General features: G+C 47.7%; 2 protein-coding genes and 2 pseudogenes across 2 annotated transcripts; 2 read left to right on the plus strand and 2 right to left on the minus strand.

Moving 5' to 3' along the window:
* Positions 1 to 3,299: 3,299 nt before the first annotated feature.
* LOC109745187 (uncharacterized) lies at positions 3,300 to 5,023 on the plus strand (annotated as a pseudogene).
* Positions 5,024 to 28,982: 23,959 nt separating this feature from the next.
* LOC109745189 (uncharacterized) lies at positions 28,983 to 30,008 on the plus strand. Its single transcript, XM_020304321.4, has one exon. It carries the CDS (start codon positions 28,983 to 28,985, stop codon positions 29,703 to 29,705), a length of 723 nt encoding a protein of 240 aa, XP_020159910.1. The 3' UTR covers positions 29,706 to 30,008.
* Positions 30,009 to 38,302: 8,294 nt separating this feature from the next.
* On the minus strand, positions 38,303 to 39,564 carry LOC109745190 (uncharacterized; annotated as a pseudogene).
* A 2,578-nt stretch (positions 39,565 to 42,142) lies between these two features.
* Positions 42,143 to 42,745, minus strand: LOC109745202 (uncharacterized). Its single transcript, XM_020304336.2, has one exon. It carries the CDS (start codon positions 42,743 to 42,745, stop codon positions 42,161 to 42,163), a length of 585 nt encoding a protein of 194 aa, XP_020159925.1. The 3' UTR covers positions 42,143 to 42,160.
* Between the last annotated feature and the right edge of the window lie 29,344 nt (positions 42,746 to 72,089).

The following is a 72,089-nucleotide window of genomic DNA, read 5'->3' on the forward strand; positions in this document are numbered from 1 at the left end:
AAATGCAGCATTGTCTCCCACCCCTCTTATGTGCACATCAGCAGTACAATCATCATCAAATGTGTGATCTAACATCCTCAAATTAGTAAACTTCTCGCGCAAACAAATGATCCCCACCGGCAACCAGTTGTCGCTGTTGTGGAGCCAGATGTGAAGTCGAAGCTCTGTCACATGGATGAGATATACACCGGAAGAATCATCAGTCCGTGACAGCACAGTGCGTCTATCACCAAAATCCACCCCTTTTGGGAGCTGAATTGTGGAGAGAGATGACGACATCAAATCCAAGACAATAATATATGTCAAGGACCCGATATATATTTTATTTTGGATAGCCACTGGATATATTTTTGACCGTGGATGATTGAGTTGGCATGCGACCGAGGTGTGCATGGACCAGACGCCATCTTGCAATACATGAACACGTACAGTAGATTCCATACTCTCCCAGTTGAGCTGCACCAACAAATAGAGGTAGGACAAGCCTTTTCCTTTTTCATCGGAGAGAATTCTACTGTAAGCACAGTATGAGCCATCGTTATAGCGGGGAAGTTCTGGGATGATGGCCATGCCCCTCCCAGCGCGGAGAAAGCTTTGCACTTGAAGTGCCTGGTAGGTTCCGCTGTTGTACCAGATTAAGACTCTACCGTTCCGGGAGACGGGGGATTTTTGGGACCATCTTGTGTTATGCGTCGTCCCACTCAGCGACTGGCCTGAGCTCCGGCCCGTCGAGCCACCTCTACACTGTGACCTCGATGATGCACCCCAATACTTATCAGCAATATGCACGTACTAGGTAGCTCGATCAGTTCCGTCAGGATGAGGAGACGATAAACGTACAGAACTAGTGCCTAAGCAGACATGCAGCTGAATGCTTCTGAAGAGGCCAGCTAACACGTACCAAACAAATCGCTCCAGAACAGTCACCCATCAACTAGGCATTCTAAAAAAATCGCGGGAAGGCGGCCATGGCGGCAGCCAGCGCTGCGTCGAGCAATTCTTAGGGCTGGTCGATGAAGACGGTGAGCCGCCACTCATCAGTCAACCGCTAACAGCGATGTGTGAGCAGCGTTCTGTCCACCAGCTCATCCCTTCTCCCGCACCAAGCTACAGAGGTCTGTCCGTCCAAAAAGACTAGCCACTGTATGCATTGATCGTGAGTAGAGTTCGAACTCCACGAACGTGCTTAGCCGCAAGGCATGTTTGATATATATTTTTTAATTTGTGGCATGGTTGATTCCCTACTACTGCTAAGCTAATGATAGACGATTTGGTTGGTTTCAGGGACATAACAGGCAGTCAGGCAAACATAACTGTGAAGGCCAGCTTGCTGCCATCGAAGACCTCCCCGCTGCAACTGGCATGGTCCGGGACGTCTTTGTCCATCCCCAAAACACATGCATCAAATCCACCTGCAAAAGGCCGAACTGCGTTAAGTGAACTTACAGACAAGTCGTGATTCTGCCTAGGAAACAAACACTTTGCTCGGCTCACTCTTCTACCCATGACCTTCCTCTTCATGTGGTGTCTCTGTTCCAACCAAAACAGAACAAGAATCAGGACTGAGACAATTAGGCCTGACAAGATCTAGCATGGGAACTCGAGAGCTTGATCTCATTCTCTTTGAGATGGCCCTCTCTCCTTCCCCCTCCTCCCTCCCTTGGTGTCTCGGTCCATTAATAAATATAAATAAAAAGTATTATGGTATCGATCCCACATTTTTTTATTGACGTCATATTTCTAGTATTTATTGATACATTTCTTTTGGACCTCCTAATTATCTACCACTAGCTAGATTCTTTTGGATGGATGGATCTTATTTTCCTCAACCACTGTAAAAAATTTATTGCGATAATATTTCCAAGAGATAAAGTCAATGGAAAATTCCATATGAAATATTCCATAGATACTTTTTAAAGGAAGAACAAATTGTCGTCACAATACAACAAATAATCCATGATAGCAATACCGCCAAGGATTTCCATCCTCCAATTTTTCTATGAAAATCTTTTTAGTCAAACAAGCCCTAGAAGTGGGGAGGGAGGCACCACATGGGAACATGATGGCCACCCTTAATGTACAGGATGAGCTCCGCGTTATCACCACCTTCATCAACACTTTGGTCTTCCTATGGAACAGTAGGTCACCATATTCTGATTTTGTGTTGTATTCTTCCTCGGACTCTTGGTCCTCTTGGCTAGCTCCCGAGTGATGGTTCGAGTAGTATATATGGTTTCTTTCTACAGCTCCCCGCCCATCAGCTGGCATTTGCACCACCTTGGAGGAGCATAGTTGCCCCAAGAACAACGCGCAGTTGCCCAAGCTACCCACCTCCTCCCACTCATATTTGCGTGCGTCATCATCAACATTTGTGACTTGGAACACCTTAAAGAAAGGCTTGCAGTTTTGCAACCATCGACTCATAACTGCCACCGCCAGCTTACCATTCAAGTCGCATATGTATGAGGCTTAGTCAAAGAACCAGCTCATACAAATAGGATCACTGCCCCTTTGGACGTCCATCGAGTAGGCGGCAGTAACTGTCGGTGCACCATCTTCATTAACGCCAATGTCAAACGTGTACAATGTCTTGCTATGTCCTAGGCCGTAAAGCTCCCCACGGTAAAACACGATGTCCCAAACCGGCTTCATGTCACATCCTTGTATGTCACATCCTTGTATGTCACATCCTTGTATGGTCCATCCGCCGTCCGGACAACCAATCTTACACAGTGCGACCTTGCGCCCAGCAGTCATGGCGACGAGAATGCAGTCACCCGAAGTGGGAACCTTGGAAAAGACTATTTTCCAGATGAAGTCTTGTTCATAGTCGTCAGTCAATCGAAAATGCCGCTGCTTCTCAGAGAGTGGCACCTCGACGCCAGAGAAGAGATTCACAATCAGGAACATGGCCGATCCATCTACGGTGCCCATCCATCCTCCGTCATAGTCGGAACTTGATCTTTCAATAGCCGTGATCCATCCACCGTCGTACGATCCGATGAACTGCATGTTGCGCAGCTTGCTTGGGATTGGAACCTGAAGGTACCACACCTTCCTCGGGGCAGTAAATTACGCGCTTCTCAGTGACAGTGCCCCGGTCCACAGGTGAGAGGACCAGCAGAAGGAGCGCCGCCGTTGGGTGCTGCAACGCGGCAGTGCGCCACGACCTGCAGAATGCGGTGAAGCGTACACGGCCGAGCGGGGAGGCGACTCTCACAGTGACCATGCCGAGGAGATCGTCGGGGAGGTTGGACCAGTCCACCGCCGAAGGCGAGCACCGTTCTTGTTTGGTGCCCATGGAGCCGTCGCGGTTGGCCATCTGCAGGCAGATCTATGTAGTAATTAATCTAGTTGTAGTCTAGACGTGACGTAGAGTCCTAGATAGAGTTGTAAATTGGACTGGTCGAGTCCGGGTCGCGTCACGTTGGATGCCGAGTCGGGCAGCGCGTTGCACGTGGCAACGTCTGTACCCTTTATACGTACGAGATAATCAAAAAAAGGTTTTCGTTCTACGAATCGATCACGTACTGCTATAGCCTGCTTGGCTGCGTGTTCGGCTAGGTTGCACGAACGTGGTGCTCCTGGAAACCAACAATCTATTGCTACGTACATACAGATAGAGGATCGACCATGTGTCAATCACGGACTCGATCGGAACGTCTCCGGACGCATCTCTAGCTACCAAACAATTACGGAAACCCTTAATCCTGGGCTAATTATACCGCATCGATCGGGACGCGATCGGACCTTGCCCTGGACGGAGCTGCGGCCATCTATCGAGGCGTCGATCATGGTAGGCGTCGCAGCGACGCCAGGTCGCAGACGCAAGCTACAAGAGGGCGGCGGCAGAAGGCAGCGTCGCTGCCGTTGGACGTTCTGGTGGACATTGCGGCGCGCACCGACCCGGCCACCTTCCTGCGCTGTGCCGCCACTTGCGTGGACATGCGCTGCCGCGTCAAGGAATACATCAGCCTCTGTGGCCCCCTCCGCCTCCAGCACGGCGACCGCTTCGTGCTCCCCCTCCTGCGCGGCCACCTGATCTACGGGTCCCACGACTGGTCCAAGCCCAAGGAGAAGCTGTTTCTGCTGGACACCAGCGCACCGGATGCCACCAAGCTGCGCACATCAACCCGCGGAGGCTTTCCCCTCTCGTCGCGTGATGGTCTCGTGCTCGCCCGTGTGGGCGTGGCCAAATTAACAGCTCCATGTGTGCGACCCGCCCACCGGTAGGAGCCTGACCCTGCCATCTGAACCGAAGTTTCGTGGGTGGTCTGAGAAAAGTTATGTCTTGCTGGTTGGTGACTGTGATAAGGCGGCCACCTCCGTTGGCCGGCATTTTCAAGTGGTCAAGGCATGTCTAGATATATCACAATATGGCGGCAACCTGCAGTTCCAGACCTTCTCGACAGAGCATGGCGCGTGGGGCCTCTACACCGAGACCTGGCTTCCTAACCTACAAAGCAGGTTTCAACGAAGCCTCGGCAAGGCCCGGGTCACCGGCGGCGCTGTGCACTGGCTGTGCCAGACTGACACTGGATCCTATGTCCTCAGGCTCCGCGTCAAAGCGGCAAAGGTGATTGTGACGAAGCTGCCGAAAGGGTTCCCACACAACGAAGAGCATCAAAAACTTCTGGCAACATCGTCAGTGGGTGGGGATGTGCTCGTGCTTGTCGCCCACGATGATAAGATATCAGCTTGGGCACAATCGCAACATACAGCCAAGTGGAAGCAACGACCACATGTGGTGATCAACATGACGGAGACAATTTTGCGGTTCCTTGACAAGGCAGGCGGGAGCTGCATTCCGCCGACGAAGCCAGTCAAATTCAGCCTAGTGTGGTTCGCTGAGAGGAGTGGCACCGTGCTCATCAATGCATGTAGTGGTTCCTTTTGGCTCGACCTGCAGTCCATGGAGATCGTGAGGTGGTTCTCAGATAATAGGGTCCCATACACGACCCAGAATATCCCTTATGAGATGAGTTTGACGGCTTGGGTTCCAACATTCAGTAGCACTTTGTGATTAATTCTTTGCAGTTCTGGTTCCATTCTCAACTTCATAATCAACAATAGAAGCACACGTGTACGACAAAATAATTAAAATTTTACAAGTTTTATTTTCCCCTTTGTATGAAAATTGTAGCCCCATTAATCGTAGCTCTACGGTTTTGCTAGTTTTATCCTGCTTTTGATAGCAAAGTTGTGGTTAGAGTTTTCATGCCTTGTTGTACGGTTTCATGCTTAGTTTCCCCTCTATATTGGGCTAATGCAAAGTTGTATCCAAGGTCAAGCCCCTTAGTACCCCATATCCCTATGCGTGGGAGCCTCGATGGAACAGTCTGGACACAGGGTGCTGTGGAGCTCGGCCTACAAAAAACCACACTGATGAATATTTCCCTGGTTGTTATAATTTACAAATTATAAGGTTGTGTTGTTTCTGCTGATGATAATCTTATCTGACCGGTTTCTTCTCTGTTTCTACAATCAAAGTTATGTTCACTGATTGGTTGGAGAAATAGAAAAACACCAGCACAATTGATATCTGCTATTGCTTACCTGCTGCACCCACATTTAAACTCACTCATCAAACTATTCAGAAAACCACCCACATTTAAACTCACTCATCAAACTATTCAGAAAAGCGCAGGTACATTTTAGCTATATATTAGCACAATCAAGTTTCTGAAATGCGGCCATATCAGGCCACTAGGAATTACTGCTTCAGTAGCTCTCAGTTCATTTATAAATGTTTCTGTAGTACCCATGTAAGATGCTTGAGAATTAACTTTTCAGTAATTGCGCTGCCATGTAGGAATTTCTCTGATGAGCACATGTCGTTGAACGTCAATAGGATGCAACACCGGCGCAAAGGCCGGGTAATAGGAGCACCTGATCCAGTCACATCTAACAACCTAATCCATTACCTAGGAAAAAAATTCACTGACTCTAAACAGAGCTAACAGATACTCCCTCCGTCTCACAATATAAGATCGTTTTTCAAGCTATGTTTACTTGAAGAACGATGTTATATTGTGGGACGGAGGGAGTACTTGCACTTGCACTTGCTTCTCTAACATAGGTTTTCTGCTACAGTACATCCAGCTTCTAGCAAGGAAATGCAACTCGGCTCACTCTTCTTCGATCCAAGACCTTCCTGTTCATGTGGCGTTTCTGTCCTAAGCGAAACAGACAAAGAATCAGGATGTTGTAATTATGCATCAAGAAATCAAAACCACTGAAAAGAGAACTAGTTGTACAACGAAAGTCAAATATAGCCCGCCGCACTCAAAAGCCAAATTGCAGGATGAAGATGCTGACAATGCAATGAAACTGCAGATGACAAACCTGTCTTGGGTTACATATACAGTTTTTCCTTCTCATTTTCATGCTGGATGGAGCCAGTTATATTATTACTCCATAGGAAGTTGATTTTTAGCTCTTTTCAGTCGAAGCTACTGATTGGAATTTGGTGAATAAGCAGAGGGCACTAGCAACAGCATCCTTTGCCCTAAAGATTCTGCACAGGTACATTCTCTCTGCGGCTACAGAAACTCCAATTGGAAATCCATGGTGATCTAATAGTGGAAATTATATTGAGGGATAGGAGCATCACTAGTAGAAAACAGGGCTTTGGTTCGGCCAGAAAAGAGCATTAATACCGGTTTCATTACAAACCGGGACTAATGTGAGCATTAGTCCCGGTTCGAGCGGCTAGGGCACCGTACAGGCATTACTCCTGGTTCAAATGGGACCTTTAGCCCCGGTTGGTGCCACGAACCGGGACTAAAGGGTGCGATGCCGATTAGTACCGGTTCGTGGCACGAACCGGTACTAAAGGTCTGAGGCATTAGCAATTTTCAAATCCTATCCCCCCTGTAGTTATGTTACTACATCTACTAGTTAGGAAAATTTAAAAACTTAAATTTGGACATGTTTTGTAAAAAGTGTAGGAAAAATGTAAAACGGCTATACTTTTGCATATGATGTTAGAAAAAAACATATAATATATCAAAATGTTCAGCACGAAAATCCGCATCCAATTTTGACCGCCTATGGCATGTTTGCCAATTTTTAGAATCCTCAAATTCCAAAAGGAAAAAAAGTTATGCTCAAATTTCAGTTTTTTTAATTTTCGTTAAATCTGGTCAAACTATGGTCAAACTACTTATTCAAGAAGTATTAGTGGTACTAAATAATTATTCAAGAATATTAGTGTTACTAAATAATTATTTCATCTAGATCTCATCTAGAGGGGCCGGCCCCCTTCCCCCTTCTCACTATAAATAGAGGGGTGGAGGGAGGGCTGCAGCACCACATCCAAGGCGCAGCCCCTCCCCTCCCCATCACCTCCTCCTCCGCGTGAGCTTGGCGAAGCCCTGCCGGAGAACTGCCACTCCATCACCACCACGTCGTCGTGCTGCTGTTGGAGCCCTCTTCCTCAACCTCTCCCTCCTTCTTGCTGGATCAAGGTGCGGGAGACGTCACCGGGCTGCACGTGTGTTGAACGCGGAGGTGCCGTTGTTCGGCGCTAGGATCGGAATCTACCGCGATCTGAATCGCTACGAGTACGACTCCCTCATCCGCGATCTTGCAACGCTTCCGTCTCGCGATCTTCAACGGTATGAAGATGCACTCTCCTATCTCTCATTGCTAGTTACTCCATAGATTGATCTTGGTGATGCGTAGAAAATTTTAATTTCTGCTACGATTCCCAACAGGGCAGGGCGGCGCGGTGCTCACAGAGGAGGCGTCAGGGCGGGCATGGGCGGGCCGGGCGGCGTCGGGGCGGCGTCGAGCGGCGTTGGCGTCGGGCCGGGGCGGTGTCGTCGTCGGGGCAGGCAGGGGAGGGCCGGGCAGCGTCGGGGCGGGCGGTGTCGGGGCGGGCCGCGTCGTGGGAGCAGCAGCGGCGACAACGGCGTGGTGGAGCAGCCTGACGGCGTCGGCGACGACGCGGTGGAGCAGGGTGGTGCGGCGACGGGGACGAGGAGTAGCGCTGGGGTGTCGGGCACGAACTGACGATGGAAATCTGAAAATTTCCTATGTGTTGCATATATAGCAAAAGCTTTGGTCCCGGTTCGTGGCACCAACCGAGACCAATGCCCCCCTTTCCCACCTTCAAAATTCAAAAAAATACAAAAATAATAAACAAGTTAGCAATGGCGCACCTTATGAATAATGCGCCACTACTATTTTCCCGCCTTCACAATTCAAAAACATTCGAAAAAATAAAAAAATTAGCAATGGCGCATCAGTGAATAGTGCGCCACTACTATTTTCCAGCCTTCACAATTCAAAAAAATAGCAATGGTGCACCAGTGCATGGTGCGCCACTGCTAAGTTGGGACAGAAATTTAAAAGGGCCGGCCAGCCACTTACCCCTTCATTCTTCTCCTCCTCTCCTCCACTCCATCTCCTCCTCTCCTCCTCTCCTCCACTCCATCTCCTCCTCTCCTCCACTCCATCTCCTCCTCTCCTCACTGGTAGAAAAAAGCCCTTTAGTCCCGGTTCGCAAAGGCCTTTAGTCCCGGCTGTGCAACCGGGACTAAATATGCGCGACTAAAGACCCCCCTCCCCTTTAGTCGCGGCTCTTACGAACCGCGACTAAAGGCTTTAGTCCCGGTTCTCCTGGCTAACCGGGACTAAAGGCCCGTCCACGTGGGCGCCGGGGGTCCGTCGGGGCGGAGGACCTTTAGTCCCGGTTCTCGTGGCTAACCGGGACTAAAGGCCTCGTCCGCAGGTTTAGGGTTTTAGCCCCCTAAACCTGGTTTCTTTTTAATTTGTAGTGTTTTATTTCTTTTATATTTTATTTTGTGTTTTGTTTTAATTTTGATGATGTTTCAGTACACATATTCTACGCTACTATATACATGCATATGAAATTTCAAACAAGAAGAATTCAAGAGGAATATATAATATATATTCAATCTCGGGTGACCATATACAACTTCGAACAAGTATCCATACACAATTAGGATGGAGGACCATATACAACTTCGAACAAGTTTCAATCTCGCGTATGCATATAAATGTCTTCGTCCTCGGTATAGTGTTCTCCTTTAGGATTGATGACTTCCCTCAAGAAAAATCCTGCTAATTCATCTTGAATTGGTCCGAAGCGAGCTTCTGGACTAAGCCTCCTCCGCAAGTTATCCGTCGCCTTCCGCACGCTATCCGATGCCTTCCGCTCAGAGGTTAGTCTCCGGATGTTCTCACAAACATAGTATCCACATAGATTGGTCCCCGGTGGCTGCTTATCCACATTAACTAACCTTCTAAAACCTAGCTCATGTTTGAATTCACCGACAATTTCTTCTGAGAACCGTCTCCAAACCCTACAGGGCAAAGAAAATTAAATAAACAAGGGAGTTATTAGTTACTTGATATTAGGAAATGAACGAAAGAGACCAATCGATATAGAGCTCAAATGATTGAAAATAATTACTTTTGCAGCATTTTTCTCATGTCAGCCCAACGCTTTGGATCCGAATCCATAGAGTCCATGATTAGAACTCTGGAGGTGTGAAATTTAATATTTAGCAGAATCCAGTGGAACCTGCGGACACGTTACATGCACAGTCATGCATAACTCATCGATTAGACATACCATGCATGGAGTAAACAAAAGAAAATGGGCACAAGAGAGAAACACTCACCCAAAATGGTAAGGAAATAGAATATGACTTTTGAGTTGATGCTTTCTAAGAAACTTGTACAAGTCTTTCTCCACGTCTTCGGGGTGATATTGTAACACATGTCCATTAACGATATGTGGGTCAATGAACCCAACATCATGGATGTTTCTTATTTTGCATTCCCAAATCTTCAATCTGCATAATAGCGTACGCAACAATATAGTTAGGACAATATATATATATATATAGTGCAGGCAATGAAGAACGAGATGAGGTAGAAACAAATTAAACAATGAACTACACACATGCATATTTTATCAATGACACATGAAAGGTTCAAGTTGCTAACCGCGATCGCGGAGGAAAAATAAAGGAGAAAGCTCAAGTGTGGCTCGGACACTTCATATCATGTTTGTTTCAGGCTCTCGGGCATTTCATCGAACACCTTGTGTGCATAGGAGGAACCAAAAGCAAACCCACCACCCCCTTCTGAATATTGTGAAGTGAGCTGAGTGAAGTGAAGTGAGTTGAGTCCTATATATAGGGATGGGCCTTTAGTCCCGGTTGGCCTGGCCAACCGCGACTAAAGGCCTTCGGGGACCTTTAGTCCCGGTTGGCAGGCCAACCGGGACTAAAGCCCCTCCCGTCCGCCAGCTGGATGGGCCTTTAGTCCCGGTTGGCCTGGCCAACCGCGACTAAAGGCCTTCGGGGACCTTTAGTCGCGGTTGGCCAGGCCAACCGGGACTAAAGCCCCTCCCGTCCGCCAGCTGTCGACCGAGCGCGCTGGGCCCAGATAGTTGGTCGCGGGTCTCCTCCCGAACCGCGACTAAAGACCCCTTTTGTCGCGGTTCGATTATTTTGGGGACTAATGGGGGCGTATGGAAGCCTCTTTTTCTACTAGTGCCTCCTCTCCTCCACTCCATCTCCTCTTCTCCCCCTCTCCTCCACTCCATCTCCTCCTCTCCTCCACTCCATCTCCTCCTCTCCTCCACTCCATCTCCTCCTCTCCGGCGACCTCCTCCTCGTCACGGTGCTCCTCCTCCGGCGACCTCCTCCTCCCTCCTCTCCTCCTCACGGTGCTCCTCCTTCCTCTCCTGCTCACGGTCCTCCTCCTCCTCTGCGGCGACCTCCTCCTCCCTCCTCTCCTGATCCTCATGGTCTCTCCTCCCTCCTCTCCTCCTCACGGTCTCTCCTCCCTCCTCCTCTACTTCCGGCCACATGTGGAGCTCCCCCGGCACAACGAACGTACCAGATCCAGGTCGAGAACGAAATTTGAAAAAAAAATCAAGCAAAAAAAAACAAGCAAAAAAACAAGCCAAAAAAATGAGCCAGATCTAGATCTAGATCCAAATTCAAAATTCAAAAATAGCATGGCGCACGGTGGGGGTTAGACGGTGTGCCACTACTATTTTCCCGCCTTCAAAATTCAAAAAATATCAAAAAAAATCAAAAAAATTTACTAGTGGTGCACCTGTAGCAATAGTAATGGCGCACTACAAGGTGCACCACTGTCACCTGCAATACTAATGGCGCACTAGAGGTGCGCCATTAGTATTTGTTACTAGTGGCGTGGTAATAGTGGTGCACCTATAGTGCGCCATTAATGGCAAAAATAGGTGCGCCACTAACAGCCTTTTTTTCTAGTAGTGCCGGTTGGTGGCACCAACCGGGACTAAAGAGGGGCATTGGTCCCGGTAGGTGCCACGAACCGGGACCAAAGGGGGGCATTGGTCCCGGTTCGTGGCACCAACCGGGACCAATGGCCTTGCACAGCGGCGCGGTGGTGGGAGTTTAGTCCCACCTCGCTAGCTGAGAGAGCCGCACCAGTTTATAAGGTGCGGTGCGCGTGAGCTGTCGAGCTCCTCTCTAAAGCAGTCTTACGGGCCTAACCTCTCTGTGCATGGCTGTGGGCCTACTGGGCCTTCTGCGGGCCTGAATCCTGGGCCACCTATATGGCTGGGTTTCTAGTCGTATTCAGGCCGTGGTGGCCCATAGGCGGCATTTTTTATATTTTTCCAGTTTTTTTGTTTTGTTTTTTGCATTATTTATTTTCTTTTTTTGCTTTATTTTTAATTCTTTTTGCTTTTAGGTCAGAAAAATTATAAACTTTCTATTAGTGCCATTAGTTTTCATATTTGAATAGTTTAAATTTGAATTCTTTGAAATTTGTGTGCATTTTTTAATTTTTTCCAGTATTTTTGTTTTGTTTTTTGCAGTATTTATTTTCTTTTGTTTTTTGCTTTATTTTTTAATTCTTTTTCTTTTAGGTCAGAAAAATTATAAACTTCCTGTTAGTGCCATTAGTTTACAAATTTGAATATTTTAAATTTGAATAGTTTAAATTTGAATTCTTTGAAATTTGTGTGAATCACTAGTTTGTGATTAACTTTACTAAAGTAATAGATTTTGGAGTGATTCTTTTTCCTACTATTTAATATTACTGTGTTTTATCATTATATTCAAAAACAGTTTCTGTTATTTTAGTTCCTAACAAAAAAATCTTTATGATAACTCTTTTTGCTATTAATGTTTCTAACAAAAAAGTTCGTTATGGAAATTCTTTTTGCTTTTAATGTTTTGAATAGAAAATACTTTCATAATTTTAGTTGCATAAATTTTATATAATTTTAGTTTCAATAATACTAGATGTTTGTAAAAGCTTTTTAGTTCATTCCTTTTGCGATTAGAGTTTCATTAAAGTTTTCTAGTTCATTCTTTTTTATATTAGTTCATTCTTTGAGCTAAATGACCCTGAAATTGAAAAGCACTTCAGATGAACTCCGAAGAGGTTGAAAATTGGCATGGTATCATCATTTCACCCACATAGCATGTGCTAAAAAGTTGAAAGGGTTGCGGCAAAAACTGGATGCACTTCGTGTACAAAATGGACAATCTCTTTCGAGGTATGAGGGTTTCGGACGAAAACTCATCTGTTACAAATGGATTTCATTTTTTGAACTTATTTGAACTCCGGACTTTTTGTGTGTTAAAAATGAACCATTCAAAGCCACATCATCAATTTTCAACCTTTCTGACTTCATATGTTATTTTTCATGCATTTACTTATTTTTTTGAGCTAAATGATCGTGAAATTGAAAAACACTTCAAATGAACTCTGAAGAGGCTGAAAATTGGCATCATATCATCATTTCACCCACATAGCATGTGCTAAAAAGTTGAGAGGGTTACGGCAAAAACTGGATGCACTTCGTGTCCAAAACGGACAATCTCTTTCGAAGTATCAGGGTTTCATATGGAAACTCGTCTGTTACAAGGGGATTACATTTTTTGAACTTATTTGAACTCCAGACTTTTTGTGTGTTCAAAATGCACCATTCAAAGCCAGATCATCAATTTTCAACCCTTTATGACTTCATTTGTTATTTTTCATGCATTTACTGATTTTTTTGACCTATATGACCCTGAAATTGAAAAGCACTTCAAATGAACTCTAAAGAGGTTGAAATTGGCATGGTATCATCATTTCACCCACATAGCATGTGCTAAAAAGTTGAGAGGGTTACGGCAAAAACTGGATGCACTTTGTGTACAAAACGGACAATCTCTTTCGAAGTTTCAGGGTTTCATTCAGAAACTCGTCTGTTACAAAAGGCATTTCATTTCTTCAGATGTAACTGCAACGATATTCTAGATCAAAGGCATCATCGTAATAGTTGTGGAGAGAAAGTCTTCACTTTTTCTTGGTTGTGTCCTTTGCTTATTGCGCTGTAACCATGGATATTCTTCATTGCTTAACAGGGTGCTTGGGTCAGCCTTGACTTTGAAGGGAGGAATTTCATGAAACTTTTCGTAATCTTTAGACATGTCCGTCTTGCCCTCCAATCCCACGATGTCTCTTTTTCCTGAAAGAACTATGTGGCGCTTTGGCTCATCGTATGATGTATTCGCTTCCTTATCTTTTCTTTTTCTCGGTTTGGTAGACATGTCCTTCACATAGAAAATCTGCGCCACATCATTGGCTAGGACGAATGGTTCGTCCGTGTACCCAAGATTGTTCAGATCCACTGTTGTCATTCTATACTGTGGGTCTACCTGTACCCCTCCTCCTAACAGATTGACCCATTTGCACTTAAACAAAGGGACCTTAAAATCATGTCCGTAGTCAAGTTCCAATATGTCCACTATGTAACCATAATATGTGTCATTTCCCCTCTTGGTTGCTGCATCAAAGCGGACACCGTTGTTTTGGTTGGTGCTCTTTTGATCTTGGGCGATCGTATAAAATGTATTCCCATTTATCTCGTATCCTTTGTAAGTCAATACAGTCGAAGATGGTCCCCTAGACAACGAGTACAGCTCATCAGAAACAGTGTTGTCATCTCTGACACGTGTTTCCAACCAACTGCCAAAAGTCCTGATGTGTTCACATGTAATCCAGTCGTCACACTACTCCGGGTGTTTGGAGCGCAGACTGTTCTTGTGTTCATCGACATACGGGGTCACCAAGGTAGAGTTATGTAGAACTGTGTAGTGTGCTTGAGACCAAGAATGCCCGTCCCTACATATTATTGAGTCCCCTCCAAGCGTGCCTTTTCCAGTTAGTCTCCCCTCATACCGCGATTGAGGGAGACCAATCTTCTTAAGGCCAGGAATGAAGTCAGCACAAAACTCAATGACATCCTCTCTTTGATGGCCCATAGAGATGCTTCCTTCTGGCCTAGCACGGTTACGGACATATTTCTTTAGGACTCCCATGAACCTCTCAAAGGGGAACATATTGTGTAGAAATACGGGGCCCAAAATGACAATCTCGTCGACTAGATGAACTAGGACGTGTGTCATGATATTGAAGAAGGATGGTGGGAACACCAGCTCGAAACTGGCAAGACATTGCGCCACATCACTCCGTAGCCTTGGTAGGATTTTTGGATCGATCACCTTCTGAGAGATTGCATTGAGGAATGCACATAGCTTCACAATGGCTAATCAAACATTTTCCGGTAGAAGCCGCCTCAATGCAACCGGAAGCAGTTGCGTCATAATCACGTGGCAGTCATGAGACTTTAGGTTCTGAAACTTTTTCTCGGCCATATTTATGATTCTCTTTATATTCGACGAGAAGCCAGACGGGGCCTTCATACTGAGCAGACATTCAAAGAAGATTTCCTTCTCTTCTTTGGTAAGAGCGTAGCTGGCAGAACCTTCATACAGCTTTGGAGGCATGCCGTCTTTTTCGTGCAAACGTTGCAGGTCCTCCCATGCCTCCGGTGTATCTTTTGTCTTCCCATACACGCCCAAGAAGCCTAGCAGCTTCACGCAAAGGTTCTTCGTCACGTGCATCACGTCGATTGAAGAGCGGACCTCTAGGTCTTTCCAGTTGGGTAGGTCCCAAAATATAGATTTCTTCTTCCACATGGGTGCGCGTCCCTCAGGGTCATTCGGAACAGATAGTCCTCCAGGACCCTTTCCAAATATTACGTGTAAATCATTGACCATAGCAAGTACGTGATCACCGGTACACATGGCGGGCTTCTTCCGGTGATCTGCCTCGCCTTTGAAATGCTTGCCTTTCTTTCGACATTGATGGTTGGTCGGAAGAAATCGACGATGCCACAGGTACGCATTCTTCCTGCATTTGTCTAGGTTTATACTTTCGGTGTCAGCTAAACAGTGTGTGCATTCATGGTATCCCTTGTTTGTCTGTCCTGAAAGGTTACTGAGAGCAGGCCAATCATTGATGGTTACAAACAGCAAAACATGCAGGTCAAATTCCTCCTGTCTGTGCTCATCCCATACATGTACACCGTTTCCATTCCACAACTGTAAAAGTTCTTCAACTAATGGCCTTAGGTACACATCAATGTCGTTGCCGGGCTGCTTAGGGCCTTGGATGAGAACTAGCATCATAATGAACTTCCGCTTCATGCACATCCAAGGAGGACGGTTATACATACATCAAGTCATGGGCTAGGCGCTGTGATTGCTGCTCTGCTCCCAGAAAGGATTAATGTCGTCCACGCTTAAACCAAACCATATGTTCCTTGGGTCACCTGCAAACTCAGCCCAGTACTTTCTCTCGATTTTTCTCCACCGCGACCCATCAGCGGGTGCTCTCACCTTCCCGTCTTTCTTAAGGTCCTCTCTGTGCCATCGCATCAACTTGGCATGCTCTTTGTTTCTGAATAGACGTTTCAACCATGCTATTATAGGAGCATACCACATCACCTTCGCAGGAACCCTCTTCCTGGGGGGCTCGCCGTCAACATCACCAGGATCATCTCGTCTGATCTTATACCGCAATGCACCGCATACCGGGCATGCGTTCATATCCTCGTAGGCTCAACGGTAGAGGATGCAGTCATTAGGGCATGCATGTATCTTCTGCACCTCCAATCCTAGAGGGCATACGACCTTCTTTGCTGCGGACGTACTGTTGGGCAGTTCGTTATCCTTTGGAAGCTTCTTCTTCAATATTTTCAGTAACTTCTCAAATCCTTTGTCAGGCACAGCATTCTCTTCCTTCCACTGCAGCAATTCCACTACGGTACCGAGCTTTGTGTTGCCATCTTCGCAATTGGGGTACAACCCTTTTTTGTGATCCTCTAACATGCGATCGAACTTCAGCTTCTCCTTTTCACTTTCGCACTGTGTCCTTGCATCAACAATGACCCGGCGGAGATCATCATCGGGCACATCATCTGGTTCCTCTTGATCTTCAGCTTCCCCTGTTGCAGCATCACCGTATTCAGGGGGCACATAGTTATCATCGTCCTCTTCTTCTTTGCTATCTTCCATCATAACCCCTATTTCTCCGTGCTTGGTCCAAACATTATAGTGTGGCATGAAACCCTTATAAAGCAGGTGGGTGTGAAGCATTTTCCGGTCAGAGCAAGACTTCGTATTCCCACATATAGGGCATGGACAACACACAAAACCATTCTACTTGTTTGCCTCAGCCACTTCGAGAAAATTATGCACGCCCTTAATGTACTCGGAGGTGTGTCTGTCACCGTACATCCATTGCCGGTTCATCTGCGTGCATTATTTATAATTAAGTGTGTCAAAAACCATTACAGAACATCATGAATAGATAAGTGACCAAATTAATAGAAGTTCATCATCGCATTAAAACCAAAGTACATACATAGTTCTAATTGAACAACATATAGCTCTCCAAAGCATCTAATTAAACCATACATTGAAACTACGTAAACCATTTCAATGCAACAACAAATGCGATCATAATCGCAACCAAGGTAACAATTGAACCAACGGCATAATGATACCAAACCTCGGTATGAATAGCATATTTTCTAATCTTTCTAATCTTCAAGCGCATTGCATCCATCTCGATCTTGTGATCATCGACGACATCCGCAACATGCAACTCCAATATCATCTTCTCCTCCTCTATTTTTTTTATTTTTTCCTTCAAGTAATTGTTTTCTTCTTCAACTAAATTTAACCTCTCGACAATAGGGTCGGTTGGAATTTCTGGTTCACATACCTCCAAGATAAAAAAAATCTATGTCACGTTGGTCGGCATAATTGTCATAAACAATAAATGAACCAAATAGTTATAAAATATAATATATATATATATATATATATATAGATATATATATACCACATCCGAATCATAGACTGGACGAGAGCCGACGGGGACGGATACCAAAACCATCGCACTATATAATAACAAGCAATAATAAAAGTAAGAAAGTTAGACAAGTATTTATCTAATCATACAAGTAAGAATTTTTTTAGAAAGAAGATAAGAACAAGAGACTCACTACGGTGGTGCCAGCGACGAGATTGGCGCGGGCGATCGACGGCGGTGAAGACGGGGATGGGACGTGACGGACCGCTAAACCTAGACAAATCTTGAGAAAGATGGAGCTTGGAGGTCGAGTTTGGAGAGGAGAAAGCTTAAGTAGTGTGGCTCGGGCATTTCATCGAACACCTCATGTGCATAGGAGGTGAGCTAGAGCACCACAAAGCCCTCCCCTCGCCGGCCAGAAAAAAAACAGAGCAGTGGAGTGCTCTGCTCGTGGGTGAGGGGTATATATAGGCACCTCATTGGTCCCGGTTCATGGCTAGAACCGGGACCAAAGGGCCCCCTTTGGTCCCGGTTCTAGCCACGAACCGGGACCAATGGATGTGGGCCAAGAGCGAGGCCCATTGGTCCCGGTTCGTGTCTGGAACCGGCACAACAGGGTCCAGACGAACCGGGACCAACGCCCCACGAGGCCCGACCGGACCCCTGGGCGCACGAACCGGGACGTATGCCCCCATGGGTCCTGGTTCGTGACTGAACCGGGACCAATGGGCTAGCCAGGCCTGGACCAAAGCCCTGTTTTCTACTAATGCTCTCACTCCTCGTTGGTGGATTAATTCGGTACATTCAAACCAACCTTTTCACCCCCGCATGCATGTATGGGGTATTAATATCCTCAGTTGCTAGTACGAGTCAAACCTCATCATTTTTATCTCGATTGGTGTTAGTGGCCTTGTATAGCTGCAAATTGTAATTTTGATAGTGGCCTTGTATATAAAAATGGAGGGAGTACATATTGAACAATGGAAGTAATTGATAAGCTCATTGGATTGTATCTCCGGTTCATTGAGCTAGATATAGAAGAAAAAATGTTCACAAGAAAAGTGACACCATAGCTTCGCAACTTCCAAGAAACAAAAATAATATGATGGTTCTGTACTCATACAAATTTAATAAGTGAGATCACATAACCAAATACGTGACTGCAAAAAAACATTTCGAATATTGGGTAGACATATACCACTCAAAGCTTGATGATTAATTATTTGGGGATAGAGTCTATTTATTCTTCTCAATGCATTTGCCTCTTCTCCTGCCCTAATAATTCTGCATAGGAAAAGATTTTCATGGCTTGTAACCTCTCAGACAAGTCAACCTCAAATAGCAAGGAGGGATTCAGGTGTTGTCTAAGTATTTCCTTGTATCCAAGTCAAGGACGATAAGCACACGGCGCTGGCGATTTGTCCGCAATATCACCGCATCGTTCCTCTCACCTGAGCACTTGAACTGAATCACCATGTTGCCAAGAGGGACTTTGGATTCAAACAGCCACAGCTTCTCCTACATGTCGATCACGGCCTCCCGCTCCAAACCATCCTGAGTAGCACTAGATTATCCTCAACATGATTTTGAGTACTCCCTCCGTCCAGAAATACTTGTCGGAGGAATGGATGTATCTAGACGTATTTTAGTTGTAGATACATCCATTTTTATGCATTTCTCCGACAAGTATTTCCGGACGGAGGGAGTACAAATCTCTTGATTACAGCTGAACAGAGGGATTACGCGAACTTTGGGGAAGGGGAAATGGAACAGGAGAGAGTGGTAGGTAGCAGCCACGCCGTGCCGTCTGATCCTCTGGATGTGTCTAACCTCGTGCGCATTGGTAGAAGTAGGGGTGCATAGTTGGGCTTCTCATCACTTGATTCACGCCGGCCCAACGACTCGTGGGTTGGGCTTTTTCAGACGCTGGGGACGTTGTTGGGCTTGCGAGCTGGGCGAGCCGCCGCTGGCAGCTGGAGCCTTCAGGTTAGGGATGCTGACACACTCCACTTTCTCCTTGCAAGCAACAAGCTACACTGCCATTTTCCTTGCTAGCTGTTGTAACAAAGCATTCATTGCTACTTTGCTCCTCTCATCATCATCACCACAAGCAAAGAGCTAGCACACTAGATATTCCTAATAGCAACAAAAAATTGACTTTTTTTTAATCCTTTGCATTAACGAAGTTCAAATTGTTTTTTAATCCTTTGCATTAACGAAGTTCAAATTGGCTTTCACTAGACACTACTAAAATGTACAGAGCTATTTTATACTCTGCATTAGCAAAGTATGCATGGAAAGGAATATAAAATACTACTCCATATAGCCTTAGCAAAACAAGGAAAAACATAATCGAAAGAAGTTTCAGTTTCAACAGGTCGTTAGTAAACAGACTGTCACACATGCATGCACTAACGTGCAACTTGCTTCAGATTTAAGTACTCAGGGGAAACAATTCACAGATATACAGCATAATAATTAACAAATCAGGATTGCATTATTAAGAAATAACCTACCAATAATGGTCACTTCCTGGTTCCATAAGCGAATTTCTTGTTGATTCAAGACTGGAATTACTTTGACTAGAAGTACTTGATAAGATCAATGGATTATTTTCTCCAGTTCATTCAGCAAGATATAGAAGAAGAAAAAAATGCTATTAAATAACTTACTTCGAAAATTTTATGAAACGCAAACAATATGATGGCTCAGTAGCCAGTACAAATTTAATTGGCGAGACCACACAATACCAAATACATGACTTGGAAAAAATTAACATTTTAAATAATATTAGGTAGCTAGCCATGTGCCACCCAAAATGTTTGATCCATCCTTTTCAATGCATTTGCATCGTCTCCTGCCCTGATAGTTCTGCCTAGGAAAAGATTTTCATGCCCTGTAATCTCTCAGACAAGTCAACCTCAAATAGCAAGGAGGGGTTCTGGTGTTGCCTAGGTATTTCCTTGGTCTCCAAGTCAAGGACAATGAGCAGGCAGCGTTGGCCATGTATCCGCAACATGACCGTGTTGTTCCTCTCCCCTGAACGCTTGAACTGAATCACCATACCGCCAACAGGGACGTTGGGTTCAAACAACCGCAGCTTCTCCTCCATATCGATCACGGCCTGCCGCTCCCAACCATGGCCACCAGGTAATTGTATCCACATGGTAATCATGAACACGTCAGCCACGAGGAACCGTAGCCTCCGGTCTGGTGACGTCCTCAGGTGACGCTGGACTGGTTTGTTGTTGGTGGGCATGGCTGGGAGCTCCACCGTGCCTAGCTTCCTCGTCGAGACGTCATACGTGAGGATCTGGCTGCCATGTTGGAGCCAGTGGATGACGCCGCCAGGGAGTACAACGGCGTCATCATGCTCATCGTGGTGATTCCCTAACGGGGCGCCAAAGTGTTCAGTGACAGGTCCCCAGCTGACATTGCCGTTGTCGGACAGTGCGGCCATCTGGATTCTCATGGAGTTTGCGGCCTTGAACTGGCACCAGGCCCGGTGGGCGAAGAATAGCAGGAAGGAGGAGCCGTTTACGCCATCTGCAGCAGTGAGTAGAACGCACGGGTGACAAGGGCATCCAATACAAGACCTGTCAAAGGAGATGCCCGGCGGTTTGGAGAGGAAGGTGCGGTCGCCGGTCATGGGGTCGTACACGCACAGATCAGAGTATCTGTGCTCGTGGACATAGTGGCGGCGGACGAGGACGATGAGGCCCCCGCGCGACGTCACAGGGTCGTACCGGCCGAGGAGATCGTCGGCGGCGCTTCGTGCCACGAAGGGCGCGAGGTGCTTGTCGGTGAAGCACATGGCGGCCGGCGTAGCCGGGTGGACCAGAGAGACGAAGGGCTTGCGCCGGTGGTTCTTGCGCCTGTGGCGACGGGTGTAGGCGAGGAGGATCCGCGTCGGCACGACGCCCGTGGCAGCTTGTCGGATGAAGGAAGGGTCCGCGATTTCGCGGCGAAGGGACTTACTGGTGGCGGCGCAGCGTACGATCGTTCTGGCGTCGGAACGCGCGGCGATCGCCAGCAGGAGGTCCGCCGGTAGCATCCGCGACGCCCGCGGCGCGCGAGGGTTGTTTTTCTGTTGGCGTTTTCGTGGTGCCATTGGGGCGGTGGATGTGCAGTTATGACGCTAGTTATTCAGTTGAGGGAATGAAAAGATTGTGGATTAATTAGTGCGTTTGTTTAGACGGAAACACGTATCTTTAAATCGAATAGACTCTTCCTAAAAAAAATAAAAAAAATCGAATAGACTCTTTCACGATCGCAACTAACGCAATGCAAGGAAAAGATTGCAAATTATGGTTTCAACGGAAACTTAGATCAGGAGATGAGGCCCTTAAATATCTCTTGAGAGCAGTTAGTATATGCAACGTACTTCATCATCTTCCAATCCGGTCAACAGACATCGCATAATTATGCTCCAGAGAAGATCGCGGGATTCGTACAATTCAGTTGACACTAAGTGCATGGTTGGGTCCACTGTAAGTGAGATAGTTCTTGGGTGAAGAAATTTTCAAATTGATCCCTATAAACCGCAGACGAGGGAGTAATAATTAAGAAAAATATAGGTGTATGGCGAGACGCCAACTTCGTGGTATGATCACTCGGTGTAGCAGATAGTTGTTAGAGATACGACAGAAAAACGAAAAGAAGAAGAATGAAATCAAGCACAGATGAGACGCAAGATTTATCGTGTGAAACCCCTCTAAAACAAAGGGGGGAAAACCACGGGTGACAACCAAAAAATCGTCATTATGTCGGGCGAGTTTACAAATGCCGGGTTTTCACTGGCCCAAGCCTCTCGATGACGGGTTTCCACTCCGCTCCACTTGTTTAAAATTAGCATTTATATTTATATATGAATTTGGATCATAACATAACAAAAGAATATGTTCATTCAGCACTTGTCGGTCCAGATGACGTTTCAGTGATTTGCGTTCGTATACAGGCGTCGCGACATTGCACCGTTGTGCAGTAACGATGTCCTGATAATTATGTTAGGTCAAGGGTAGATTATAACCTCCAAAAATACCTTTCATGTCCATATCCAAGCATATTGTGCAAGCAACACTTCTATTCTTATGGTTTGGAGAGTAGTGTTGTACTCTCCAAAAATAACTTTTGTTGAAAAAAATCGTTGAAATTGTACCAAGTGTATTTCATCTAACTCTAAATTCCTCCATCTTTATGGGGCTAGACAATTACTCCCTCCGTCCCATAATATAAGACGCTTTTTGACACTAGTGTAGTGTCAAAAAACGTCTAACATTATCGGACGGAGGGAGTACAATTTAATGCTCATCATGTTTAGTCAAGATCTCTTCATTGGCTAATAACATCTTTTGTGAGAAACCTCATCCTGAGGGCAGGTTCCTGCATTTAATTATGAAGTAGGGGAAGACAAATGGTCCAGTTTATAAGAAAACCGGACTCAAAGACCTAACATTCTCGGTTAATCATGAAAACCAAGTGAAAACTCAAAAATAAAAAACTGAAGGAAAAACAAATATTGGAGCTTGGGATAGGGACAAGACAAATGCAACATAAAGGGGCATCATTTAGGTCAGACAGAAGAGCATCAAGGCCTAGGGAATTAGTCTTTTTTTTTGGGAATTAGTCATGGCTCAAGTACAACTAAACTTATCACCACTCACCGAAGAGAACTCATCCATATCGAATCACGCCTCTGGCTCAACATGGAAGCATCATGGGCTAACATTATCACGTGTGAGACATCCTGCGAGGTCGAACTTTGACTTCCTAGTGATGCCCGCCAAAGACCACAACGTCGTGACAACTTGCAGTGAAAGGGTTTTTTTTGTACATGTTCAGGTATGCTTTCATCTTTTTCTCAGAGGCGTCCACTTTGCCCACCTCTATCAACTCACCAAAAATCTCCAACTACCTATGCTCCTCGCGCTTGGCCGTTGGGATGTTGCACGCCTTGTTATTATTTTCCAGTGGTCCGCTTTGTCGCCCACCATCCTTCTCCCCGTACAGCGACGTGGTGGTCCAAAGAAGAGGGTGTGGAACCCCACAAGTAACCTTGCTAAGAAATTCCTCTGTAGATAATAGTGGTGCATCTGCACGTCAAAAAAAATCGTGGTGCATCTGCATCAACCCATGTCACCTCAGCAACACCAGTGCTCACCTCATCCAGGGATTCAACCACAATAATAGGCTTGTCGAAGGCTCCATCATACGATGCATGATTCAAACCAAGCAGGTCCCCAAAACATAGAATCGTACATGCAAGGTAATGCTTATCGATAGTCAGAACCAGCCAACTGGGTGGGGAAATAAGATCATAGACTTTGAGCACATTGGGTTGACAAACTCCTCGCTCCCAACCAAGGGAACAACAGGCTCCAACCACACATCTTCACACCAAACAGAGCAACTCGCAAGACAGATGATAGCAGGCGACACCTAAGGAAGATGTGACATTGCTTCGTCCAGCATAGGATCAACATGTCACAAAACAATGCCTTTCGAATCTATCAAGGGCATTTCGACAAGAAGGTCCTACAATAGGAGCGTGAGGGAGGATGCAACAATCCTCATGTTATGCTGAGCAATCTTCTAGAGACGACACCAAGAGAGCCTGAACGTACAAACCTGACCTCAATGCAAGGTCGGCATGCCACAACTAACCTCAGTGAAAATTCGAGGTCCATATGACGGTGCCGACAAGGGTGGGCAGCGGCGGGGGGGGGGGGGGGGGGGGGGTCAATGCGCGAGAGAGCACTGGCTGGCAAGTGGAAGTTCTTGTATCAGTGACAAATCATTAGCGGCTCCTAGCAGACAACAACAAAGTGCTTGGGTTGACTCAGTGGAAACATTGGCCCATCCATCCACTTGAGTTAAGCGGCTCGCTCAGCTTGGCTGGACACCGCACAAGGCAGAGGTGCATCATGACAGTACCAGGTAGCATCCACACTTCTCCTTCTCCATCGCACTCCAACCTCCATGGCCCGCAGCAACCGAAAAATACCATCCCCCAGGCACCAAAGAGCAATCTCGGACCACAGCCGAATTGAGGTCATGCCGTGGGGCGGAGGAGGATGAAGCATCATTATCAGCACTCAACAAACATATTTTTCCGGTACTAGAACCACCAACAATGCAAGTCATGGACAGCAACAACATTGAATCCAGCAAGGGCCTGTGAAGGGCCAGGGCAGCTAGCCTGATGCTACTGTGGCACACCAGGAGAGCCAGCATCGGCCCTGCAACGACCCATCCTGGGCACACCTCGGGTGAAAGTGACCGGGCAGGAGGAACCTCAGCGGGCATCGACGTCGGCGGCGACTTGGAAACCGGGCCATCCTCTTCATTATCTGAGCTCTATGCAGGGGAGGGGGAGGGCGGATCCGATGGAAGGGGCTGCTCTGGGCGGGTGGGATCGGGTTGGGGTGGGGCTTCCTGACAAGGGAGGGCAATGACGATGTAGACAAGTCGTCACCAGTAGAGGGGCAAGACGTGGGAGCCTCCTACTTTTTTATTCATCTTTTAATAATATTCTCTTCATGAACAAGCATCAAGAAAAATTTCCTCTACTTAACTGCAAGTATATATGTGAAGCAACTCGTTGGAAATTGAAAAGAATCAAGCCATGCGTACATTGAACATGGGATCTTGCTAATATTCACCATTATTTTGTATTCAATGAAATATCGTTTTGGTATTTGTTGATTATATATGCAGATCAATATCCAGTCTGTGAAATGAGCAATCATTAGTGGAGAAATGGATAGCCACATTTCCAATGAATGCCAACACTATTTTTCTCAAATAGTGGTGACGTTGGCATATTTAGTACGGCAGCTTTATAACGTTAGTGTTGGTGTGGATATTATTTCAAATGGCACAAATGTCTGGGCTCAGCTGTACTGACTAGTTAAAAGATAGTGGCGCCTTGGTTTTCTATGTATGCCATAGGTAAATACTCTAGTATTGGCCTGCCTTGTATTGGAACGCCAGCACAATGTTTTGCCTATATATAGGAGTGTTGCAGTCCTTGCTTCCTGAACACATTCACTTCCCTTCTCCACAAAAATCTTCTCTGAAATTAGCTAGCTCCTCTTAGTTTTTGTTGTTCCCTCTTAGCTCACTATGTGGTTGGTAAATGGACCAACCGGAGCTTCTCAAATATTTTATTATTTCTAGTTTTTATTTATTATATTGAATCTTTATAATTTTGAGTCTTTTATAATTTTGAGTTTTTTTTAATTTGGGTCTTTTTATTGTTCTAAAGTATTTTATTATTTTGAGTCTTTTTTATTATTTTAATGTCTTTTATTATTTTGAATATTTTATAATTTGAGTCTCTTATTTATTTATTATTTTGAGTCTTTTTATTCTTTTGAATCTTATTGGGCCTATTGGGCCTAGCCCGACATTTCCGACAGAGGCGGGTCAAACCCTAGGGATGGCCCTACTTGACACTTCTGTCTCTCCCAATCCCATTTTCTACTCGCTGCAGCCGCCGCCGACCCCCTTCTACCAATGACGATTTTGGCCATTTCAAGTGTTGTGGTATTCTTCTAGACCTCCCCTTTCTTTGCCCTACATATACACCTCCCCTCTCCCTGCCATTGTCGTCCATTTAGCATGAGTCATTTATTTCATCCAAAATGTTATGGTTTCGGCGACGGATATGCTGGCGGTTGACGAATCACCGCGGCTCCAATCTTCGGTTAGCATATCCCTCTCCATTTGTTTGCTTCACTCTTAGAACTATAGGAGATTAGCTAGGGTTCATGGTAGTTTCAATTAATGGACTTTGACAGTGCCGAAAAATTGTTAGAAAAGCTTTGACACAACCAAAATTTAGGAGATAAGTCTATCCAAAATTTTACCAATTGTGTAGATGATTGTCCATGTGTGCAATACTAGTGTACCAAACAAGCATAAAATTATACCAAATGTGGGCAATGCCAAAACACATTGCCAAAATTTTATCATGGCTTTAACCAAGCACAAAAATACCCTAAGCCCTGAACTGGAGTCTTTAATTTGTTTAGGTCATATGCAAACATGTTGATAGAAATGGCATTTTTAGAACTGTTGAAGAACTGTTTTCTCTAGCTCTAGGCCATGGCAAGGTTAAGAATTGTTTGCTACAGGTCATGGCCAAAACACTGGCTAGATTTGGTTGCACTTAGTTCTACACAGTGCTAGTCTAGTGCCAAAAGTGCCAAGATATGCAATATTTGAACAAGTTTCATTGGTGCAAAATTTAGTGCTTGGTTAAAGATTGAGCAGTGTGTGCCATTAAGGAACACTAGTAGAGAAACGGCACTATTGTGTTTTAGTATTGAATTATTTGTGTAGAAACCGTTTTTGTACTTAGGGTATAAATAGGTACTAAACTTCATATGTTTTGTAGTTGGCGCTGAGACTTGTCATTATTTTGTAGTTGACGCTGACTTGTCATAGCCAATGCTTCTAGGAAGAGGTATATGATGTGGAGATGCTCAACCGTGAGCTCTTAGGGTCTCATCAATATACCATTAAGTCCACGCAGGACGTCAATGCCTCGCTGAAGGCGGAGACGGGTCAACTGCTGAACAGAAGGCTCATCTCTTGAGCAAGACTCTTACGCTGAGGGGCTAGATGGATCAACTGATCGAGGAGAGGGATAAACTAAATAATGAGAGAATAATCCTCAGGGCCAAGAGGAATGCCCTCAAGATGGAGAAAACTCATTTCGAAAAAGATGTGGAGAACAACAAACACAAGATTCGTCAGTTGAAGTTAATCCTTGATCAGAAAATATGATCGACCACCTAGCAGGCTCGCTATGGAACGATGGTTTAGTTTGTGAAGTTGAATTATTTGGTTATTTAACTAATAATTATGTAGTTTTGCGGATTTGAACTAGTTAAGTTGATGAGTATGTATGTAGTTTTGTAGAGTTGAACTAGTTCATGCAGTATTGCATCTTAAGTTGATGGTTTAAATGCATATAATTTTCTTTATTACCGAAAAATCAATTTGCTGGCGTTGGCCAACAAGGCACGATAGTGTTAACATACAATTACTATTGGCGTTGGCCATGTGGCATGCCATCAACACATAGAATATTGCTAACGTATGCTCCAATGCCACCACTATTTTTTAATAATGGAGCCATATTGGTGGTATTGGGTGTCCACGATAGTTAGGCCATTTTTGCCATGCCATAATTAGGCTTTTCCACACTAGTGAAGGAAGTAAGTACCTCCGAAGGTTCCCTCCTCTAACCTTGAGGTCACACACGTATGGTGGCCAGAACAAAAAGGAGATCCAATGCTCTAGCGTCCTCATAATTGTACAATCAATTAAATTTGGTAATGCTTGTTTCAGAGAGATCCGAGGAAAGGGAAAGACATCGCGGTCGTTCTAGTTGTTGCTAGATTGGTGACACATGCAACAAGCGAGAAGTGAGTATAAGAGTTGATGCCACAACTAACCCGTCATTTCCTAGTTTCTCCCATGCTGAGAAGTTCCAAATGCACCCCCCCCCCCCCGCGCCATATAAATAGTACTCATTACACGGTGTCTTGATAACCTAACTAACTCCCGTTCGTAGATGCGTATGAATGTGAGCTTTTCTAGGCCAAACACACTTCTTTATTAATCGACAATATTCATAGGGGTGCAATACAAATCTGGAGGATTCGAAAACCAAACATGGCAACCTAAAAACAACCCAAAAGCATGTTTGGCAAGGCTATGTGCCTCAATATTAGATTCAGGACCTTCGAAGATGAAGGTACATCATTGTAGTTGCACGGAGGTAGCTGAGATCTTCTTTATAAACTGGCATATGTCCTTCTTGTACCTTGATTTATGTCCTTCACAACACCTTGGCAATCAGAGGCTATGATTTCATGTGAAAGTGAAAGATCCATAGCTATGTTAGAGGCTCACGGCAGGCCAATGCTTCGAGCATTGCCGGATCCGTTACACCCAAACATCTCATAACTGAAGATCTAAGGTAAGCACCTGATGAATCCCTGCACACGGTGCTGAACGCACCTTCGTTGGTGGCCCTTGACAATGCCCCGTCGACTCTGATCTTGGTCATCCCCTAAGGAGGTGGTATCCATCTAAGCCTTGCTATGTTAGGAGGTGTCGGACGTATTGCAGGAGATGACTTCGGTTTGCATTCTTCAAGCTCATGTATGTATCTCATGACAAAACTATGTGTAGCATGCGGGCATTGAAAAATATATTCATGGAGAGCTTGCCGCCGAGCGAACCAAATTGCCCATAAGGTGACTAGCACCTGGATGAATTCAGAAGAGGGGAGGGCCTCCAGCAACTCAAAGACCCATCACTCTGCATTCGGTTCCGTGACCCTATTCACAGAATCCACAAGCTCAGTATCTTGAAGAGCCCATACATACGAAGTCGCATTACAATGCTATAGAGAATGCTGCCAAAAGTCCTCATTGTCACACAGTACACGATGTCACCAAAGACATATTCCGATGATGGAGAAGAGCAGTTGTTGAGATAGATACTTGGGCCAACCTCTATGAGAAACATTTAACTTTGGAGGTAACATCTATCTTCCATAGTTTAGACGACGACTTCTGCTCACCTTCACTGTTTGAAGAAAATAATTGGGAAAGGAGAATGGTATATATTAATGGGCCGGTTTGGTTTTTTACGCTCGTGCGTGGGCTGGTTTTCCAACTTCAGTAGTGTTCGCGTGCGTGGTTTATCCCCTCTCGGCCCGAGCCATCCATCCTCCGCTTTCCCCAGATCCGGCGACAATCTCGGCGCACGCCATGACCTCCTCCTACCAGCCGCATGCCATGACCAACCTAGATGCGCCGGCGCCGGTACCCAAGGTGAAGGCAGCAGCTGTGGTGACGCGAAACCCTCGCTCCCCCAGCGGCCCGCCGTCGCCAGAGATGGAGGCCACGGCGGAGGCGCTCACGCGGGAGGAGGTGCTGCGCCGGAGGCGGCGCCGCGCCTCTCGGCTACTTGCCGCGTACCGCCGGCTGTACTGGGCCATGGCAGAGGAGGTGCGCGCGCGGCACCGGCAGTACGTTTGGGAGCTCGGCTGCAGCCCGCTCGAGGCCGAGCAGCCGGCCGCTGGCCCGGAGGCGAAGCCTGGGCCGGCGGCGGTGCCGAGGAGGAAGAAGTGCGGGATCACGGGGTGCAAGGTGCGGGCGATGGCCATGGCCAAGTACTGCCACTATCACATCCTCTCCGATCCCAATCAGGTACTCTACAAGGGCTGCGGCCACATCATGATCAAGAGTGGTGCACAGACTGGGAAAAGTACTCACAACACGCCCATCCTGAAAGCATCAGTTCCCTCCCTCTGCAATGTTCACTTGCAAAGATCTCAGAAGATGATATCACAAGCTTACAAGATAGTTGGCTTTAATCCACCTCCCACCGGTCAAATCTCCCCGGATTTTAGTGTCTTGGTTGCCGAATGTGTCCGTCAGATCCAGGCTAGAAGGAGAGAGTCCCGAAGTGCCGCGGCAGGGAAGAAATAGCACAACGATGGGAAAATTAGCGGAGTTATTCCTTTAGATAACTTTTGTTACATAAACTGTATGAAAATGTCAGGCACCCCAAGGTTTATCTCGTAGTGAATTAGTTAGAATGGTTTGCAATTAGATCGATGATTTTTCCTTACTAGCGATTAATCATTTTTCAAATGTTCATATATATATATTCTCTGAGCAAAAAGGAACCAGAAGCATCCTCCAAAAACTTCAGGCCATACACTGTATGCGGTACACTGTTCATTTAATCAGAGCTTTTTGGTTCTCTCAATGGAATTGTGTGCAGCTAAATCAACTACTAGCAGTTTCAAATGGTATTGCATAAGGACAATTAAGAATGAGATTTCTTTTTTTGAGGGAGAGAAACGAAGAATGAGATGACCTGCAGATTCCGCTGTAATCGCCAAACACATCCTTTTGCTTGGCAAGTGATCAGCTGTGGCATGTACCATTATTGTGTCTCTTGTTTTCATTTTGGATGGAATTAATTGACCAGGTGAGAATTATAGCCGCATCTCTGTTTTCTCATGCTATATCATGAGTGCACATTATGAACCAGCCAGGCTTAACTATATGCTTCCCTTCTGTATGAGACTGCCAGTACAACTTTGCAATTTCATCTCGATATAATTATTACATCTGCTGATTTCTGCTGTGTTTACAGTGAACCAAAGTTGAAATCTTGTACTGGATCGATCAGGTCATTATGTAACTGGGAATCAGGTGCTCCCATGTATGGTATTCTTGCTTTTTGCGGCATCTTATTTTTTTGTGTATGTGTTTGGGAAATTAAAACATGGATGTTTGGAGACTTGGAGTTACCAGTGGCTTTTGTTTGTTTGCATATGTAGATCGATTGAGGACTAGAGGCAATCACAAGTATTAGTATGTAGTATTACGCAACCATACACTTTACAAACAAATAACCAGCAATAAGTGCTTTTCTACTGTGTTCATGTACTCTAGAAAAGAACTAACTATATATCTATCTAGCAATATAGCTGGAAGTTGCTACCTTCTTCATTTGATCAAAGCCTTGTGGTCCTCAATGAAATTAGATTAATTGTGCAGCTAAAGTAACTTCCACACTCTTGATAGCAAGCCGCGGTAGTGGAATATATGCTTCCGACGAAATGAGTATCATACAGTATAGTCTTCCCAGACACCTGAGATTCTATTCCCAATTTCTAAATGATTCTAATGTATCTCAACAGAAAGATCCAGTGGTAGCAGCAAGGAACCATGTCTCGTCTGATCCGGCATCAACAACACGGTCAAATCGATTGTTGCGAGCACCCATGGAGATACCGTTGTCCCTGCTCTTTGACAATGACAAAATTTGACACATGATTGGATCTTCGTCGAATGTTGCATCAACTTTGAGTCTAACCATACCTGAATGTCATGTTTGGCAAGTGATGCAGTCCATATTTGTCATCCATCGGAAATATTTCGCTTTGCCTTCAACTTTTAACTTCGACACTCTAGCTGCTGCTAGCATGCTGCAGAAATGGAATATATCCTTCCGACGAAATTGAGTATCACAGTCTTATAGCCATCCGAGCTTCTATTCCATGTGATTCTAATGTATCTTAACTTAAAGATCTAGTTGCAGCAGCTAGGAGTGTCCATGTGTTCGTGGTTCCATTTGGGTCTTCAATGTTTTCGGAGGAAATCCTGGCTGCTAAATACCTACCTGCTTTCTCCTTTGATATCGAGAAGGATATCTCAGTCTTAGTTCATAATTTTCTGCTGTCCAGCAACCTTCAGCTAATTTTCAGTCTACCACTGACGATACAAGCGAGAATGGAAATATGACAACTTCAGGTTGTCTCTGAAAGCGTTAATTGACAGGGGAGCGGCTCAGATGAGTGGATTTGCGTGTGGGGGTCCTCCAAAATATTCTTGTTCTCGGTTCTAGAGATGTTCTTCAGAGAACTGACCTTCGGTTGGATTTCACAGACAAGTGCACCATGAAGGATGAATTATTCTTCTGGATGCTCTTGGCTAGCAAGATGCCAAAGCCAACTGCGAGCTAGCCTTGTTCATGGACGTTTTCTCTTTAGGTGCCTGAAACAAATCAATGTGCATGATCTTTCCATGTGCATTATGACATAAAACTTTTTTTTTCTAGAAAACTATTAGCATTTCTTAACTAATGAGTCAATGGTTATCCATTAGAAGATTCGCATAATTTGAATCACTATGTTTTTTGTATATTGAGTGGCAATGCATGGCCATTCAACTAGTGAAACTGTAAAAGCAGGCCGGTAAACTTGGTAAGGCGTAGAACTGATCTATTCATTCCTTCACCTAAAGTGGCAGTAGTGAGGGTGAAGCTTCGTTCGCTCCAGGCTACGTCGGCGATCCTATGGACTCGCCTCCCCTCTATCAGTCGCTCTGTGTCACAGCCTGACATGCTGATGGAGCTGTTACTTGGGTTGGGCCTGGAGCTCGCGTGCGGCCCATAAGGAGAAAAAAACTGGGCAATATACAGGGAGACAAGAGACTGTAGACCGGACATAGTTTCAGTCATTCGTGTATCTAGTTGTAACCTGAACACTTTCCCAACCTTACATGCTAATACTCCTCTTCCAAAGTCATCTAAATCCATGTATCGGTCCCTAGTTCTTGTGAGATAATTGAGGAGTGGCTGTATATGTGATTGATTGGCCCTTGCCATCAATCGGGATCATTACACTCTGGCGGCGGAGTCGGGAGTCCCGGTGCCTTGGAAGGATATGGTTTCTTTCATCCTTGCAGGGGCGGCTTTGTGGCGGATGGCAGTCGTTCATCTTCGAACTGGTTTTCTATTTCCTATCCCCCTTGAGTTTGTCTGTCGGGACAGAATCGACGAAGCTCCAGAGTAGATTATTTTCATCTCCTCGGAGTGGTGAGGTTAGGGTTTCTTGTCGCGTGTGCAAGACGACGAGATTTGGTATCAAGTGCTTCTGATCAATTCAGTCGTTCAGTTTCGATAATTGCAACTTAGGGGCGCATGCGCAAAGAATTCCCGGGTAACATCGATAAGGTCAGAGTGACTCCAGTAAATGAGCAGCGACATGGGCCTGTCATCGGCTTGTTCTGCCGGCAACAGTGGTCGTCTGGTGGTCCAGGGACCTTAATATAATTTTTCTAAATACGTGATGAACATCTTCCAAATATGGGGTTACCTAAAAATCCACAATGATGATTTATAGAATACATGATGAACAACTTTTATTCGCTATGCACATTTTTCTAAATACATGTTAATTTTTTATTTTCCACAATATAGTTGTTTTCCCTTTTTAATGAATGGAATGTTTTAAAAATACCCACAAAAATTTTTATAAGAAAAGATTCTGTAATATTCAAATTTGTTTTTGATATTCTTGGATTTTATAAAACTATATGTAAATTTAAAATGTTCACACAAGTTAAAAGTGTTCATAAATTTTTAAAATGTGATTTTTCTTAAAATTAGTATGACCAAATTTCTAAAAACTAATGAATTTACTATTTCATGTACTATTAAGGTGTTCAGAAATTTTAAAAAGTAGTTGCGATTTCGTAAATGTTCGTGATTTCTTTTTATGTATTAGAAAGAAGAGATAGCAGAAAGAAGACTAGAAAGAGAAAAAAAAGTATCAAAAAACATAGGAAAAGAGAGAACAAACTACAATTAGATGGTAAAAAAAATCTGATGACAGACTGAAGAAAAAATAAAACAGAAAAATAAAAATGTCCAAAAAATCAGAGAAAAACTACTAAGAAACCCAGAAGAAAAATCATTACATGGGCCGGCCCATGTGCTTGCCTATTGATTTGTCTTTTTGAGTCATCATAAAAAAAAATTGGTCCTACTGCCTAGTGATGGGTCCCGCATTCTTCTTCTTCTTTCCCTGTGACGATGAAGGCACTGCCTCGTCATCGTTCTTGCGCTTCTCAGCGTCCCTCTTCCAGTAGAACTCCAACTGGGCTTGCACATACTACGGAAGTGCACTACCAAACACCGCCATGGCCACCTATCACTCTATCGGATGTTATTTGGCTCGTCGACGACAATGCTAGAAGTTGGCATGATCGGGTCTCGACTCGATCGTCACCGGCGGGCCGACAAGCTCCACATCCACCCGAGACTTAATCTCCAGGAAATTGAGCTTCGAGCGGGGGAGACCGAGCCTCCACAAGGCAACGTCGTACGCGCAGGTGGTGAGGTCGGCCGTCGAGTACGTGTCGAGCCAGTACCTCCGGCCGGCGTGTTGAAACTCAACGCCAAAGTTGCCAGCCGGTGGTGCACCCCTTTGAATCCAGCGGCACCCTTGCCCTTCGGTGGCATGGCAAGGAAGCAGCGGCCCCGGGGAAGCAAGTTGTATCAGACAAGCGGTATAATCTTGGATGCATCGATTTAATTAATTAGTGATTATTTTTGCATAAGATGATCATTAACTTTAGTTATGTATGCGAAATATGCATAAATATTTTTTTGAGTTGTACCCATGTCCCATGCATATATGAATTCCTTTTGCTACGTATGTATTCATGTATATACCACATCCATTTAGCTGAGTTGCTTGCCTTGCTTACTTTCTACAAATAAAGTTGTTTCTTATTGGAATTATGAAAAAGGACTTCAATTTTCTTTGAAGACCAAGGAATCATATTTTATTTAATTTCTAGAAAAGATCAGGATGCTAATTTATCCTTAATCTTATCCAGAAATTGTTATTGCCACCGGAAGGTGTACTGCTTGACCATGCAGGCTACAAGGTGTCATGATGATTTGATGAGGTGAGGTAATCGATGAGTCATGTTTTCAAATGCTAATGGATGGAATTTCTAATGTATGGCTGGAAAAACAAGTCGGTGATGATATCGCGATGTCTTATTTGAGAACTGTAGACATGATTTGCCACACTGGACCTTGTGAAGATTCTTTTTGTTCTTTGGTTAAGATTAATTGTACACATTCATGTTGGAAATATTTATTCTTTTTCTGATTTTGAGGCTACACTAATGCAGAAATGGCTGAATTCTACAAACTGTGGTACTTCTTGACTTCTTGTGAGCAAGCATTCCGTTCGAAAGCTGCCAAACATGCTGATAACTTGCTAAATTATGCATATAATATTATAATTTCAGTTTCATACGAGAATTTCTCTTTAAGACAACGGCAGTGAACATTTGTTTCCGACAATGACAGTAGATCTCGTATATTTTGCTCTCTAAAAATGAATTATTGTGGTGTTGTTCACCTATCAATGTGCCATCTTTTCTATCAAAGAATATGCCCCATTTGTTAAGTAAACCAGCTCATTAAAGTGATGGACAACTAAATATTCTGTGGAACTGAAATAATATATAGGCAACAATCCTTCCGTTTTAAAAACAGCCAACCAAATATCTGGGTAACTTCCCGACGCGGCAGAGCGCGCTTGCTCACTAGGATATACTCCCTTCGTTCCCTAATATGAGACCTTTTAGCTTTTTCTTCATTCATATGTATCTAGACATATTTTAGCATGTATGCTCACTAATTTTAGTATGTATGTATTCATCATTTTGAAATAGCTAAAAGATCTTATATTAGGGAACAGAGGGAGTACAATGGTACATGTATGTACGTATGTGCCGATGCGGTCGTCAGACCTTAACATACAGAAGTTCCTTTTTGAACATGCAAGTGTCCACGCATCTAGCTTTTCTTTCTTCCGGGAGAAGAATGAAAAGGGCGCCTTAGCCCGCCACAAGGTCCTTCCCCTGCCGGAGTCGGCGGCTCCCCTCCGTCGGCGACCTCGGTCGTCGGTGGTGAGGGGGTCGATGGATCTACGTCTGCGGATCATGTAACTTTGAGTTCCAGACCCTAGAAGCTTAGGTTTTTTGGTCATTCATAGTCTTGGCTTCGGCGGCGGTGCTGGTGTTGTTGAATAAAAGAATCTTCAGATCCTTCCCAACGAGGCGATCCATCCTGTGATTGGGGATGGATTTGAAAATCAGTCTGTTCAAGTAAGGATGGCATGGCACCGGAGACATCCCCATGGTGGACTTGTCTCCTCGAGCTCTACCGGATGGGTGGCACCTCAACCTGGAGCGTATGCTTGTGCCTTCAGTCCTGGCCAGTCCTCCCGTTCGTGTGCGCGTGTATGGGTGCGCGCGTGTGAACCCACACCATCCCCGCCGCCATCACTAGAAGCAGATGAAGAGATGGACATCGCATACCTGAAGGCACTGGAGGACTCGCGGCTCTAGGAGTTCAAGGAGTGGGACAGCCTCGACTTGCAACTCGTGCTTTCGGCCACCGATGATGTCGCCATCCCCAAGTCAGGGGAAGGGGTTGTCGAGCAGGAGGAGGTGGATGCGGAACCTGTCTAGAACCCGGCGTTGGTTGGGCAGTCCCTGGTCGTGGACGTCGAGCATGCCCATCACGCCGGAGTACATGTATGCCCCGGCCGTGTGGGTGGGTGCGGAGACGTGGTCACCGCCACGTCAGGTACTGTCAGAGCCGCCGCACGCACTGCCCGCTCACCAGTGGCAGCCGCCGCCCTTCATTGATCTCACCGTGGATGAGAAAGTCGTCCAGGACTAGAAGAAGATCTAGGGTTGATTTATGTTTTCTTATGTTTAAGTTTAAGTTTGATATATGGCGACGAGGACTTTTGGACTTAGTTATATATTTTAAATTTAAGTTTAAGTTTAAATTATTTTTATGTCTTTTTTAGTGCTAATTTAAGTTTTTTTATGTGCACTGTGTGAAATGTGTTTGGCCCGTTCGTGGCACCTACGGGCATAGGGACGCAAGACAATAATGTCCACCTGGCCGATCCAAACAGACAAAAAATAGACAACACTGAAGTTCACTTGCGTGGGATAGAGTATTCTGAGTTGATCCTGAAAAATATCGTTTGCTTCACTGCTAGTACATGTGTACTGTCTCACTGTGATTATGCTACTAAATTAGGCAAGGATATTAAGATTGCGTGATGAACTTGTTTTGCCCTTTAGCAAAATTTCCGCTCTGTAAAGGCGGACAAACCTATGTGGATGTATGAGAATTCTGGTGAATATACCTGCAGGTCTTTCTTGTTTTCATGTGGCTTGTAGCACATAACAAATTGCTCAAAGGAGACAACCTGGCTAAGCGTAGGCCTGTCGATCATAAAAGCTGCCTTCTCTGTAATACCTCTTTCAATGCAAAAGTGTTTAGATGAGATGCTAAGTGCATTAAATAGCTTAGCAACTCAACTCCCCAATGCATATGTGCTTAACTTGTAGTTACTAAGCTCACTTTATTTAATAATTTAGCACCTAAACTCTTCCATAGATTGATCAGCTTCTTTCATTTAAGTGTTTTGTCTAGATTCACGTGTTTGGCATTGGTTCTTTCAGGGATCCACCAAAGTGCTCTCTCTCCTTCTTAATTACTGTGCCATGTCATTGTTTGGCTTATGTGGAGCACTAGGAAGGGCCTAATAAAATAGAAAGTGTTCAAAACCTCTTGTGTACTATTTCGACAAAGGGTAGATTTTATTTACTCAAAATGAAGCATTAAGAGGATACAAACACGATGAGTACAAACCCAACTTCTGCATAACTAGGATACACACAGCCAACAACAACACACAAACGCTCTAGGAACTAGCAAAGTCATATAAAACCAAAGCCATGCTTAGGCGATAGAGAAAAAACCCAGTAGCAATCAGATCTGCGATCCGCAAACTACATCAATGGCCATATTCACACCAACCATCTCATGACACCACACGGACGACGAGGTTCTTCAGCAGTGTCACCTACAGGAAGGGTGCGATGCTCGAGCGCCGCCGTCACCGGATCCAACCATCGAGGCCAGAATCTAGGTTTTCACCATGAATAATCAGACCGGGTATATCCGAGCAATGCCTTCAACAAGGTAATGATGTCAACAAAACATCGCCATTGCCAGGTATAACCAACTCAGACAAACCTAGGCTTTCACCCCGGAGCTCAAGTATGGGTGCTCGAGTAGCACCACCATCGAAGTCACTCATGCATTGTCGCCACCACTTTTTCGCGATCCCAGCATCTACATGAGACGTAAGACCCACCTCCGATGCACAACGATTCCTCTGCGTCAGGCCATCATCCATAGTTTGCAACTCACTGCCAAGGTCAACCACCAGATCTGGAGAGATGAACTGTTCCGATGACCTTTCGGTGACCACTGCCATCATGGAGCCGGCGGGACCTTCTCGTCTTGCCTAATACACAACTATAACAAAGAGATAAATTTTCATTTAACTTCCCCAATAATTAAATGCTTAAAGAACATTCAGGAGCTGGTATATCACATTCCAGAGCCAACACAAACAAGGTCCTGAACACCTTATCAATTTTCCATAACAACGCTCAAACACCAACTCTTCCTTGATAGCAAAGAAAACTACCAAAACCATAGAGCTACAATTACGCCGAAACAACAACTCGCCAACGAAGGCGACAATAAAATTACAAAAATAAAAAAATCTGCACAAAGTTGTGCACGAGTGCTTCCATAGTTGTGGAAAAATCGGAGTATGCAGATACACATTTTCATGAAGTTGAAACTAGAAACGAAAACGAATGAATCACAAAGTGCTACTGAACGTTGGCACCCAAGCCGCCAAATTCATCTCATAGGGCATATTCGCGTTCCCGTACTCAACCCTAGGATCCGAGAACCACCTCCCGATTTTCGATGACCGTAGGTCGAGCCAGAAATACCCGATGGTTGACATGTTTTGAGCACGTTGATGAGCACAGTGCCACTACTCTCGGCGAACCACAATAGTTTTAGTTCAAGCATGACTGGGCATGGAGTCGGCGGTGGCCTTCTTACGCCTACCTCATCAAGTAACTGCAAGATTGCCTCTGTCTCGATCACCACCCGTGGCCGTGGCTGCAACTTGGCCGTTTGCTTCAATTGCGCCCAAGCTGATACCTTCTCGCCATCCGCAACAAGCACGACCAAGCCCCCGCCTGCTGACGATGTCGCCAAGAGTTTGTGGGACAACCTGCCATGAGGGAGGCTCTCCGGGAGCAGCGTCACTGTGACCTGTGACACTCTAACATGGAGCTTGAGGACGTAGTCCCCTTTGTCGGTCAAGCACAACCAATGAGCAACGTCGCCGACGACCAGGGCTCTGTCGAGACGTCGTTCCAAGTTCCTGCCTTGCAGTTTATGAGCCCGGATCTTGGTATAGCGGCCCCACGCGCCATCCTCCGACGAAAAGGTCTGGAAGTGCACATAGCGGTGGTATTGTGACAGCTCTAGGTATGCCATGACCACATGGAATTGCCGGCCGAGGGCGGTCGCACCCTCATCATCATCGTCTCCGACGAGCAAGACATAATTTGTCATAGCACAGCATTGTGTTCTACCCACCACACCCACAGGGAATGTCAGTTTAGATGGTAGAGTCTGGCTCTGGCCGGTGGCCGGGTCCCACACGCAAAGCTTTCGGGCCACGCGGGTGAGAACAAGGCCGTTGTACGACGCGTGGGGGAAGTCGTACACGCCAGTGGCCTTGCCCAGCGTGGTAGCGTCCATCGCTGTGGTGTCCGCCAGGAACATGTCGTGGTCCATGTACATGTGGATCAGGTGGCCTCACAGAAGGGGCGGCACGAAGTGGTCGCTGTGCCGGAGGTGGAGGCGGCCGTGGACGCCAATGTAGTCCTTGACACGGCGGTGCATGTCCACGCACGTCGTGGCGCAGCGCACGAGAGTGACCGGATCGGTGCGCGCCGCGATGTTCACTACCACGTCTAACGGCAGCCAAGCTGTCGTCTGCCGCCGCCCTCTTGCAGTTAGTGTCCTCAAGCTGGTGCCACTGCGGCCACCGCCTGCCATGGTTGACGGATAGCTCCAGGAGGAAGCTCAATCCCGGGCAAGGCGTGTGTGCCTGGTCGATCAGATCAAGCCTAATAGCCGTCTCTCCCGCATCCTGCGTCGGCGATCACTTTTCGTGGTTTGCACGTTACCTAGTCCGGGATTAACTCTAAGTTGGACTAGCAGTTACCTACTCCCCATATCAACTTTACGTGGTATCTTATGGTATATATAATTCCTGATTTTTTCATTAAGAAATTGGATCCAATATTATTCAAATTTCTTTTCATGTGTGTGATATTTCCATCTTCTTTTTTTTTGCAACGGGTGTGTGATATTTCCTTCCATCAGATAGCAGCTACTGTAATTATTTGCATCGTGTTTCCGTTGACAGGAAAACTTGTTTCAGCTTAATATAGTATTTGTTTTACAAGAAAATTGGCTCAGCCTCTCGGAGATTCAGGCTGGACGTACCGAGCGGGCTTTTTGGCCCGTTCGTGGACCGCTCTGGACCGGACCGATCGGTCCTGGCCTGCTGAAAAAATTGGCCGGTCCGAACTGTGAATTTCGGCCCGAAAATCGACCAGTCCGGTCCGGTCTTGGCCCGGTTAACTCGATTGGACCGAAACAACACGGCAGTTTCTTATGCACCATTAAACTCACGCGAGGCACAATCGACGGTTATCTTCACGATTTATTCGAGGTGGTTATTTCTTCACGATTTTATTTATGGAGCAGAAACAGAAAGAACGAGGAATATGGGCTCGATCTGATCCGCTGCCATCCCACGACTAGCGAAATTCATGCTTCTTCTCCGTCCACTACGCCCACGATTTTAGATAAAAGTACTTCGTATCGTAGGAATAGGACTTCCGTTGGGTTGTTTTTCTACAGTTTCCTTTTCCTTTTATTCAACGGAGTAGATACCCAAAGAACGAGAAATATGGGCTCAGATCTGACTCTCATCCCACGACTAATGAAAGACGCGTCATCTGCGTCCACTACGAGCACGAATATGACACACCTCCACGTCAATCTTGATCCACTAATTACGGAAGGCTAGCCCACAAAAATTTATGGGCTCATGCACGTGTTACCATATTTGCATGCGGCTAAAAAATCAAGAAGGCAAAACAACAAAAGGGCTGGTCGTGGGCTTCTGCTTCCCGGAAGATCCTGGCGCGCGTTCTTGATAGTGCCCGAGAACTTCGCCGGCACGCTGGACGACCACGGCGCGCACGTTGCTGCTACCTTCGGTGTGTCGTTCGTGGCTGCGGCGGCTCGCTCCCGTGCCTCACCGCGTCCATGGTCGCTGCGCAGAAGCTCACGACCACCTCCTCCTCGCCCCGCAGCCGTCCGCCATGGTTACCACATCTCCACTTGCCGGTCTTCTCGGTCCGGCCCGGGCTTTCCCGCCGCCGGTCTAGGCCCTGAAATGAGGACCGCCAGGCTGCTTGGTCAGGTCCGGTCCGGTTCGCCGGCGGCTCGGTCAGGGACCGGCCCGGACCGTGCCCACCCTGATCGGAGATGCTCATAGAGGCAGGATGTGTGTGTTCATATGGATAAGTGAATGCGGGTATATATGAACGCTTGCGTCTATACTGTGTTAAAAAAACTACCAAATTAAAAGAAAATATATATTTTGAGATGGAGGATTGTTAGATTGTTTCCATCAATCTAACAAAAAAAAGATTGTTTCCATCAATCAAACTATGTTGCTTCCAATCTGATACGAATTTATTTCCATAGAATTATAACTATTTCCGCTATCATGATTATATACGCGCTTCGACCGAATATGTGATGTGAATCTAAACAAATGAAATCTATATGTTAGGCAGGAAAGTAGTATTTTATTTGGGTAGTATATCCAGGATATGGAAATAACCTTTAGGAGATAAATCCACCTTTATGTGATAATTTCCCTCAGCTTGTTAGCATTTGCAATCTGCAATTTGCTGTTCGATTGTTGTGAATGAGATGTTCAGGAGAAGGCTGAACCCTAAACTGAGTGCTCAATGGAATGCGATGTGCTCCATTGTGAACGGTTGGTTATGCTGGTAGATAGCTGAATTTTGGTGCCGTAGGGTTACCGTCCTATGGCAGGTGTCTAGTTGCGACTTTGCGACCACTTCTAGTGGGTTTCCCTGCGGTGCCTTGGGATCGCTTCTTCCCTTTCCAGTCCCATGAACCTCTCTCGGTCGTTGTATGCATTTCATAGAAAGGGGATTAGCTTGGTTCAAAAGAATCTAAAAAAGAAAATTTGCCTAGCACGGTAAGAAGAATTTGCTTCCATATGAACTTGGGTAAACGTTGTGTCTTCGCCAAGCTTATGGGTTACAATTTCTTGAACCATTTACTTCAAGTACTTTGTTGTGTTTTGAGAAGTTATTCGATTTGTTTCTTCTGTGAAGGCTTTCTGGGTACTTTCATTCTGCTACTTACTCCAGTTAAGCTCTGTACTCGTATCTTACTAACATATTATCGGAACTAGGAAGCCCTTCATTTCTTGTAACAAATAACATGAAAGTACAAACACATTAATAAAAATTATATGGTACCCACTCGACAGAGAGCGGGTTGGGATGCATATACAGATTCACATGGTAAAAGCAAGTTAAGGATTGGCATCGGCAAACGCAGATCCAGCACCGGTACCGCCACCGCTACCACCATTTGTGCCATATCCACTGCCACTACCGATGGTATTAGCATGTGCCTCTGCATTACTGTTTCCAGTGTAGTAGTTATTAGTGGCATCGCTAGAGCCGGATGCAACACCTTTGCCCGATCCATGGCCACTAGATCCTTGACCCCCGGTCGCTTGTCCTCCACCATCGCCACCGCCGGTACCGCCAGTGCTAGAAAATCCACCAACTTCACCATTTCTTCCTTCACTATACTGACCATAGCCTGCACCGAGACCTGATCCCCTCCCAGAACCATTGCCACCGTATTGGCTACTACCACCCCCTCCGCCTCCACCGGCACCGTTTGCATGTACACCACTGCTAGAACTCTGGCCAGATCCAGACCCAGCTCCGGAACCTGAGCCAGCACCACTCACTTCACCCCCACCCTCCCCTCCTCCATAACCTGTTCCGTAGGTACTAGCATATCTAGCCACCCTTGCAGCATTGCCTAATCCAATGCTCAAGTGAACAATAAAACTAAGAGTTACTACTAGTTTTGTGCCCGCCATTATGAGAGACCGAGATGATGTGGGTTGCTAGTGAAAGCTTCCATGTGGTGGTTATCTATAGAGCTAGAGGCGATAGATTTTTATCTTACTAGCATGCTTCTTCTTTTTCTGCGGGGATATCTTAATAGCCTGTTGGTGATTTAGAACTGTCAAGGTGGCTGCAGGCTAATCGCATCCATGTTCAGTCGACAGTCGACACATGCCAGCATCCATTAATGATCACAGTTAACTTCCAGTTGACATCCTTTTCGAAAAAAACTTCCAGTTGACATTGCAGAGGTGACCTCGAAGTTTTCATCATTGACATTGACATCGGCATATTCCTTTAGTGGGTGCTGCACCAAATGGCGGAATCCAATTTACCACGTTCATGGATGCTTGAAGGCTAACCAATCATGGCAAGCTGTGGGTCATCTTGCAGTCCCCTGGACTAGTTAAAACTATCTGCAGATCTCGACTGTTTGTATATGCTACTCCCATGATCACAAGTGTACTTGTTCGATCGTCTTGGGGATCGTCTTAGAGTTGACAATGATCTTACGTCTCGCACAAGTAGTGGCCATTTATGATGCGAAGCAAGAAAGCGTAGGAATCAAAGCTACCGATAGACGACTTGAGAGTTCAGAATCGAAATCGGTAAGTGCACATATATACTATAGTACATGTACGTGCGTATTGCCGCCGCTGCTGGAGGCAGCAGCTACACATCCGTTGATTAATTCTTGGTCGTCAGACTTTATATAACGTACATAAGGTACATCTCCTTTATCTCTGCGTATGCGTATCTTTTACTGTATATGCCATAGTCGATGACTAGCTAGTATAAACTTGGCTAGCTAGCTTGATGTTTGCGTGTGTCATTGTCCATATTGATGCGGTTAATTTGACATTTCCTTATTTCAGATTGTTCAGAATAAATCGGATTATTTGCTGTGCATGGTTTGCCGCATCAGCTTTCTTTGCCTTATTCTTCTTTTTTAATCTTTTTGGCTGTGTGAATCCAAAATATCTTGACTAGGTGTTCACATTGTGTAAATGGTATGATCTTGGTAGTAATATGCTGTTACGCTTTGCCGAAAAAATGGCTAATCCCACTGGTAGAAAATGGGCCTTTAGTCCCGGTTCGCAAAGGCTTTTTTTTCCGGGACTAAGTATGCGCGACTAAAAGACCCCACCCCCTTTAGTCGCGCCTCTTACGAACCGCGACTAAAGGCTTTAGTCCCGGTTCTCGTGGCTAACCGGGACTAAAGGCCCGTCCACGTGGGCGCCAGGGGTCCGTCGGGGCGGAGGACCTTTAGTCCCGGTTCTCGTGGCTAACCGGGACTAAAGGCCTTCTCCGCAGGTTTAGGGTTTTAGCCCCCTAAACCTGGTTTCTTTGCGAATTTTTTTATTTTTTTTTATTTTCAAATTTCTGAATTATTTTAACCTCTAATCTCTAATCACCACCCCTCATCACTGCTCAATTTATCCTCTAATCTCTAATCACCCCTCATCATTCCAAATCATCTAACTTCCCGGACGGTCACCCATCCTCTCACTACTCCAGCCTGAGCACGCTTAACTTCCGGGTTCTATTCTCCCTCGTTTCCAAGTCTGCAGTTGTTGTTTTCCTGACAATAGTAGGATGTCAATTATATTAACCCTCAGGATTTTGCTTGAGCACGAAGTGACACATTTCACTGTTTGAGTTTGAAACTATTGTTTTAAAAAAATAATTATTTAGTAACACTAATATTTCTGGAATAATTAGTTTGACCATTGTTTGACCACTGTCTGACCACAGTTTGACCATATTTGACCAAAGTTTTAAAAAAACTGAAATATTTATTTAGTAACACTAATATTCTAGAATAATTAGTTTGACCATTGTTTGACCATAGTTTGACCACAATTTGAATTTTTTTGAATTTTTTTGCCTCTCCAGATCTTAAAAGCCCCATATCTTTTTTCTGTTAGGTTTTTGAGGATTTTGAAAATGTTTAACGGGGTTCCCCCGGTTAAATTCGGATGTAACTTTTCGAGTAGATGATTTTTCATATAAAAAACTTTTTCATCCGAGTTCGTCTGCAAAAGTTATGCCCATTTTAAGAAATTCCAGAGAGATTTTGCAAATAAAGTCGAAATTCATATTTGTTAATTTTCCCAACAACTAGACCACATATCACATGAGAAACTTATTTTATTTTATTTTTTTTGACATTTCCATCATTTTCTTTTGGTTTTTCTAAAACTGAAAAGGCAATCCACCGGGGGGGGGGGGGGGGGTAGAGTTTGAAAATGAGGCCTCAAATCCCTTTAGTCCCGGTTGGTCTGGCCAACCGCGACTAAAGGTTCGGGCCATTAGTCGCGGTTGGCCAGACCAACCGGGACTAAAGGTCTAACCTTTAGTCCCGGTTGGTCTGGCCAACCGCGACTAAAGGCCTTCGGGCCAGCCTGAGGACCTTTAGTCCCGGTTGGCCAGGCCAACCGGGACTAAAGCCCCTCCCGTCCGCCAGCTGTCGACCGAGCGCGCTGGGCCCAGATAGTTGGTCGCGGGTCTCCTCCCGTACCGCGACTAAAGACCCCTTTGGTCGCGGTTCAATTATTTTGGGGACTAATGGGGGCGTATGGAAGCCTCTTTTTCTACTAGTGTCCAACAGCCGCCACCACAAAAACCTAAGCCGGCCTCCTACCTTCCCACCTCCCTTTTCGTCGTTGCTAGAGATTAGTGTCTAGCCTAAGCCCCAACACTAGTCGATGAAGCTGGCAGGAGGTGGGAGGGGATCTCCGCTTCAATAGCCTTCAATGATGAGATGCGATTAATGGTCGATGGCTTGAGCTTTGGGTAAAGTGTTGAAATTTTTTAGTAGGCCTTTGGGCGAAAGCCCAACCAAAATTCTGAAATTCTCATAGCCCATTCATGCATGACTGTGAATGGTGTGAGTGGTGTGAGTTGAGTGGGAGTTGCACCTTTTTATAAGGTGAGCTCTTCTACCACTTGTGTGAGCATGAGAAGAGGAGACCTACACGCGCGGTCCTCCTTCTCGCTCGCCTCGTCACAACGCGTCGGGTTGGGTTTCGGGAATGAGCCGAAGACAAAGCTATGCACGTTGTCTATATTTTTGCTCCTCAGGAAAATTAACGTCTACCCTAGCCGCCGCAGCATCGTATGGTTTCAAACCGTCGTCTTCCTCAAAGACATGGGTGACAACCACTGACGGAGGACCCCAGTGGGCAAGGTCTGGCAGCCTCCATACCTTGTTTTGGTGCAAAAATATTTTTCTACCTAAGCACACTTCTCTCGGGTTTTTTTTAGCAAAACTTCTCTCGGTTGGCTACGCTGAATCTCGTCACTGGAAAAATCGCTAAAGAGAGAGGCCGTTCGCTGGATGAGCCAATCAGACATAGTTAAAACTTGGGCCACGTATAGATACAGCATCCAGAAGCAGTGGGCGTCGAGCAAGTGGGGTGACAGGGCATTCCCGCACAAGGTGCAATGGTGCAACGAGTGGCGGCTTCTTTGCATCCTTCACACGACGGCCAGCAAGGCGCAGTGCGGCCGCGCATCTTCGCTAGTTCGCCACACCTTAATTTTTTTCCGTCCGCCGCCTCTGGTGACAACATCAACGCCAATGGTGCTGCTCCCGTTGCACCGTATGTGATTCTGTCCTTCTTGTTCGAGATCGTTGTAGAATTCATGTTTCTAGTTTGTGCTCTAGGTTCGATCTGTTCATCTACTATGCTAGTCCATATGATTAGTTTAATCGTTGTTATTACTGTAATGATTTATTTTGTGCTTATTCGGAATAAATCTTGTAGTAATTTCCTCATATATTCAACATAAAGACCTAAGGATGTTTAGCCGTGGCAGTGCCATTTTTGGCCGGCCGATGGTGTTTCGTGGTGACATGTCGGTGGACGTGATCCCATTTGCAGGCGGCAGCAGCGGCCTTCTGCATCCTAACGAAGTGGTCCTGCACTCAACTGTGTGGGGTGCGCTATGGTCCTGCGCTGCTAGTTGGTTGACGGGACTAACCGGAGGGTCTCGGTGTTTGGGAACGTAGCAATAATTTAAAATTTTCTACGCATCATCAAGATCAATCTATGGAGTCATCTAGCAACGAGAGAGAGTAGTGCATCTACATACCCTTGTAGATCGCGAGCGGAAGCGTTCAAGAGAACGGGGTTGATGGAGTCGTACTCGTCGTGATCCAAATCACCGATGATCCTAGCGCCGAACGGACGGCACCTCCGTGTTCAACACACGTACGGAGCGGGGACGTCTCCTCCATCTTGATCCAGCAAGGGGGGAGGAGAAGTTGATGGAGATCCAGCAGCACGACGGCGTGGTGGTGGAAGTAGCGGGGTCCCGGCAGGGCTTCGCCAAGCGCAAGCGGGGAGGAAGAGGTGTCACGGGAGGGAGGGAGGCGCCAGGGCTTGGGGTATGGCTGCCCTCCCCCTCCCCCCCACATATATATAGGGGCAAGGGAGAGGGGGGGCGCAGCCTTGGCCCTTCCTCCAAGGAAGGGTGCGGCCAGGGAGGAGTCCATCCTCCCCAAGGCACCTAGGAGGTGCCTTCCCCTTTTAGGACTCTCCCTTTCCCTTATCTCTTGGCGCATGGGCCTCTTGGGGCTGGTGCCCTTGGCCCATATAGGCCAAGGCGCACACCCCTACAGCCCATGTGCCCCCCCGGGGCAGGTGGACCCCCTTGGTGGACCCCCGGACCCCTTTCGGCACTCCCGGTACAACACCGATAATGCGCGAAACTTTTCCGACGACCAAAATAAGACTTCCCATATATAAATATTTACCTCTGGACCATTCCGGAACTCCTCGTGACGTCCGGGATCTCATCCGGGACTCCGAACAACTTTCGGGTTACCGCATACTAATATCTCTACAACCCTAGCGTCACCGAACCTTAAGTGTGTAGACCCTACGGGTTCGGGAGACACGTAGACATGACCGAGACGACTCTCCGGCCAATAACCAACAGCGGGATCTGGATACCCATGTTGGCTCCCACATGCTCCTCGATGATCTCATCGGATGAACCACGATGTCGAGGATTCAATTAATCCCGTATACAATTTCCTTTTTCTATCGGTACGTTACTTCCCCGAGATTCGATCGTCGGTATCCCAATACCTTGTTCAATCTCGTTACCGGCAAGTCACTTTACTCGTACCGTAATGCATGATCCCGTGACCAAACACTTGGTCACATTGAGCTCATTATGATGATGCATTACCGATTGGGCCCAGAGATACCTCTCCGTCATACGGAGTGACAAATCCCGGTCTCGATTCGTGCCAACCCAACAGACACTTTCGGAGATACCTATAGTGCACCTTTATAGCCACCCAGTTACGTTGTGACGTTTGGTACACCCAAAGCATTCCTACGGTATCCGGGAGTTGCACAATCTCATGGTCTAAGGAAATGATACTTGACATTAGAAAAGCTCTAGCAAACGAACTACACGATCTTGTGCTATGCTTAGGATTGGGTCTTGTCCATCACATCATTCTCCTAATGATGTGATCCCGTTATCAATGACATCCAATGTCCATGGTCAGGAAACCATAACCATCTATTGATCAACGAGCTAGTCAACTAGAGGCTTACTAGGGACATGTTGTGGTCTATGTATTCACACATGTATTACGGTTTCCAGTTAATACAATTATAGCATGAACAACAGACAATTATCATGAACAAGGAAATACAATAATAACCACGTGTAATCGTGATAAGAAATAGGAACGCCATGAGCAGGCGGCCTGCTTATGCGCCAGTTTCTTCATCCAGTGCGTCCAAAGCATAAGGTCATCGATGATTCGCTTGAGGGTGAAGATGCTATGGTGGTTCTGTTGCTTGAAAGTCATGGCGTTTCTGGTGTCCCACATTTTCCATAGGATAATGAGGAGGATGGAGTGCCATATTAGCGCGTCAACCTGGCTGGGGAGGCGGCAGTCCCAAAGGTTGTCGATGGAGTTGGGTGGTGATAGTCCGATTCGCTGCCATATTCTCTGAGCGCGCGGGCAGTCTAGGAAGATATGCGAGGCGGTCTCCCCGTCGAACCCACGACGGGGACATAGCGAGTCTGGCACGATTTGCTTGCGGATAAGGTTGCTTTTGGAGTTGAGTCTTTCACGAAACAGAAGCCATGCAAAGATTTTCACACGGTTTGGAACGCATGAAGACCAAATGGCAATGGCATGTGCGTCGTCATCGGTGTCGGCAATGACCAGCTGATAGGCGGCCCGTGTAGAGAAACTGAGGCCACCGTTTAGGTAGTGCTACTGGTGGAGGAAGATGGAGGATCTACTAGAGAGTCGCATAGGGAGGGGAGGGAGATGGCAAGACGAGGAGGGAGTGGTAAATGCTACTCAAACATTTCCCTTTATGCTTGTAGGGTAAATGCTTCCTAAGAGGAGTTGACCGATCGACTTGAAACAAGTATCAGTTCCTGAAGCTTCTCAAGCGGAATATTACTCTTTCAACTAAGTTGTGCTATAAAACTAGGTGAATATGATCCAAACATCAAAGTTGGTTGCCTCGACGGCCGGCATAATTCATGTTGAGCACTATTCTGTTTGAGGTAATCTTGTGGACGTTTCCTTGATATACACCAAAATCGGCTCTTCATTCCTCTTGTTTCACCCCTGAAACAGCTCCAATTATGGAGAAAAGTTCATGGGAGATACAATCCACCTAAAAAACCTAAACGTGACAAAAGGAAACAAATTAAAAAGGTAACAATTAGTGGGATAAACTGAGGTAAACCTCAAGAATATTAGGGTTAAAATTCGGTTATGGAATCCGGATCATGTTAAAATTCTGACAACAAACAAAACACATAGCGAATCGAATAATACAACCAAATTTTCACAGGCTCAATAGTGCATATCCATGGAGAATAGCCAGATTTGACAACGAAAAATGCATCAACACAGAATACACACATGACCATGAGCCCTGCGCAAGGCCTGCCTGCAATATATAGCAGCCTGGCCCATCGAAAGACTTTTCTTGCCCAGCTTGAATGAGCCGAAAATTTCCACAGGCATAGTACATCTCCAGGCAGCAAGATCAAATTTCACAACAAAGATGCGTGATTGCTAACCAAAGTAGTTGTAAAAGAGCAAACTGCAATTACACAATCAGCTCCCACAATCAACTATTGTCACTACCACAAATCATAGGATAATCAAATAGTACGAGTTAAGTGCTTGTTAAATTTCATAAACACCGTCCTAACACTAAGACAACATAAAGTTAACTGCATTTCATAAGAACCATCCTAACTCTAAGACAACATAAACTTAATTTGTCTTGCATGGGCACGATATTTTCCAATGCCGCAACACCTTATTGATAGCCACAAGCTGGTATCAATAAAATATATTCCTGAATACTCAAGGAACCCCTATCGATATCATACTCACTCTTTTGCCCATCCACACCATCATAGAACCTATCTTCTTTCACGTTAACTTGAACGCTCTCTGCAATGCCAGGCCTTTGGTTGATGATTCTCAAGGTTGCATACATAATGGTCTTTTTCGCAGGCCATCTTCTCAAACTCCATGTCACGCCCATGGAAGTGTATCCCGACTGGATGCACGATTCTAGTCCCAATGGATTCGCAGTGAACACACCGAATCTGGGCTGTCAACACATGAGGTAATTAAGATATATTGATTGAAGGTTGCCGCATAAGTTCTGTGTACGTGAAAACAAAATATTAAGAATGGAAATGTTCTGCGGCTTACAAGCTTCACCATGCAGGGTGCCATAGAATGATGTGTAAAGAAAGGCTGCGTGGATGACCGACCTAGCTGGTTTTAAACCATTATTATTTTTGTTGGCTGGGAAAATGATTGCGATGGTGAAAGGATCATCCAGCTGCATGCTGATCGCTATGGCAGGCTGCTTGATGGAAATGTTTGACTTCACTAACCTATCATCGTGTGGACATGTTCAAGTAAAGCAGAAGGCGCATTCAAATTTTCTTTTCTTTCTTATCTTTGACAGTTCTTTTTCTCAGACAGTTCTGGTCAGTTGTGGTAAAGATACATCATCGTGGTTCAAACTATGTATACAACACTCACAACAAGATACAATGAGTAGATAAGACATAGAAAAAATATTGTCATGGGGTTGGTTATATAGCATACCAGCACAAGGCGGAGGCAGAGCCACAGGGCAACAGAAGGACATGCTTCTGTCATTGTCGTTAATTTCAGCAAAAAACAAAGTCGGAACTCCACCAAAAGGGCTTTTGGGAGTAGCCACAAAGTTGACGTGAGAGTGGCCATGGCCATGAGAAGGCCATGAACTAGCCCCACAGACCCGATCATTCACGCCACAAATTGTATGAAGCTTGAATTTGGGATCCTGTAATACAACATTCAGTGAGCATAGGCCAGTGGATGAGAAATGTTAGCGCTAATAACCAACAAACAAGCAGAGCAAACCTACCCCATTTGGCATCTGTTGATATTTATTTAACAGAGCTTTGACCTCCTTGGAGACTAGTGTATACAGGTCTGCTGGCTCTGCACGGGGGAAACATTTGAGGGGGACTGGGGGAAGTGCGCTCTCACAGTCATACTCATAGGGGGTTCAGGACACAACAACTTGGCAAGTTGCTGAACATCTTGAGGGGAGAGCTTGCCAGAGTCCGGATGCAGCACAGACAAGGCAGGCCCCAGCATCGCCCTACACGACATGAGAAGCTTTACTTGAGCGTCTGGATTGGGGTGACATGCTGCGGTGGCGGCGGCCAAGTAGGCTTCCTCAAGACTGGTGTCCGGTGGGCCTTGAGCATGAACTCTGCAAAGTAGGTCAGCAGCTGGTGCACAGACAGCGGCAGCGTGAGCGGGAGGATCAAGGTTAGGATCAGCGAGCACAAGGTTGGCATCAGCCTGGAGCAGGCAGCGCACAGCTCGATGGAAATTGGAGCGTGTACCGTGTGCAGAGGAAGGAGGCCATGCCGTACAAGGAGCGGTTCTCCACACGGTGGAGGCACCGCGTGCCGATCACATCCAGCTCGAGTTTCATGGCGGGTGGGAACGCGGCGTCATACCAGATTGTGTTGATAATGATGTTGGAGACCGGGTCGAGTAGGCCGTAGCAGTGGCCGGCCCTTATCAAACCGTGGTGGAAGCGAGAGCCTGCTGGCAGCCGGGCGAGGGCCTGGATTTAGTACCCGTGGATGGTGTCCTGGAGCGTCCGGTTGAGCAAGTGGGTGTGCCGTTTCGGCATGCTGCACGGACGATGGCGAAGAGAAGCTTCTGCGAGCTGCCACGCACGCCACACATCTTTTTCATGGGCCGGTGGTCCATAGTTAAGCATGCCAACAAGCTCTGAACAGAAGGAACGGCGGGATGATTGTCGCTCGCGCAACGAGGCGAGGAGGGGCAGCGCGTCGTCTATGCGGCTGCAGATGTTGCACCAGGAATAGACGAGGCGGTAGGGGTCGGGGTGCCCGGCGGCGAGACCGGCGCACTTGAGGGACATGTTGATGTTGCCTGGCCCGGAGTCACAGAAACTCTTGACGCCGAGGTCCGACAAGACGATGCAGGCGGCGATGAGGACGTCGGCGTTGGTGAGCCGCAGGTAGCGCACTGCCAGGCCCTCGGATAAGTTGGGGAACAGGCGGGTGAGGAAGACCACCAGGCCATCGAGCGACCGGCGCTCCAGGCCATCGTGTCGGGCGTCCAAAGCTCTAATCCATGTGGCACAACCTCGCAAGTACTAGTAGATTTACGGTCGTTCTTCTGCTTGTGCTTCCACTCGATGAGACTGTTGACGACGATGTTGGAGCAGTGTTTTGATTTTCGGTTTGAGCTTTTTTTCGCCCTAGGCCGAGATGGCCGAATTTTCAATTTGACTTAAATTTGACCAAAATTTGCCAAATTTGAGCAATTTCGGCCTCAATATACTTTTCGCCCCAGGCTGAGATGGCCGAAATTCGGCCGAAATCCACTTTTTTCGGCCGAAAATCAAAACATAGTGTTGGAGGCCGGGTCAAGGAGGCCGAGGCAGAGGCCCTGCGGCCGGCGGCTGCTGCGTGGGAGCCGCTTGCGCGCCTTGCGGTAGATGGCGCCGATCTTGTGCAGCAGATGGGATCTGGACTCGGCTTCTTCCTCGGCATGGGGGTGCCCCGAAGCGTAGTTCGGCTCGTAGACCCGGAGGCCCGGTTGGCTGGGGTTGGTGGACACCAGCGCCATCGCCGGTGGCCACGGAGATAGGGATTGGATTGGTTGTGGATTGGTCCGTCGGCGGCGTTGGAAAGGATACTACAGAAATTAATAACGCTAGGAAAGCACCGAGGAAAAAGGAAGATAAAATCTCCTTCTCACCTTAAAAACACGGATGCAGGCCGCGCGGATTCCGATCCGGATCGATCTCCTTCTTCCCTCCTCTCCTCCGCCCGACACGGATTAGAGCTTTGGACGAACCTTCCCTGCAGTGCGCAGGAGCAGTGGCCCAGCCACTACCAGAAAAACTTGTGTTGCCGACGGCCCCCGTCGGCATAGATTGGCATACCCCGACGGCCCAGCTAAAGCCGTCGGCGTAGAAAGGCCATCGGCGTATGTCCATCTATGCCGACGCCGTCGGCATAGATAAGCCGTCGGCGTTGCTTGAAATATACCTACGGTGGCCGTCGGCATAGTATAGGCCGTCGGCATATCGCGTGGGCCCGTCTATCCGGGCGGGACGACCGTTTGACGGCGTCAGGCTATGCCGACGGGCTAACGGTGGCCGTCGGCATAGCTATGCCGACATCATCGATCCGCGGCGCCGCCACGTCATCGATCCGCGTCGCTCGCCGGTCCCGTGGGGTGGTATTTCTATGCCGACGGCCTTACCGTCGGCATGGGCCTGGCCCATTGATTTTGCCACGTCATTGATCCCCGCCCTACGCCACGTCATCGATCCAGGGCACTACCGTTCCGTGGCCTTAGATATGTCGACGGCTTTGCCATAGGCATAGATTTCTAATAATATTTTAATATTTTATTTATTTTCTCTTTTTATTTTTTTATTTTTTTTCAAAACTAATTTCATTAACTTAAATGTACAGAAAACATATATCGATTGCCCCCCACACGGGCCTTGCTTCCGTCGTGTCACGGAGAGGTTAGACGGGACGGGGTACCTGTGGGGGGTAGCAATGCCGCCAGGTGTTGCGGTGGGCCCTCCTGTGGAAACGTGGTGGCAGGCGCAGGCACCCGGCATGCGGCTCCGGGGTGTGCCCCCTCCCCTCTCACGGGCGTCGATGCCACCGTGCCCCGGAGGGGGGAAACAACCACATCGGGCCGACGCGGAGGGATTCTTGGGGTGGGTTGTGCCGGGACTGTGTTGGGGGTGTAGCTATGGCTGGGCTATGACAACCAGGTGAAAAGGTCCACCGGTCAAACTACGTCCAGCGAAAGTCAAAGGGCTAGACCCGGCGGTCGTCTGTGTGAGGGTTAGACGGGACGGGGTACCTGGGGGTAGCAATGCCGCCAGGTGTTGCGGTGGGGCCTCCTACGGTTGTGGAAGCACGGCGGGAGCGACGCTCGTGAGGGGGGCACTCCCCGGAGCTGCGTGCCGGGCGTTTGCAACCGCCACAACACTTCCAGACTTGTGAGAGGTCGCATACGCAAGATTTGGCGGCATGCTAGCTCCTGGAGGCCGCCGGCCACAGTCGTAGACACATGAAGAGCAATCCGCGTAGAGAGAAGTGTTCAGATACTTCTCCATCACGAACACTTTGACTTTACACGGACCAGGTTTGACCAGTGGACCTCTCCACCCGGTTGTGTTAGGTCATCCCATAAGAACACTTTGGAGAAACATCCGGTCCAGACCCACAGCAAGATCCCCTCCGTGTAGACCCGACACGTCCGTTTCCCCCCTCCAGGTGCCGGCGGCGGCGCCGTCCGTGAGGGGGGGCACACCCCGGAGACGCATGCCGGGCTTTTGCAACCGCCACAACACTTCCAGACTTGTGAGAAGCCGCCTACGCAAGATTTGGCGGCATGCGAGCCCCCGGAGGCCGCCGACCGCAGTCGCAGACACGTGGAGAGCAATCCGCGTAGAGGGAAGTGTTCAGATACTTCTCCATGACCAAAAATTATGCAAAATTACCATCAGTCCTTAGCACATGTGCCCACGTCGTGTAAAAAACTCATGATTTTATCGCGCTCCGAGTATTTAATAATATTCATGCCGCATCGTTACCGCAGAACGTCTACTACCGTGTCATCGCCGTCTGTGAGGGGGGCACACCCCAGAGACGCGTTCCGCCTCTTCGGACATGCCACCACACCACCCCGCATGTATGAGGTCCCGGTGCGACGCTCCGGTGGAATTGCTACCCCCCAGGGCCCCCGTCCCGCCTAACCCTGTAGCGTTTGACCATGGGATCTAGCCCTTTGACTTTGCACGGACGGGCTTTGACCAGTGGACCTCTCCACCCGGTTGTGTTAGGTCAGCCCATAGGAACACTTTGGAGCGACATCCGGGCCAGACCCATAGCAAGATCCCCTCCGTGTAGACCCGACGCGTCCGTTTCCCCCCTCCAGGTGCCGGCGGCGGCGCCGTCCGTGAGGGGGGGCACACCCCCGAGACGCGTGCCGCCTCTTCGGACATGCCACCACACCACCCCGCATGTATGAGGTCCCGGTGCGATACTCCGGTGGCATTGCTACCCCCCAGGGCCCCCTGTCCCGCCTAACCCTGTAGCGTTTGACCACGGGATCTAACCCTTTGACTTTGCACGGACGGGCTTTGACCAGTGGACCTCTCCACCCGGTTGTGTTAGGTCAGCCGATAAGAACACTTTGGAGCAACATCCGGTCCAGACCGATAGCAAGATCCCCTCCGTGTAGACTCGACTCGTCCGTTTCCCCCCTCAGGTGCCGGCGGCGGCGCCGTCCGTGAGGGGGGCACACCCCGGAGACGCATGTCGGGCTTTTGCAACCGCCACAATAGTTCCAGACTTGTGAGAGGCCGCCTACGCAAGATTTGGCGGCATGCGAGCCCCCGGAGGCCGCCGGCCCTAGTCGTAGACACGCGGAGAGCAATCCGCGTAGAGGGAAGTGTTCAGATACTTCTCCATCACCAAAAATTATGAAAATTACCATCAGTCCTATAGCACATGTGCCCACGTCGTGTAAAAAACTCATGATTTTATCGCGCTCCAAGTATTTAATATTATTGACGCTGCATCGTTACCGCATAACGTCTACTACCGTGTCATCGCCGTCCGTGAGGGAGGGCACACCCCGGAGACGCGTGCCGCCTCTTCGGAAATGCCACCACACCACCCCGCATGTATGAGGTCCCAGTGCGACGCTCCGGTGGCGTTGCTACCCCCCCAGGGCCCCTTGTCCCGCCTAACCCTGTAGCGTTTGACCACGGGATCTAGCCCTTTGACTTTGCACGGACGGGCTTTGACCAGTGGACCTCTCCACCCGGTTGTGTTAGGTCAGCCGATAAGAACACTTTGGAGCAACATCCGGTCCAGACCCACAGCAAGATCCCCTCCGTGTAGACCCGACGCGTCCGTTTCCCCCCTCCAGGTGCCAGCGGCGGCGCCGTCCGTGAGGGGGGGCACACCCCGGAGAGACGTGCCGGGCTTTTGCAACCGCCACAACACTTCCAGACTTGTGAGAGGCCGCCTACGCAAGATTTGGCGGCATGCGAGCCCCCGGAGGCCACCGGCCCTAGTCGTAGACACGCGGAGAGCAATCCGCGTAGAGGGAAGTGTTCAGATACTTCTCCATCACCAAAAATTATGAAAAATTACCGTCAGTCCTATAGCACATGTGCCCACGTCGTGTAAAAAACTCATGATTTTATCGCGCTCCGAGTATTTAATAATATTCACGCCGCATCGTTACCGCAAAACGTCTACTACCGTGTCATCGCCGTCCGTGAGGGAGGGCACACCCCGGAGACGCGTGCTGGCTCTTCGGACATGCCACCACACCACCCCGCATGTATGAGCTCCCGGTGCGACGCTCCGGTGGCGTTGCTACCCCCCAGGGCCCCCGTCCTGCCTAACCCTGTAGCGTTTGACCACGGGATCTAGCCCTTTGACTTTGCACGGACGGGCTTTAACCAGTGGACCTCTCCACCTGGTTGTGTTAGGTCAGCCCATAGGAACACTTTGGAGCAACATCCGGGCCAGGCCCACAGCATGATCCCCTCCGTGTAGAACCGACGCGTCCGTTTCCCCCCTCCAGGTGCCGGCGGCGGTGCCGTCCGTGAGGGGGGGGGGCACACCCAGGAGACGCGTGTCAGGCTTTTGCAACCGCCACAACACTTCCAGACTTGTGAGAGGCCGCCTACGCAAGATTTGGCGGCATGCGAGCCCCCGGAGGCCGCCGGCCACAGTCGTAGACACGCGGAGAGCAATCCGCATAGAGGGAAGTGTTCAGATACTTCTCCATCACCAAAAATGGTGAAAAATTACCATCAGTCCAATAGCACATGTGCCCACGTCGTGTAAAAAACTCATGATTTGATCGTGCTCCGAGTATTTAATAATATTCACGTCGCATCGTTACCGCAGAACGTCTACTACCATGTCATCGCCGTCCGTGAGGGGGGGCACACCCCGGAGACGCGTGCCGCCTATTCGGACATGCCACCACATCACCCCGCATGTATGAGGTCCCGGTGCAACGCTCCGGTGGCATTGCTACCCCCCCAGGGCCCCCGTCCCGCCTAACCCTGTAGCGTTTGACCACGGGATCTAGCCCGTTGACTTTGCACGGATGGTCTTTGACCAGTGGACCTCTCCACCTGGTTGTGTTAGGTCAGCCCATAGGAATACTCTGGAGCAACATCCGGGCCAGATCCATAGCAAGATCCCCTCCGTGTAGAACCTACGCCCGTTTCCCCCCTCTAGGTGCCGGCGGCGGCGCCGTCCGTGAGGGGGGGCAAACCACAGCTTACACACGACAAACTAAAAAATAGTAATAATTGAATTTATAAAAAAACACCGGCATCCATCATGGAAAATGGACTATCACGGTGAAACCTTCAGACCCGGGCACCGGGCCGGTAACTGAACATTTCATCGTAATTGTCCATTTTCTTAACAGAAGTCTAATGAATACCGGAGCTCACGTTGTATGGATTAGCCAACTATTTAAACAGGTCATGTTGCTTGTCTTTGGGCGAGGTGGGACTATTTCTTCAAAAAAATGTGGTTGCCATCTATGCCTACGGCCTGGCCGTCGGCATAGGCCTAGTATATATGCCGACGGCCTAGCCGTCGGCATAGGACCACCTTATCCACTCCTCCCGCTCCACTGACTTGTGGACCCAGCCTATTCCGACGGCCAGGCCGTCGGCATAAGGGTGACCTTATCCACTCGGCCGGCCTCCTCCTCCACTCATTTCTCTCCCTCTAACCGCACCCGACCCCCACCCCTACCGCCGCCGCCCACCTCCTCCGCCGCCCGCCCTGAGCACGCCACCGCCTGCGCCGCCCCGCCCCCAGCATGCCGGTGCCCGCGCCTCCCCGCTTCGACCCCGCGCCGCCCTACCCTGAGCCCGCCGCCGCCCGCGCCTCCCCGCCCCGACCCCGAGCCGCCCCGCCCCTACCCCGGGCCGGCCGCCCCGCCCCGACTCCGCGGCGCCCCGCCACGACCCCGCGCCGGCCGCCCCGCCCCGACCCCCCTCCGGCCTCCCCACCCCGACCCGGCGCCGCCCCGCCCTGACCCCGGGCCGGCCGCCCCGCCCCGACCCCGCGGCTCCCCGCCTTGACCCCACGCCGGCCGCCCCGCCCCGACCCCCCACCGGCCTCCCCGCCCCGACCCCCCTCCGGCCTCCCCGCCCCGCCCCGACCCCACGCCGGCCGCCCCGCCCTGACCCCCCGCCGGCCTCCCCGCCCCGACTCCGCGCCTCCCCACCCCAACTCCGGCCGGCCCTCTCGAAGGTGAAAATTTTATGTATTTTTAGTGATTTTAGTAATTTTGTAGCTAGTTAGATAGGTATTTAGATAGGTATTTAGATAGTTAGATACATAGTTAGATAGATAGTTATATAGATAGTTAGATAGGTAGATAGTTAGATAGTTAGATAGATAGTGAGATAGGTAGTAAAAAAATTTGGTTAGATGAGATGCTATATGTTGCATATCTTCCAAAAAAATTTGGTTCGATGAGATGAATCATTATTATGACGAAAAAGTGATAATGATGATGATGAATATGTGATGACGATGATGAATATATTGTTAATGTTGTTAGTTTTTGTGCCTACATGATGCAAAAATAAATGAATGCATGTTTAAATGTTTTAAATATGCTCTATTAGTTGTGATGTTCTAATTTTTTGTCGCGATGGAATTTGCAGGCTTTGTGGTGTCGCATTTCATCGGAGTGACCGTTGTCCGACGCGTTGGTCCCTGTGAGCATCCCTCTGCTGTTCAACTACTACCTCTACAGCCGAGGGTGAGCTACAAGTCCATCTCCTCCATTTTTTCATATCACTAGATTTCATTCTCATGTCAACTGGCATAACCTATGCGTCTCCGTCCGAAAGGGTTGCATCGATAAATATGCATTCAATTGCATATTTATCACCGCAGCTCTTTCAGATTGTCCAGCGTTTTCCACGGACAGCCCGAGGATGTGTAGATTGGGTATGTTCTCCATGTTCTACCCTGTTCCGAGCCAGGATTTCGGCGGCGCCTCCCCATTGTTCTCCGGAGCACATTCTCTCGGCTATTTGCCGAGACGTGTATTTGGAGAACAGCGGGGAGGTGTGTCACGACCGGATTTTCGGGATATTATTTTCCCAGAAAACGGCCTTTGTGCTCACCAGCCCCAGGATTACTGTTAGCTGACGAGGCACCAACTTGATACAAGAATTCCAAGCAAAGTACAAAATATGAAGTACAAGACCATTGTGGCCTAAGAGTACAACACTTGGTTTCTAGTGGTTGATGGCGGAAGCGGTTTGTGGTACATCTGCGTCTATGGGACTCCATTTTCCACAATAACAGCTGACCAGGATAACTCCTATCTTCGCGAGGCTGCTATCGTCAATACGTGGGTCCCAGGGCTGTCACCGCGATGCTTATCTCCAAGTAAGGAATCTGGCCAAGACAATAGCCAGGGACAAGCCAGTGAGTACGTTTGAATGTACTTGCAAACATTAAGAACATGGGTATAATATAACAAGGGGTAATCATACTCCAAAATATTTTATGATAATAACGTCTGCCATGACGTGAACAAAATCTGAGATGCACGCATGTAGGTAAAATAGGAGCATGCAATAAGGGAGTAGAAATAGAATGCGCTGATCGAGTGTCTGAAATGACTCCTCGAAAGGTTGCAAATAAATTAACAATGCCGCAGTCGGGCGTCTGAGCGACACCACATAAAGGGCTTATAAGGGATAAATGAATAACAAACATGCCGCAGTCGGGCGTCTGAGCGACACCACATAAAGGGCTTATAAAGAATAATTAAATAACAGACATGCCGCAGTCGGGCGTCTGAGCGACACCGCAGAAAGGGCTTATAAAGAATAATCACAGTGAATATCCAGGAGGTAGAACCATCCCAGGGATACTCAATAAAAATACGTAATGTAAATGGTTAGTCCACCATAATGGTAACATATCCTCATATGTCACAGGACATGAACAATATCTAGTCTAGTCGTTTCTCCATCCGAATACCGTTACTATGATCCAGTTTATCCATTTCTCCATCCGAATACCGTTACTATGATCCAGTTTATCCGTTTCTCCATCCGAAAACCGTCACTAGACTCACCTCAGACTATAGTCCTTACCCATGAACATGGTTATCTGAATGGATATATCCTCTGCAGAGGGTGCACTATTTACCCACGAGTAACGGATTTATTTAGCCCATCGGGACTAATTCCGCCTACGGCCTTTTAATTGAAAACACGCCTGACCTGCGCACACCAGCTTAACTTACCGGTGTCTGGAATCACCCACGACACCTGCCAAGCAAAACTCTAAGTGGGGAGGCTACAACCTGGACGTAGCATGGGATCAAATTTATATACGCGCGCTCTAAGGGGTGCCCCCCTCTCGGTCCCAACCGGAAACACCCATGCCCCCGGACCAGGTGGCATGCCTACCGGATGCACCCGGTATCTTCCACCATGGCCTCTCTGTACGGTGTGTGCTTTGGTAAGGGGTTGACAACTTACTGAACCATACCCTACCTGCGGTAGGGACAAGTGGTAGTACAAAACAAGTAGTGGAAGCTACTAATCAAGACTCGACCTACGGCCAACTCAGGAGGTGCCAGTATTCTCCGAATGATTAGCATAACCAATGTATTTCCATTAACAGATAAACTCACCACTCATCAAGCCTCACCATGCCATACCGGACATACTCGTCTCAACGAGGAACTAGGGACAAGCTCGTGTCTACCCAAGACCACGACTTCCCCGGCTTCATTCTGGTATGCATGAGAAGCTCACGAGGATGACCACTATCACCAGCATATCCATTACCAACAACATAACATCTCCGATATGCACTCACGCGTGTGACTGATCGATACATAGAGATAACGCATGCTCAAAGTCAAAGTGGTGTTGTAACCGTATCAAAACACCACACAAAAATATTATGCCATAGTTCAGAATGCTTGCCTTCAAGAGTATGCAAAAGGGTGCACTTTTTTTGGAAGCTTTCTTCCCTCTCCATTTCCTATTTTGCAAAATATTCAAATAACAAATATTTCAAACACAGTGCAAAAAGTTGTCCCAAATAATTTTGGAATAAATCTGAAAATAAACTAGATGAAATTTGAGAGAGGTAGGAAAAAGAATCAACTCATTTGGAGTTTTATTTTAAAAGATATAGCCAGTCAAAGTCTGGTCAAAGTTCTGTTTTAAAAAAAACCAGAAAAGAAAACGTTTACGGGCGACAATACGCTTTCGGAGCAGAGAAGACGTACTCGGGACTTATGCGCCTTCACTTAACCAGAGTGGACAGCGTGCGGGTCACTGACAGTGGGTCCAGAGGGCCCACTGGTCAGGTTTGACCATTCTTCCCTCTCCCTCCTCTTCTCTGCCCGATGGGAGCGGGACTCCGGCGATCGCCGGTGACGAACGGCGGCTCCTCGAGGACACCTGAGGGCAGGGATGGACCCGCCAGACCGGGGCGGTCCTCTCGGTAGTCGTCGGGTCGACGGTGGTGGGAGGAATCGGCGGCGGCGAGCTCCGCGGCGGAGTGGGCTACGAGAGTGAAGTGAGTTTTGGGCTCTGGTGGTCTCCGGTCGAGGCTGAGGCGTTGGGCAGCTCCACAAGGACAAGAGGAAGCTAGTGGTGGCGCTGGATGGGCGGGGGAGTGGCTGGTTGCGACGAATGGCACCGGATGGCAGCGGCGGCCGAACCGGCCGGAGTTGGGGAAGATGGCCTCTCCCGGCCAATCCACTGCTCGGGGAGCTTTAGGGTGAAGGCTTGAGGTCGCCTGAGGTCTTGAACGAGTTCAGGGATCCCTTAAATAGGCGCTCGAGGTCGGTCCCGCGGCGGCCGAGGATAAGATCGCCGGCGACAGCCGTGCTGTAGCTGCAGGGCGACGTGGCGGCGACGAGCGCGTGCCGACGGGCTTCAGGATAAGCCCGAGTGTTCATAGGGGCAGCTGGCGTGCTGGTGTGGTTTGGGCGGCGCCGTCCATGGCAGAGGCTCGCTGCCGACGCCGGCGTGCCGCCAAAAGCTCTGCCAGCGGCGCTGTAGGGGACCAGGGGTGGCGTGGAGAGTGGGCAAGCGTAGTGCGCGGTTCAGCAGGCGAGCAGGGACCAGGGACGGGACGCAACGAGGGCGGCAGTGCGACGCGTCGGCTCAGTGCGCGCGCGTGCAAAACGTGCGCTCTGGGCCCGCCCAGAGCACGCACGGGACATGCTCGACGAAATGCCAGGGCAGCCTAGAGCGCGAGGGTGAGGCTGGCAATTAACAGGACTAGGATAGAGGTAGCTAGGAGTTTAGTGGACAAGGTTGCTGGGTCATTGGAGCAAGATCATAGTGCAAACTAGGAAACAGGCCCAAAACTGACTGTGCACACCAAGTGTTTGACAGAATGCCAAGTGCACTTAGGCAACTCTTGGAGTGGCCAAAGTCTCCAGATCAGGGTCTCTTTAGATGCAGAAGATGATGGTAAGATCATTTGGGAAAAACCAGAAACTTGTTAGTGCAAGTTTTGCAAAACTCCAGTTTTGGACAGAAAGAAAGAGGTCTCATTGCATGCACTTAAAATCCTCCAATGGGTCCATTCTCCTGGACTTAAGGGTTTTGCAGGGAGGGCTACCAGCAGGAAAAAAGCTCATGGGCACTAGAGCAAAATAAGATAGGGTTGCAGTACAAATCATCAAACTGGACCAGAATGAAAAGGAGGTTGATTCACTCAAATGTTTCAAAGAACAACACTGGGTTTTTGCATGAAGTTGAATTGTATGCATCTACTGACATCTCTAAACACTTGGATGAATTTTTAGAAGAATATTTAAATAGGTTGTAGTGCAAAAATACCCACTGGACCAGATTGGAAAAGTTGGTGTAGAGCTCAAAATCTCCAATGACCAAAAGATATTTTTGCATAAAAGTGATGTGGAGACACCATATGACATCCCCAAATTTTGGTGGAAATTTAAAATGCATTTGTCAATTGGCTGCAGTGCAAAACAGGCTCCAAATTCAAAAGAAATCATTTTAAAAGAATAAAGTTCTGAGAAAACAAATCTTGCAATTAAACCCACTGATAAAGAATTGTTTTATAGAGGGAGTATGCAAGTCTAACAATATTTTTGAAAAGTTTTCCACTAGAGGTAAAATCCACAATATCAAAAAGGGGCAAAACTAGACAAATGGAAAAGTTTTATTTCCTGGCAAAATTTTAAATCAATAAATCAAGGTCAAAATTTTGGGGTGTCACAACACTACCCCCCTTAAGAAAAATATCGTCCTCGAGATTTGTTAAAAGCTGTTTTGAACAAACATTGCATTTACCAAAAGAAATCCTTCGACTGTGCAAAAACAAAGCGGCTACAGTGAGAGGGCAATTAGTGGTGTAAAACCACAGTGTGGTACACTGGCGTAGCGTGAAAAAATACAAGGTCGGGAAAAAACGAGATTACTATGAGGATACAGTAATTCAGAATAAATTCTAAATTACTAAAACATGCTGGTCGCACCCGAGAGCACAGTGCTCTCTCCGGCTGACAGGTGGACCCAGGGCCCACTGTCGGCCTCTTCTTCTACCTCTGGTTCTCTCATCTCTCTCGCGTGCTCTCCCGCGCTTCCTCCACCGGCGATGCCTAGCTCGTAGGGCTTCTAGGCCGTACTGCGGTAGTGCGCGGCGTGCTAGCTGCCGGTGCAGCGTGCACTCACCTCGCGGGCCAGTGCACTGTCGGCACTGCTCGCGGACTCGCCTCCGAACACCGGCAGTCGAGCGACGAGTGGCGCTGGTGGACCTCGCCCACCGTACACCGATCTCGAGCTATAAAACGATCGCGGTGCTCCTCTCTTCTTCCTCACACCTGGCCTCGCTTCTACTCCACCTTCCTTCTCCACCATTGTTGTTAGCAGGAGCTCGAGACGAGGCTCTAATGGCGGAGGCGATGCCGCACTGGTATGTGGTCCTGGTGTGTGGAGGTTTGGCGGTGCTGCTGGGGTTCTCCGTGCTCCTGTGTGCGATGATCCTGGATGATCGTCGTGATGCTGCCGCTCGAGTGTTAGCTCTTCGCGGTGGCGGCGATCACGAGGATTAGGTGCGGCATCGAGTGCTAACCGCTGTCGGTGTGTTGGTGCAGCTCGCGCCCGAAAGATTACTCACAAATCTCTCTTACTGAGACTGTGGTGTCCTCGGGTGTGATCAGTTAGGCGCAACAATGTGTACGAAGGTTTGCAATAAGTGTACGAGGTCGAGTGGTTGTGATAGTGAGCCTGGGGTTATGGTGCTGCGCGAATAAAAATCTATGTCGTAAAGGTATACATGCTGTAGCAACTCGGGGAAGGAAATCTCATTAAAAGTCTATCGTGAGAGAAAATAAAATTAGTTAAAACAAAAATAACAGCAGTAAAACTGCTCACATAAATGAAACCAAAAATCGGATTTGACGCACAAATTTTTGGATAACACGTACAAGTTACTACACATAAATAAATACTGGGATAAAAAACACTGCGGTGATGCTTACAAGGAAAACGGCAAAAGGACAGGGTCTTGAGAAAACGCCTCTGGTACTGGGGCACACTCCTCTTCTATCGGGGGAAGCGGGTTGACCAGTCGATGGATGCGCCTCTCCTGGTCAGGCCTCAGTGGTCTGCCAATAGCGATCCGAGGATTTAAATCAGCGAGGCTCTGGAGATAACCCATTACCCGCTGAGTCAAACGCTCATGAGCGATAACGTACTGGGCAAGGTTGGCCAGTACTGGATCTCTCGCAATTCGTCCACCGGGAAAAGATGCAACTTCTCCGGGTGCTGCACGACTCGAAAAATAATAATATCCTCGTTCCCTGGCATAGGGTACCGCGAATCGAAGACGAGCGAGCGCCTCGTACGCAGCAGCTTCTATGGCCATATGCGGAGTCGGCATGGATTTTCCCACGAAGGAAACTTCCGTTGGGTCTTGGTTTGGGTATGCAGGAGGGATGTGCACCACTGCCCAATATTTCGAGGTGGACGGGGTGATCCTCGATTTGAGCAACTCGTACTGGGGTGGATGAGTGGCACTCATGGTATTGTAGGTAAAGTCCCAAAATAATTTAGCAAAACTACCCGGGGTTGCGTCTGGGGTTCTCAGATAAATACTGGGGGTCGGCATGGCAAAGGAATGGCAGTGAGTGTTGTGCACAAGGTGAGGGGTACTCGGCAAGGTCACGAGGTGGCCTTTATATAGCATTGGGGCTGGGTTGTAGGGTAACTGGTTGTCGATCCTGTTCTTGGGTTAACGCCACAGATATACATATCACATAAATGTGACGCATTACTGTGGGTGCCGTCGGGGTTGGTCTTGGTAGCTGCGCCCGAAATTTAAAGAAATGCAACTGTACGCCAACGTACATATGCATAGCTACTACTCCAAAAATAGGGACGCACAAGCAGATAGCATTAAATAAAAGTGATACAAGGTCACACCATTACAAAGCATAGGAAAACTAAGGCTCGATACAACTCGAGCGACTTAGTCTACCTCGTTAATATCTAAGTGGGCTGGCCTGGCGGATGCCGAGGTTTCTCCACGGGTTTCTCCGTCAGGATTTGCTGGTTGAGGTTGAGGGGCTGCAGGGTCGGGGTAGTGGTGATGACCATCGCGGGGGTTGTTGGCCACAATCCCGTTGGAATGGGTTCCCAAAAGGCGACGAAGCGCTTCTGGGGACACCAAAGCACTCTGGTTGATGGCTGGGGCAGACCTCAAGGGATCGATCGGGTGTCCGAACAGCACGACTGGGTTGTCGGCGTCGTCTCCACTTCTCTTCTCGCCGGGGCTCGGCGAACCAGTTCTCCACGAGCTGCGATCAGATCAAGGGTGACTTGATCGAACAGTTGTTCTAGTGCGCTCACATAGCGTACCAGATGCAATAGTGCAGGATCTGTCTCGTGATCTCCGGTGGCAACCTGGGGCGGCCTACCATACCCGTCATGAGTGGGGTAGTAGTAGAACGAGCGACAGTTAACTCTCGGCGACAAGTGCCGGAGTTGAACTATAGCTTCTCGAGCTGCCAGTTGGATGGCTTGTGGCTCAAAGGAAGTTGTCCTTCCAGTGAACCTATAGGGGCGTTCTGGCAACAGACCCCTACCATAGATGTGCACAGTGGCCCAGTACTGGCGGCTCTCACCGTACATGGGTCCTTGGTACACAACATATTCAGGAGGCTCTTCTAACACATAGGCACGGCGGGTGAGGTTTGCGAGCACGGTCACAAAACCTCCAAGGTTGGTTGCTGTGGTCTCATTGTGAACAATGGGGCCAGGCATCGTGGCTTGGTTTTGGGAAAGGGGCTGTGCTGTGATGTGTTGAGGCTAGCGTGCCCTTTTTATAGGAAAAGGGGACGGAGTCTTCCTTCGCACGCTTGCGAATGAGACGGGTTGGGTGTCAGTCACTGGCGCGTGATCGACGGGCTAGGCTGATAGGTTGGGCACCGTCCGCCGAAAGGCGTCGGGTCACTGTGGGGCTATCTTACGCGGGAAGCTTGACCGGGGTTTGGTTAACCTAGGTTTATTGACCTGGCTAAGACAGGATTAGCCAATGGTCAGCCTGGCTCTGATACCAAGTCTGTCACGACCAGATTTTCGGGATATTATTTTCTCAGAAAACGGCCTTTGTGCTCACCAGCCCCAGGATTACTGTTAGCTGATGAGGCACCAACTTGATACAAGAATTCCAAGCAAAGTACAAAATATGCAGTACAAGACCATTGTGGCCTAAGAGTACAACACTTGGTTTCTAGTGGTTGATGGCGGAAGCGGTTTGTGGTTCATCTGCGTCTATGGGACTCCATTTTTCACAATAACAGCTGACCAGGATAACTCCTATCTTCGCGAGGCAGCTATCGTCAATACGTGGGTCCCGGGGCTGTCACCGCGATGCTTATCTCCAAGTAAGGAATCTGGCCAAGACAATAGCCAGGGACAAGCCAGTGAGTACGTTTGAATGTACTCGCAAACATTAAGAACACGGGTATAATATAACAAGGGGTAATCATACTCCGAAATATTTTATGATAATAACGTCTGCCATGAAGTGAACAAAATCTGAGATGCACGCATGTAGGTAAAATAGGAGCATGCAATACGGGAGTAGAAATAGAATGCGCTGATCGAGTGTCTGAAATGACTCCTCGAAAGGTTGCGAATAAATTAACAATGCCGCAGTCGGGCGTGTGAGCGACACCACATAAAGGGCTTATAAGGGATAAATGAATAATAAACATACCGCAGTCGGGCGTCTGAGCGACACCACATAAAGGGCTTATAAAGAATAATTAAATAACAGACATGCCGCAGTCGGGCGTCTGAGCGACACCACAGAAAAGGCTTATAAAGAATAATCACAGTGAATATCCAGGAGGTAGAACCATCCCAGGGATACTCAATAAAAATACGTAATGTAAATGGTTAGTCCACAATAATGATAACATAATCCTCATATGTCACAGGACATGAACAATATCTAGTCTAGTCGTTTCTCCATCCGAATACCGTTACTATGACCCAGTTTATCCGTTTCTCCATCCGAATACCGTTACTATGATCCAGTTTATCCGTTTCTCCATCCGAAAACCGTCACTAGACTCACCTCAGACTATAGTCCTTACCCATGAACATGGTTATCCGAATGGATATATCCTCTGCAGAGGGTGCACTATTTACCCATGAGTAACGGATTTATTTAGCCCATCGGGACTAATTCCGCCTACGGCGTTTTAATTGAAAACACGCTTGACCTGCACACACCAGCTTAACTTACCGGTGTCTGGAATCACCCACGACACCTGCCAAGCAAAACTCTAAGTGGGGAGGCTACAACCTCGACGTAGCATGGGATCAAATTTATATACGCGCGCTCTAAGGGGTGCCCCCCTCTCGGTCCCAACCGGAAACACCCATGCCCCCGGACCAGGTGGCATGCCTACCGGATGCACCCGGTATCTTCCACCATGGCCTCTCTGTACGGTGTGTGCTTTGGTAAGGGGTTGACAACTTACTGAACCATACCCTACCTGCGGTAGGGACAAGTGGTAGTACAAAACAAGTAGTGGAAGCTACTAATCAAGACTCGACCTACGGCCAACTCAGGAGGTGCCAGTATTCTCCGAATGATTAACTTAACCAATGTATTTCCATTAACAGATAAACTCACCACTCATCAAGCCTCACCATGCCATACTGGACATACTCGTCTCAACGAGGAACTAGGGACAAGCTCGTGTCTACCCAAGACCACGACATCCCCGGCTTCCTTCCGGTATGCATGAGAAGCTCACGAGGATGACCACTATCACCAGCATATCCATTACCAACAACAGAACATCTCCGATATGCACTCACGCGTGTGACTGATCGATACATAGAGATAACGCATGCTCCAAGTCAAAGTGGTGTTGTAACCGTATCAAAACACCTCACAAAAATATTATGCCAGAGTTCAGAATGCTTGCCTTCAAGAGTATGCAAAAGGGTGCACTTTTTTTGGAAGCTTTCTTCCCTCTCCATTTCCTATTTTGCAAAATATTCAAATAACAAATATTTCAAACATAGTGCAAAAAGTTGTCCCAAATAATTTTGGAATAACTCTTAAAATAAACTAGATGAAATTTGAGAGAGGTAGGAAAAAGAATCAACTCATTTGGAGTTTTATTTTAAAAGATATAGCCAGTCAAATTCTGGTCAAAGTTCTATTTAAAAAAAAACCCAGAAAAGAAAAAATTTACGGGCGAGAATACGCTTTCGAAGCAGAGAAGACGTACTCGGGACTTATGCGCCTTCACTTAACCAGAGTGGACGGCGCGCGGGTCACTGACAGTGGGTCCAGAGGGCCCACTGGTCAGGTTTGACCATTCTTCCCTCTCCCTCCTCTTCTCTGCCCGATGGGAGCGGGACTCCGGCGATCGCCGGCGACGAACGGCGGCTCCTCGAGGGCACCTGAGGGCAGGGATGGACCCGCCAGACTGGGGCGGTCCTCTCGGTGGTCGTCGGGTCGACGGTGGTGGGAGGAATCGCCGGCGGCGAGCTCCGTGGTGGAGTGGGCTATGGGAGTGAAGTGAGTTTTGGGCTCCGGTGGTCTCCGGTCGAGGCTGAGGCGTTGGGCAGCTCCGCAAGGACAAGAGGAAGCTAGTGGTGGCGCTGGATGGGCGGGGGAGTGGCTGGTTGCGACGAATGGCACCGGATGGAAGCGGCGGCCGAACCGGCCGGAGTTGGGGAAGATGGCCTCTCCCGGCCAATCCACTGCTCGGGGAGCTTTAGGGTGAAGGCTTGAGGTCGCCTGAGGTCTTGAACGAGTTCAGGGATCCCTTAAATAGGCGCTCGAGGTCGGTCCCGCGGCGGCCGAGTATAAGATCGCCGGCGACAGCCGTGCTGTAGCTGCAGGGCGACGTGGCAGCGACGAGCGCGTGCCGACGGGCTTCAGGATAAGCCCGAGCTGTTCATAGGGGCAGCTGGCGTGCTGGTGTGGTTTGGGCGGCGCTGTCCATGGCAGAGGCTCGCTGCCGACGCCGGCGTGCCGCCAAAAGCTCTGCCAGCGGCGCTGTAGGGGGCCAGGGGTGGCGTGGAAAGTGGGCGAGCGTAGTGCGCGGTTCAACAGGCGAGCAGGGACCAGGGACGGGACGCAACGAGGGCGGCAGTGCGACGCGTCGGCTCAGTGCGCGCGCGTGCAAAACGTGCGCTCTGGGCGCGCCCAGAGCATGCACGGGACATGCTCGACGAAATGCCAGGGCATCCTAGAGCGCGAGGGTGAGGCTGGCAATTAACAGGACTAGGATAGAGGTAGCTAGGAGTTTAGTGGACAAGGTTGCTGGGTCATTGGAGCAAGATCATAGTGCAAACTAGGAAACAGGCCCAAAACTGACTGTGCACACCAAGTGTTTGACAGAATGCCAAGTGCACTTAGGCAACTCTTGGAGTGGCCAAAGTCTCCAAACCAGGGTCTCTTTAGATGCAGAAGATGATGGTAAGATCATTTGGGAAAAACCAGAAACTTGTTAGTGCAAGTTTTGCAAAACTCCAGTTTTGGACAGAAAGAAAGAGGTCTCATTGCATGCACTTAAAATCCTCCAATGGGTCCATTCTCCTGGACTTAAGGGTTTTGCAGGGAGGGCTACAAGCAGGAAAAAAAGCTCATGGGCACTAGAGCAAAATAAGATAGGGTTGCAGTACAAATCATCAAACTGGACCAGAATGAAAAGGAGGTTGATTCACTCAAATGTTTCAAAGAACAACACTGGGTTTTTGCATGAAGTTGAATTGTATGCATCTACTGACATCTCCAAACACTTGGATGAATTTTTAGAAGAATATTTAAATAGGTTGTAGTGCAAAAATACCCACTGGACCAGATTGGAAAAGTTGGTGTAGAGCTCAAAATCTCCAATGACCAAAAGATATTTTTGCATAAAAGTGATGTGGAGACACCACATGACATCCCCAAATTTTGGTGGAAATTTAAAATGCATTTTTCAATTGGTTGCAGTGCAAAACAGGCTCCAAATTCAAAAGAAATCATTTTAAAAGAATAAAGTTCTGAGAAAACAAATCTTGCAATTAAACCCACTGATAAAGAATTGTTTTATAGAGGGAGTATTCAAGTCTAACAATATTTTTGGAAAGTTTTCCACTAGAGGTAAAATCCACAATATCAAAAAGGGGCAAAACTAGACAAATGGAAAAGTTTTATTTCCTGGCAAAATTTTAAATCAATAAATCAAGGTAAAATTTTTGGGGTGTCACAAGGTGCTGCCGAAATTTTGTCTCGGAACGGGGTAGAATGGAGAACGTACTCAATCTACACATCCTCTGGTGGGATTAGGACCCATCTTTACCTATTAGAGATGTAGGTGGATTCAACGCGGTAGAAACTGAAAATTTGATGTGATTAATTTAAGTGAATCCTTAATTATGTTGTGTGGCTTGCAAAAAAGCAGAGGATCGCAGATAATCAGTGGATGTACAGTGGTTTTATCCGTCGGAATCGAGTGCATGTACTGGGGTTGTACTGTCCGGATCCAGTCAGGCACCCGGACCATCGGGTCTTGGCCACGAGCTGGGAGCACTGCGAAGCGGCCCTCTACGCGGACCATGGGACCCATGCCATGGCCGTGATCACCACTTTCTGGGTGAGTTCTCTTCAGAAGCACAAGTCCATTCTAGTTTCATGAATGATTTAACTCATGGATTCTTCCATTCTGGTTTCATGCATGATTGTAGGAATTCTATCGAGTTCTTCCGGAGCACAGGGCCAGAGCGGACCAGATCGTGCTGCGCCAATGCAAGAAGAAGGCCCGCCAGATGCAGTACGAGGTGCGCTATGTGGCGATCTCGACATACCATCATGACTATCTTGGTGTGGAGATGACCAAGCAAGACGCGCGGAGGATGGGCATTACCTTGGAGAGGGACGAGTTCTTGAAGGTAAGTATAAAAGATTTTTCATTATGCTTTGATTACCTTGTGGTACATTTCACCATTTCGTGTTGACATGCCATTATGCTTTCATTATGTAGGTGTGTCCAAATTGGTGTTATGGAAAAGACGAGTCCTGGGCGGCATTGGTGGATCTTTGGTGTGATGAGGCTGGAGCCTGGGCGGCTATGAGAGTCAAAAACAAGGCTAACCGAGGGAAGGAGGGAATACA

This window comes from Aegilops tauschii, chromosome 6 (assembly GCF_002575655.3).
Source record: "Aegilops tauschii subsp. strangulata cultivar AL8/78 chromosome 6, Aet v6.0, whole genome shotgun sequence".
NCBI lineage: Eukaryota > Viridiplantae > Streptophyta > Magnoliopsida > Poales > Poaceae > Aegilops > Aegilops tauschii.

Excerpts from the sequence above, each read along its gene's own strand:
- LOC109745189 (XM_020304321.4), top strand. The coding sequence starts at position 28,983 with ATGACCTCCTCCTACCAGCCGCATGCCATGACCAACCTAGATGCGCCG.
- LOC109745202 (XM_020304336.2), bottom strand. The coding sequence starts at position 42,745 with ATGGCGGGCACAAAACTAGTAGTAACTCTTAGTTTTATTGTTCACTTG.